We start from the raw sequence: 72089 nt of genomic DNA, 5'->3' as shown, positions 1-72089 counted from the left end.
TTTTAGTTCATTTTAATTTATTAAAATTTAGGGGAAAGAACTGTGGCATGATGGGTAAAGCCACCACCTGCAACGCTGGCATCCCACTTGGGTGCTTGTTCATGTCCAGACTCTGCTTCTGATCCAGCTCCCTGCTGATGGGCTGAGAAAAAAGTGGAAGATAGCCCAAGTGCTTAGTCCCTGCCACTCATATGGGAGACCCAGATGAAGCTCCCAGCTCATGGCTATGGCATGGCTCAATCCTGTCCATTGCAGCCATTTAAAGAGTGAACCAACAGATGGAAGATAACTCTCTCTTTGTGTGTATGTGTGTGTCCATTTCTGTAACTCTTTCAAATAAATATTTTTTAAAATAGATAAAAATTTAAAAATAAAATTTAAATTGCCTCTTGAGGCTTGTGGCTACTGAATTTGACAGTGTGGCTTTTAAGCATCATAATTATCATATGAGAGCAGCAGTGCTTACCCAGGGTGACATGTGAGAACCAACTGAAGCTTTTTCCAGATGCATATACTTGACATCACCCCAGATTTACTCAATAGGAACCTCTGGAACTTGGAATAAAATAGTCTGTCAAATTCCTTGCAGCTGCAAATTCTCTGCAAGAAAGAGAGGAGATGAAGAGAAGGTGATGACACTGTGTTGCCTTGGGAGTACGTTAGCTCACCTCCTGATCATCAGAGAGTAAAATGATTGGACTAATTTATTGCTTCTTATTGTCACTGCAGCAGTGGGGGAAGGAGGAGGAGCCATTGGTTTGACAGAGCAGGAGGCAGCCATGAAAATCCTAAGAATTTGACTATTCCCTCTGCGTGCATTGCGTTTGGCATTCCTGGGAAGCCCAAGGTCAGAATAAAGACACTAGTAAGAGTGGAACACTGTTAACACCTTTTACCTACTTAAAATGCTCCCCAAGGGCACCTTGACAGCCCAAGGGGCAATGCCAGAGGTTCTGGAACTCAACAAGTCCAGAGTGTGGAAAGGGCAGGTGGACCATGCCAAGGTGCAGCTGTGGCTAATTAGATAGGGAGAGGCTCTAATTGCACAATGGGGCACAGTGCTGCTGAAAGACAGATGATGAGATAAAGCTCTTGTTAAATAGAAACACAAGCTGGAGGTGAGGTGTTCATTTTCAAGTCAACAGACAGTCGTCAAGTTCCATCACACAATTCCATTTCACACTAAACTTTCTATGGACAGGAGTGTAATGACTCGGGCAACAGCAAGGACATGGATGGCGAACTAAAACACTTCCCACCCTGATGCTAGCTCGGGACTTGAGGGGACAGGACTGGAATAGGGAAGACATGAAGAATACCGAGTGAATGCCTGTAGTGCGGTCCTGGACACCATCGCTGGGTGTTGCAGCAAGAAAGAAAACTTCCTCCTTCTCATGACAATGCCTTTAATGAGTGCAAGTGTGGCTTGGTGGAGTCTCAGACACTCTGGTTTCCTTCATTCCCCTTGGAGAATGGTACAATGTAATAAACAACTTAAGATTGACAAGAACTATGGAAAGGGTCATTATTTTAAAGTCTCCTGTAACTTGGAGCTTGTTTCATGCCGGGTAAGAAACTCCACCATGTATATTATCTTATTCTTCCACGCAAGGTCATTGTTACCACCCACCGTTGCCAGGAGATCAGAGTACTGAAGCTCAGACACTCAGCCAGGAAGTGAAAATCTAGACCATGAAATCCAGGTCATGGACTATGACCCTGGTCTTGTGTACAAATCTGGAATCGCTCTTTCTACTAAGCTCAACTCCCACAAAGCCACCCATTTATCAAGCACAGTCACTTATACGACTCTCAGGTCAGTATTAGGAAAGATGGGTGCTTTTATATGCACAAATTGTGCTTCCTCCTCTAAAAGATTTTATAGTGTGGAAAAACTATTAGGCCTTAGACAAATATATGGTAGAGGAAAGTCTCAGGACATCTTCTTATCTGCATAGTGTTTGAAGAAAATTAAAGAATTAGGGATGTCTTAAATTAACAGGATCAAAGAGCTCCACACAGTGACCTAAAGTTTCAAAACTGCATCTACCTCACTCCAGAAAAGAAAATTTGGGGGGCTGTGGCATAGTGGGCAAAGCCTCCGCCAGAGGCACCAGTATCCTATATGGATACCAGTTCAAGTCTCAGCTGCTCTTCTTCCAATCCGGCTCTCTGCTTATGGCTTGGGAAAGCAGTAGAAGATGGCCCCAGTGCTTGGGCCACTGCACCCACATGGGAGACCTAGAAGAAGCTCCAGGATCCTGGCTTCAGATCTGCTCAGCTTCAGTTGTTGCGGCCATTTAGGGAGTGAACCAATGGCTGGAAGAACCTTCACTCTGTCTCTCACTCTCTGTCTGTAACTCTACCTGTCAAATAAATAAACAAAATCTTTTTAAAAAATTCAAAAACTCTTTTTCTTTAAAGATTTGTTTATTTATTTGAAAGGCAAAGTTATACAGAGAGGGAGACAGAGAGAGATCTTCCATTTGCTGGTTCATTCCCCAGATGGTCACAATATCCAGGACTGGACCAGGCTGAAGTCAGGAGCCAGGAGCTGCATCCCAGTATCTCATTTGTGTGACAGAGGCCCAGACACTTGGGTCATATTCCACTGCTTTTCCCAGGCCATTAGCAAGGAGCTGGATCAGAAGTAAAGTAGCCAGGAGATGAACCATCACCCATAGGGGATGCTGGCATCACAGGCAATAGCTTTACCCACTACCCCATAATGTCAGCCCACAAAACTTGAAAACTTGCCAGTGCCGTGGCTCAATAGGCTAATCCTCTGCCTGTGGCACCGGCACCCCAGGTTCTAGTCCCGGTCGGGGTGCCGGATTCCGTCCCAGTTGCTCCTCTTCCAGTCCAGCTCTCTGCTGTAGCCCGGGAGTGCAGTGGAGGATAGCCCAGGTGCTTGGGCCCTGCACCGCATGGGAGACCAGGAGAAGCACCTGGCTCCTGGCTTCGGATCAGCACAGTGCGCCAGCTGCAGCGCGCTGGCCACAGTGGCCACTGGAGGGGTGAACCAACGGAAAAGGAAGATCTTTCTCTCTGTCTCTCTTTCTCTCACTGTCCACTCTGCCTGTCGAAAAAAAAACACTTGAAAACTTTAGAAAAAATTTTAAAAAGCCCTTTTTTCTCTACCTCTTTCGTGCTCACATTTTGGAAGTCTTAAAATCTCCACCCCAGCAATAATTCTTCTGTAATTTCTCATTGGAAACATGCTTAAGAGAGAATATTAAATCAAAGCAATAAAGTCAGAATATGTGACATCAGACTGAAAAGTAAAAGTTAATAAGTTCATCTTAAAATGACATCAATATACAAGAAAAGATAAAACCCTTTCCCCAAATGAACTACGGAAATTCCTATTCATATTGAAAATCACTTTTGATCGTCTTTCTTGGCACTCAGAAACTAAGACAGTAATACTTTTTCTCAAAATCCCTGAATTGATCATTTTTTTGTAAGCTTGAAATCCATCTTTCAGAATCCAATGTGACTTGTCAGAGTCACTGATAAGCCACATTGCACATCAGGCTTATCCTTCTAAAATCACAGCCTCTGTACAGAAGAAGCCCTTGTGGCTCAGAACTGTCCGTGAGAGTACACAGAAATTTTAGATTTATTCTCTACCTTGTTATGAAGTATAGCTTTAGATCAACATAAGAACATTTGGAAGCTGGGTCAACCTGACAGCTTCAATCATTTTGGAAAAGAAACGTGTAACAATCAAAATAACAGGTGATTTCATTGTTCAGTCCCTGATAGAAGCCCTTTGCTTTGCATTATTATTGAATAATGTTTTACAGAAACCTGTGATATCAATAACAGTATTTTAGCCGCTTTGTAGTGTAAATGATGATCCTGAGGCCAAGGTCTCATCAAGATTAAGGCAGAGCTAGAACATGATGCTGGAGTCTGTCTGAATCACCAGGAACTAGAACCAATGGCACAGCATGAATGAAGAAGTCCTGTCTGCTCAAACGTATCAAAAGAAGAGGTTTCCTGTCCTGTCTCCCATCCTCACCCTTTTATTCCCAGGAGAGGAAGAAAATAGTAGGTAGTTAAGTGCTGACCTGGGGGAGGATAAATCTTTTGAGAAGTCACAGACAAAGACAGGCTATGAATGAAGTAGGCATAGGAGAGAAAAAGAAGTATGCCCAATGCATGCATAAAACAGACCCACAGCAACAATGGTTTACATGTTCACCTTGAACCCCAAGACACCTGCCACGGCTGTGGTAAGATCACTGCTATATTGGAAAACTCATGTAGTTTCCACCAGGAAGATCCAGTTCTGAGTGCTGGTTCCATCTCTTGCTACTTTTGTGATTTCCATGTCTCTAGACCAAGTGAACACGAAGCTCAGAGTCCCTGGGGAAAAAACTCTAGCCAGAAAGTTCTCCTCACATAGAATCTTCTGTGTTCCTCGTTTATATATCTTTGAGGTTCAAACAATGGTTTTCTCTAAAATTTCATGAAGTTGAAAGAATGATGACCTATGTGAGTCTAGACAGTCAAGGAAATCAGGATACGACCTCAGACTATGTTGTACCATCTCTTCAGACAAATAAAAGTGTGCTAGCTTCGGGTTCTTTGAAATCAGAAGTGATGGAGGTGGCCAGCCCCACTGTCTTGCACCTCTCAGTGCATCTGTGTCCCTGTGTTTCTTCAACATGTGCCCATTTCTTACTTGCCAATTTCCCTGCCTTTAAGCATGCGGTCTTGGTTCCTGGACTGCTTCATGTCCCAGCTGGTGTTCTTTTCTCCCATCTCCCACAAGCTGCTTCAGAACACACCACCCTCTGTCTGTCCACCCACCAGTCCAAAGATGATTTCTTTCCCCCACCAGTGCTATGCTATCCAGTCCAGGGAGGCTATCACTCCACAATGGGGGTCAAATAGCATGGAGCCAATTCTAGTTCCCTCCCTCTTCCTATCACTGCGCGTGCGCACACACACACACACACCAGGAGGTGTGTTCACAACACTTTTCTCTGCCTTTCTTCTGTCCAATGACACCTCTTTTCACCTGGATTTTTCTTCAAGATGAATTTAGTTTGGTTGCAAATACAGGGTAAGGGACAAGACATCTATCTCCACTATAAAAAAAAAAAAAAAGGTAGTAAATTAACTCAATATAAGTTGTGATGTGCCTACTCTGTGTCAGGCATTGGGCTGGGGGAGATGAATACAGTGAAGAATTAGGCAAGTGCAGAGAGCATTAAAAATCAAACCACCCATCAATGGAGCATCCAGAAACTGCTCTGTTAATGGAGCTGGCCAACACAATCAATTTAATGACCTTCTCAACACAGTCTTGCCAATAATTCAGTTCTACCATTGTCTAAATGCAGACCTGCTTCTCCTTGACATTTTCACCAAGGTTCCTTGTTCTGTCCATCATGCTGATACAGTGGGAGGTGTGTCATGGGATATCAGCCTGTGATGTTGTGGAAAGAGGCCTGAAGCTCAACATCAAGTCTTCTATTTAACTAACTTGTAAATTCTCTGGGCAATTGACCTGAGGAAGTTCCCTCTCTGTGTCAGCATCTTAGAGTAACTTCCAAAGACATTATGAGCAAAGACTTGCAGAATACAAATGAACATACGGTGCTACCTCCTTGTTTATCCAAGTTTTTCTCACTCTCAATACAAGGAAACTTCATGTTATACACTAGAAGGCTGTGGAAATCCATTTGTTGTTATTTCTGATGTTATAGTTTAAATAAATAAACTAGTAGTAATAATAAATAGTTTAAATAAATGTAGTTTAAATTAATAGTTTAAAAGAAAGAAAAAGATCCACTAGGCAACAAGTCTATCAAAAATTAGAAAAAATTCCTTGTGTTAATAAAAGATTGCTTCTTTCCACCTATACCATTTAATCTATTGTATGTGTACTTAGGTATTGAGGGTTTCCTTAAAGAGTTGAACACTCCTGCATGTTAATTGTTCTCATGGTTAAAAAATACATTGTGACTTTTTGGACTATGGCACTTTATAGTTTTGCATAATGAGTCAAGAGAAGCCATCAGTGTTCAAACACCAGCAGGACAGTGGTGCCCCAGAAAAGACCATTGCCAGTGACCTAGAGGGGGGAATCGAGCTGAAACCATTACATAACTGCGGCAAGGGGTGTGCAAGCAGAGAGCAAGGAGCTAGTAGATGCTGAGCACTGCCTCAGGCAAGGTGGGAAATCCAGGGAGGTCAGGCGTGTATACCTCTGGTTAAGACAGTTCTTGAACAAAATTGAGGGAAACCATAAACAGATTGGAATTACAAGATGAAATTATGCATTATTGTGCTAGTTGGAGTGATGAGGAGGAAGTCAGAGGAGGTCAGTGTGACCAGTGGGGCTGGAAAGGCTTGCTGGAGGAGCCGGAAGTGGAGTCAGCCTTGGGGATAAGTGGTAAGTTAGCTTCCTCGGGCTGCCATTACAAAGCATCTAACTAGTCAGCTTAAAACCCCAAATATATTGTCTCACAGCTCCGAAGGCACAAGTCCAAAATCAAGGTGTTGGCAAGGCCATAGTCCCTCCCTCTGACACCCGCAGAAGAGAAGCCATCCTTGCCTCTTGGGACTTCTATTGTTTGCCAGCAATCTTCAGCATTCCTTAGCTCACAGATGCCTCACTCCAGTCTTTGCCTCTGTCATCACATGGCCATCGTCTCCCTGCTTGCCTCTGTTCTTTACATGACATTCTTTCTAATAAGAACACCAGTCATAGTGGATTAAGGGCCCACCCCACACCAGAAAAACCTCATCTTAACTAATTGCACCTGCAATGACCCTATTTCTATATGAGATCACATTCTCAGGTTACTGGAGGTGGGGACTTCAACATATCTTTTGGGGGACACAATTCAACCTGTAACAAGTGGCAAAGATTTTCCTCATGGCTGTTTCCAGTCTGCTCACCTCCTGCCATCACCCTGGGAAAAGTCAATGTGCATAGAGCCTTAGTCTCTTCAAGAAAGAGGTTTCTTTTGGCTCTTGGTTTTGGAATTTCAAATTAAAAAAAAAAAAAGGCAGCCTTATCAGCCTATCCTCTGATAAGAGTGGTAGAATCCCTGCTGATAGAGAAAATCAGCAAGCTAGGAAGCAGAGAGAGAAGTTAAGCTGAATTTGGCTTGTAAAACCAACCCTCTTGCAAGAAGTAACTTCAAACACCCCCAAGGACCTAAAGACCTTCTACTGGGCCCGCCTCCTAGACATCATAATTACATTTTCTCCTTCTTTAATCCATTTGACCATTAACATTAGTTCATTAACCATTAATATAAGATTATGAGTACCAAGCTTTCAACACAAGGGACTTTGGGGGACTCCCAGACTGTTATCCAACCACAACACAGCTGGAGTTCAAAATTGCTCCTGTGGTCTTTGAGAAAGCAGAGGCCTACACCAACCCCAACCTGTCCCCACCACCCAAGTCCAAGAAATGTATGCTTATGTCCCAACAGGTTTCTGCTGTACAGTATTTCTCAAGTTTAATGCTTTTGAACTCTTCAGTTACGACAACCAAAAATATCCCCCAACATTGCCAAATGTTCCTTTTGTGGGGTAGCAGGGAGGAAAATCAGCCCCAATTGAGAACCATTGTTCTAGTGCACTGGAAATTGTTTGAATGGTCTCAAAGGTAGCAACTAGGGTGCCACAGCATCTGAAGAAGCACTTTGAGGAGGAGACAGCGGGCATCAAGGAATCACCCACACAACAGACAGCTGCTGAGGTGACCATTCTAGTCAGGATCCACAGACTCAACTCAGATTCAATACACCCAACCTCACCAGGAGACTCTGGAAATGCATAACTGTACCCAGAGTCCCAGGTATTTGTCCCAGGTTCTATGAGGAATAAGTTACAAACTAAATCTCCTAAGGTCTCTGATCTGAACAGCTCCATCACGTGCTTCGTTTCATAATGATTTCTTGCCAGCTACACTGTCTGCCATCCCTTCCTAAAACGCTTTTGTTAGAGTCATGCACTCTCTGCACGCAAATGTGAACCTCCCTAAGAGAACACAGTAAACATGAACATTTTATCTTGGACTCACTGACGAATCTTTTGACCCCAAGGTCCTGTGGAAATTAGGTACACATCAGACAGCATTGACTAGAAGGTTTCTAAGTCTCCCAGATCTTCTCAACAGGTGGCTTTGCAACCCTATCTTCTACATAGAGGGCAAACTTAGCAGAATATAACTGTGTCAAGTTGAGGAGAGTTTTCCGAATTCTGTTATGCAATCTCACATCCCCAGATTAATTAGTGTATGGATGCTCTCTGAGAGCAACTCCTCCCTTCCATACCCTCTCACCACCACTACTACCACCCCCAACCCAATCCAGGAGAGTTCACTATCAATATCAGCACTGAGGAAGAATATAAGGGCTAGTGCTGTGAAACAGAGGAGAGAATAAGGGAAGGACCCCTACCAATAGAACTTTTCCCACCTGCTTGGGATGAGGGCTGGTAGATCCTATGACCTGCTAGAATTATCTCTCAAGGATAGATCATTCAACTGGTATCCATCGAGAATTTATTTTATGCCAGGCCTGAAGAGTGGATTTGTACTTTTTTTGTAGGCCTCGTTCTGAGGTAGAAATGGCCCCGCTATTCCAGCACACCCTCGCTCCCGCAACAGGATTGAAGTGTGCACTTTTGGAAGAATATCACCAAGAGCTGGGGTCATGTATCCTGCCCAAATCAGTTCAATTCCAGTCAGTTATATAAGACATGGATTTGAAGCTGAGATAAATGGGGTACAGTAAGGCCAGAGGGATGCTGATCTCATAGACACCTCCAGTAGCTTGTGACTAGATAGATGGCAAAGAAGTTCTAGAAAATACCTGGGCCTGGGGGGACCAAGCGTGAGCACACACTTGTACCAACACCACCACGGAACCCAAACTACTGGGGAAGCTGAAGTCCACCCCTCAGGCGTCTTCTAGACTAGGAAGTCATCCATCTGAGTCAACTCCTACTTTCTGTGACACTTGCTCAGCTCCTGCAAGGATTGATACAGATACCCAGAAGATGTCTTGACCATTAGAGTCACTATTACAGCCACTTGGGGAGTGAACTAGTGTTTGGAAGGTCTTTGTCTTCTCTCTCTGTCACTCTGCCTTCCAAATAAATAAGCCTTTCAATAAATAATTCACATTGAAATACATCCCCACCTTAGCCTACACAGTCAGAATTCCAAGGAGACCATGACTAGGTATCTGATTTTTAAATCACATGTAGCATTCTAATGCACTAAATAGGGAATCATTATCAAGGGGAAAAGAACATAGAATTCGAAGCAAAGTTGACCGATCTATGTTCAAACCCCAGCCCTCATAGGATGTGTGGCTCTAGGCAAGTTATTTAACCTCCTCTTAATTTCTAAAATGGGGAATAATAAAATCCATCTAATAGGGTTTGGTGTAAAAATCAATATGATAATGTGCTCACAAAATAAAAGGTTCAATACATTTTATGTGCTTAAATTGTTAGTGCTCAATAACAGTAGGCTGCTTTTACTTTCGCCATAGCTTTGTGGAATTCAGCCCAATTATCAAACCTACTGGAACCACGTGACCTCACCCCTGCTACAGATTGCCATGGCCCAAAATGGATGGCCATGTGATCCAGGAGCATTGCTGGCCTCCATGGGCCCTTCAAGGCGCACTCTGAGTGGCCAAGAAGACGTAAGAGAACCATCATCCCGCCAGAGCTCTGGGCATATAAGGCAGGCAGACTGCTGAGTAGAAGGATCCCACTAACCCCTGCACTCCTTTTTAACACACTAGGACTTCTAAAGGCCTTGATCATCACATAAACTCGCCTCGCCCACAGCCCCAGCGTCCCAGGGCTGGCACCCACAAGACAGCTGACAGGCACAGTGTGATAAGCATGCTATTTTCTGAGTCTGCACAAGAAATGTTTCATATTCCAGAGCTCATACGAATGGAAGAGGCTGCTTAAACAGCAGTGTCAGAGGGTTCTTCATAAGAGCATTATGCATTCCGCAAGGAAATTATTTTTAAAAGCTTTTCCACTGACAGTTTCTTCAAAGAGAGACAATTGTTCCTTTTAAAAGTTCCAATTTTCTAACATAGATAAGCAGCTTAGACCTGATTATGGGGTGACTAAGTGCTCGCTTACCCTTTCATTTCTGCCCTGGATTATTCCAAGCCCTCAGCCTCTCAGACAAATCAAGTCTGAAGCTTGGGCATTGGGCAGAAGGTTTCCTGGCCTTGAATGTATGAGCTACAAGAGCAAAATCCTGTTTTAAAAGGGAGAGGTGTCTCCAGTTAGATATTCATGGAACTAGCCATCCTTATTGCACAGCTGTCTCACCCAATACAGTCCTAATTCATCCAGGGACCAACAAATGTTAAGGTCTCATAAAAAGTCAGGCCAGGGGCCAGCACTGTGGCATAACAGGTAAAGCCACTGTCTGCAGTGCCAGCATGCCATTGGGTGCCAGTTCTAGTCCCAGCTGCTCCAATTCCAATCCAGCTCTCTGCTATGGACTGGGAAAGCAGTAGAAGATGGCCCAAGTCCTTGGACCCCTGCACCCACACAGGAAGACCTAAAGGAAGCTCCTGGCTCCTGGATATGGATCGGCACAGCTCTGAACATTGCGGCCAACTGGGGAGTGAACCAGATGGAATACCTTTCTCTCTCTCTGCCTCTTCTCCTCTCTGTGTAGCTCTGACTTTCAAATAAATAAATAAATCTTAAAAAAAAAAAGGTCAGGCCACACCTAGCATTTTAAAGACAAGGGAGCCGGCGCCGCGGCTCAATAGGCTAATCCTCCACCTGCAGCGCCAGCACCGCAGGTTCTAGTCCCGGTTGGGGTGCCGGATTCTGTCCTGGTTGCTCCTCTTCCAGTCCAGCTCTCTGCTGTGGCCTGGGAGGGCAGTGGAGGATGGCCCAAGTGCTTGGGCCCTGCATCCGCATGGGAGACCAGGAGGAAGCACCTGGCTCCTGGCTTTGGATCAGCGCCATGCGCCAGCCGCAGCGTGCCGGCCACAGCGGCCATTGGAGGGTGAACCAACAGTAAAGGAAGACCTTTCTCTCTGTCTCTCTCTCTCTCACTGTCCACTCTGCCTGTCAAAAAAAAAAAAAAAAAGACAAGGGAAAACTTAGAGATGTCTCACACCAGGGACCTCATCTGTTATTTTTATTATTATTATTTGTTTCTTAATTTGAGTAGTAGGTACATAGGTTTTATCCTTTATATGACTTTTATATGACTGATATATATCACTGGAAATAATTTTCCATAAATGCAACAATATGCCAAGAAAAATACCTTGTTAATCATCCCTAATCAATCTGGATATTATCCAGTCTGAGACATGTGTTCCTTCAGCTCCCTCCCCTTGGTTATCCTAACACATGGTTGCTATGACACTCTGAGGCAACATCATTAGAAAGAAGGGACCTGCTAATTCCTAGCATATTTCACAGTGCTGGACGCCTGGCAAATATAGTTTGTTGAAATTTTTGTTCATTAAAATGCATGCATTCCTCCCCTAAGAACCTTGCCCTTAAATTCACATAAGATTCCCTCACTTTCCCCTTGCAGGGTGGGCAAGGCCATTCCAGTGCACACATCCTCTTACGACAGTGATGGAATCCTGAGTGTACTGATATGGATTTTATAAGTTACACGCACACATTCTCATATTTCATTAAGGAAGCTTGATATGAGTTTAAGCCATAATGCATTTCCCAAAGCCTACCAATTATCACGTCCCTGCAGCTTTGTGATTCTTGCTCTAGCCTAAACCCTTGGGGTAGTTCCTCCCTTTCAAACTCACTGTACTTCCAGCCTCCATTTCAAAAAGCACTCTAACTCTGATCAGAGAATTTCCTCCTTTTTAAACTTGTGTTCACTTACTTTCCTTTTATTTAAAGGCAGAGAGACAGATAGGCAGACAGAAAGATCTTTCATCCTCTGGTTCACTCTCTAAGTGGCCACAACAGCCTGGGGCTGGGTCAGTCTGAAGCTCAGAGCCACAAACTCAATCCGAGTCTCCCGAATTGGTGGCAAGAATCCAATTACTTGAGCCACCATCTGAGGCCTCCAAGGGTACACATAGCAGGAATCTAGGATTGGGAGCAGAGTCAGGACTCAAATTCAGGTACTTCAAGGTAGAAGTCCCAAGTGGCATCTTTTATTTTTTATTTATTTTTTTTTATTGACAGGCAGAGTGGACAGTGAGAGAGACAGAGAGAAAGGTCTTTCTTCCATTGGTCCACCCCCAAATGGCTGTTACGGCTGGCGCGCTGCGCCAATCCAAAGGCAGGAGCCAGGTGCTTCCTCCTAGCTTCCCATGCAGGTGCAGGGCCCAAGCACTAGGGCCATCCTCCACTGCACTCCCGGGCCACAGCAGAGAGCTGGACTGGAAGAGGAGCAACCGAGACAAAATCTGGCACCCTAACCGGGACTAGAACCTGGGGTGTTGGCGCTGCAGGTAGAGGATTAGCCTAGTGAGCCGCGGCACCGGTCCCCAAGCGGCATCTTGACCAGAGCTCTAAACACCCACACCCAGAGGAATTTATTGACTGGAATTTTACCAATTCATGACTCGTGGCACTATCCCAGTTTCCCTAATCAGACAATTTCAACCAGTAATTCCTCATAGCTCTCTTTTTCTCTCCTCTCTTCTTCCAACCCATGGACTCAGGAAGCCCATATCAGAGTCATCATCCAGGCTCCCCCGCCCCCAGCCCTCCTATTCCCAAGTCTGCTGTCATCCGTACTCAGACATCCACCTCTGGGACCTCGTCTTCTGCTCATTGTTTCTACTTGAACTTGGCTTCACCCACATGTGATTGTGGCTGAGCTGAGTTACACTTCTGCAAGCAGGAGCCTTCCTTGGCCTTCAGAGACATCCCTGAATGGAGCAATGATGTTGCCGCTGGCCTCTTCAAACTCAGGTGCAGTCAGTAGACATCCAAAAGGACAACATTCTGTCCTGGTGACTTGTACTGCATTTACAGTGGGGGAAGGGGTAGGAATTTGGTGCAGTGGTTAAGATATGGGTTGGGACACCTGCATCCCCTATCAGAGTGACTGGGTTCAAGTCCCAGGTCTGCTCCCAGTTCCAACTTAGTGCTAATGCACTCCATTGGAGACTGTAGTTGTCGTCTCAAGTATTTTGGTTCCTGCCACTCATGTGGGAGCTCTAGAGGGAGTTCCCAGATCCTGGGCATTTGGATTGTAAACCAGTGAAAGAGATATTCTCTCTCTCTCTCTCTCTCTCTCTCTCTCTCTCTCTCTCCCCCCTCTCCCTCTCCCTCTCCCTCTCCCCACAATCTCTGCCTCCCAAACAAATAATAAATCAAATAAACATTTTAAATGTTTTAAATTAAAAAAAATGGGGGACAGAAGTAGAAGGCTCAATGGTCATGCTGAAATCCCACGATGCATTCAACTTCCAAATAAGGAGCATATCTGGGTCTACAGGCACTGTGATGGCAGTTGGCAAAAGCTTGAAACAGCCCACCAGGACCAAACATTGTTCCTCTCTGACTTACTCCTTAGGTCTATTTCTTCCATTACAGGCAAATTTCTCAAAGGGACCTTTTTTCTCCTTTCTTCCTTCTTATCTGCCTAATGCCCCTACCCATCCACACTCCTGTTCCTCCCCCTCATCCAACAGAAGAGTGTGTATCTTCAGCCCAGTGGTGGACATCTCATGCTGCTGTGGTCAATGGTGGTGTTGGCATTGCTCATCCAGGAGGCTACTCAGAGAATGAAAGCATCTCTCAATTCATCCTTGATTGCCAGGGTCCAGACCAAGTAGAACTTTCCGCAAATCTAAAGTCATCCAAGTAAAGAGATTTTCTACTCCTGTGAGAACTAAAATCAACTTTGGAAAACAACACCGTTAGTCATCTAACTCTCATTTGACCCGAGATTGGGTAGTATTCTTTGAGGACTAGGAATCAGGGTGAACAATTTTTGTGGAGATTAATTCGCTGGTAGCTTTGTTCAGTTTTAAGCTCAAGTATCTCATGTTGGATCATTTTTCATCCCAAGGAGAAAAGGCAATCTCAGTAAGAGCTTAACTCAATAGCTTTGCACCTCATCCCCCAATAGCCTCAAGAAGAACAAGTTTATGTCTCAAGACCAGTTACCCATTGCTAATACTGACACTGACTCCACATGGAACACATCCACATTACAGCCGTGATCACTGTTTGCTTCCCTAAGAGCTTTGGCATTGTCAGAATGATCTTTTGTTAAAGAGTCCTGGGGACTTAGGAACCACAGCCGAAATCCCAGCAGAAAAACCCTCCATATCTGAACAGACAATGACCGTATAATTGGAAAACTATTTAAACAGAACAAGACAGTGCTGAATGTGCAAGGGAGAGGGGAGAATATATATCCTTATTTCTTCATTACCAAATTTATTTTTAGAATGCTGAACATTAAGTGATGATATGTTGCTCACTAATTAAAGATATGAATTCACCAAAAGCTTAATTTGAAGAATTTGAAAATCAGGGTTGCTTCCTGTGTGAAAGATGACAAAGGTTAACACCTCCAGCTACTTTAAGTAGCTAGTGTTTGGATGGAAAGAGTGGTGAGGGTGGCGGCAGAGGAGGCTGATGTCTTTGGCTCAGTGCCTAGAAGCTGACCCCAAGAAGATTTATTAAGTGCCCAGGAGAAATCAGTAAGGAGGTAGACTAGAACAATGGTCTAACAAACATAAATGACTTCATAGGTAGCTTTTATGAAAAAAAGATTTATTAACTATTTCAAAGGTAGAGTTACAGAGAGGCAGAGAGAGAGAGAGAGAGAGGTCCTCCATTTGCTGGCCCACTCCCTAGACGGCTGCCATAGCCGGAGCTGCGCCGATCCAAAACCAGGAGCCAGGAGCCTCCTCCCAGTCTCCCATGCAGATGCAGGGACCCAAGGACCTGTGCCATCCTCCACTGCTTTCCCAGGCCATAAGCAGAGAGCTGGATCTGAAGTGGAGCAGCTGGAACACGAACTGGTGCCCATATTGGATGGTGGCACCACAGGCAGCAGCCTCACCCACCATGTCACAGCACTGGCCTCCAAATGCAGCTGTTTTAACAGCTTTATGACCTGCTGCTCTAAGTGCAGTCCTTAGCCACTAATACTGGCCATACCTGTGAGATTGTTAAAAAGGCAGAATTTTAGGTTCCATGCTAGACCAGCTGAATCACAATCTGTATTTTGAAAAGCATTCCAGGCAATTGGAATATTAAATTTTGAGAAACACTGCCTTGGAGATAGCTGGATATAGTTACAGTCATTTTAAAAGTAACAAGAAATGCTAATGTCTATTGTTAGAAAGAGCTATTAGTCAATGTCCAAGCTTTATTTAAATTTCTGTTGTGAACAATAAATAATTACCTGCTAAAATTTGTTTCTCCTGATAAACGATGAACTGTGAGAGGCCAGGGACTGTGCTATGTGAGATATTTATATCAAATCTCCAGGCATGTGGTAAGAATATAATTGAAATTGAATAAGTATTTGTATTTGAGCCTCATTTGTTGGTAAGAGTTAAAAAAATAAAAATGAATATCAAGGGGCCGGTGCTGTAGCATACTGGACCAAGTCTTCACCTGCAGTGCCGGCATCCCATATGGGCACTGGTTCTAGTCCCTGCAGCCCCTCTTCCAATCCAGCTCTCTGCTATGGCCTGGGAAGGCAGTGGAAGATAGCCCAAGTTCTTGGGCCCCTGCACCCACATGGGAAACCCGGATGAAGTTCCTGGCCTCCTAGCTTTGGATCAACCCAGCTGCAGCAGTTGCAGACATTTGAGGAGTGAACCAGTGGCTGGAAGACCTCTCTCTCTCTCAAATAAATAACATCTTTAACAAAATGGACATCAAAAATAATATCATATGTTTTTAGCAATGACACTAAATTGTGAGTTATCTACTATGTCCCAAACATGTATCAGGTGCTACCCATTCAAGGATAATAGAGATGCCAGCTGATCAGAGATAGCTGGGGAAGATTGTAAGGGACAGTTAAGTCTGTGATAGTTCTCAATGTAATGTGGTAAGTTCTGTGATGTGTAAATGGAATTTGAAGCAAATTTAAGGGACTACAAACTCAAATTGTGATTATGGTAGAGGCCAGAGAAGTAACTTTGACCTCAGATATGAGGGATTAAAGGACAATTGGAAATACAGAAAGAAATTTAGAAAGACTGAATGCCATGAGCAAGGTTATAGGAGCAAAAATATCTGTGGCTCCAATGTGGACCACAAGCATGTGAAAATAGTTGGACTGTGTATGTGGGAGGGAGAGAGAGATAGAAGGAGAGAGAAAGAGAGAGAGCAAGAAATGAGCTGATGGAAAAGTCAGGAGCCAGACATAGAGGTATTAGATGTTATCATGGGAGCTATGGTGATAGTTCAAAATCTACCCTCAGACCCAAGACTTCATTCTACCAGCTGCTAGAAGTGTTGGTTGCTAATGGATACAGCTAAGTCCCTGGGCATTACCTGCTCCATCTGTATGGAGCCACAGTCAAGTTAAAGCCTTTCTTTAGGAGCAGCCCACAACCTGCGACAGGTGGGTGGATGCAAAGGTCCCTCCCCCTTGTCCCAATACTAGATGGCTCCAAAGGACCAACCACACAGTCCCTGTGTCTGCTGCACCAGCACTCAGTTCATTGTCCACATCCTCCCTTAGGAGTACTGTGACACAGAGCCCTTCCCTGTTCCAGAGTCTGTTCCCTGGGGGACTCAACCTAAAAATATTGATCCTAGTACTGGCCCTAGTAATCAAACTCCAAAATGTGATTTTGGACCTAGATTACTGGTCACGAGGCTGCCATGAAGACCCACTTTATATTAGTCAGATTTTCATCACTATAACCAAACACCTGGGGCTATTTTGGCTCACAGTTTTGCAGACTCAAGTGCAAGTTCAGAGAGATCCATTTGACTGGCATCTGGTGGAGATCATACAGAGCAAGGATCACACACTGAGCGAAGGAGCAGAGAGGGAGGCTAGGCCAAACTCAGGCTTTTATAACAACCCTCTCATGAAAACTACCTTGTGAGGGCACATCCCAAGGACCCAAGGACCTCTCATGAGGCCCAAAGCCAAAACACTGTAAGTGAATTAATTCCCATGCACTGATTTAAGACTTTGGATTTTAAATGTCTGCATGAGTTTGGGAGTCAAAGTATGTTCATAACATAGCACACCCCAGCACTGTTTATATTTTGACTGCTGAGAGCATCTGCCATGGTATAGTGGTCAGTCATTAAACACTCACTGGTAGCAAAACAGGATATGATGTCCACAGAAGAAGGGGGATGAGGAAAACAATTTCTCAGGCCCAACTAAATCTATGCACCTGAATTTTATTCTACAGATAGTAAGATGGCATTGAAGAAATTGTTTAAGATTTTATTTATTTGAAAGAGTGATAGACTTAAAGGGAGATACAGAAAGAGAAAGAAATCTTCCATCTACTTGTTCATTCCCCAAATGGCTGCAACAGCCAAAGCTGAAGCAGGCCAAAGTCAAGAGCCTAGAACTCCATCTGGGTTTCTCATGTAGGTGGCAGGGGCCCATGCACTTTGGCCACTTTTCGCCTCTTTCCCAGGTGCATTAGTAGGGAGCTGAATCATAAGTGGAGTAGCCAAGACTTGAACTGGCACTCTGATATGGGATGCCAGCATTGCAGTCAGTGAGTTAACCCACGGCACCACAACGCCAGCCCCTGAAGAATATTTTTATATCATCATCTTAGTGGATGAATGAACAATGGATTCAAAGGAAAAATATATCATGGTATTATTAAAGCTGTAGAAGCTAGAAGTGAACCACAAGGAATATTGGCCTATGCTGGGACTGATTATACTAAATTTTGAGTGAACATATTCTAGGATAGTAGGACACAAATCAACTCTTAGTAAATTTTAAAAAGATTAAAATCATTCTATGCATGTTCTCAGACCACAAAAGAATAAAAATAGGGGCCAGTGCTCTGGTGTAGTGGGTAAAGCCACAACCTACAGTGCCAGCATCCCTTGTGGGTGCCAGTTGGAGTCCCGGCTGCTCCACTTCCTTTCCAGCTCTCTGCTATGCCCTGGGAAAGCAGTAGAAGATGGCCTAAATCCTTGGGCCCTGTACCCACATGAGAGACCCAGAAGAAGCTCCTGGCTTTGGATGGGCCCTGCTCCAGCCATTGTGGCCATTTGGGGAGTGAACCAGCAGATGGAAGACTTTCTCTCTCTCTGTCTCTCTCTCTTTGCCTCTGTAACTCTTTCAAGTAAATAAATAAATCTTAAAAAAAAAAAGAATAAAATTATAAATCAACAAGAAGAACAATAGAACATTCACAAATACATGGAAATTAAACAACATGCTACTGCATGACAAATGGGTCATGGAAAAAGTTATAAAGAAAATTAAAAACTTTCTTGAAATAAATAAAAATGAAAACATATCATATCAAAACCTTTGGGATCAACAAAAGCAGTATTAATTGGGAAGTTTATAGCATTGAATGCTTACATTAAAAAAGAGAAATGTGGCGCCAGCATTGTGGCCAGATAAAGTTGCCACCTGTGATACCAGCATCCCATATGGGTGCCGGTTCATGTCCTAGCTTACTCCACTTCTGATGCAGTTCACTGTTAATGACCTGGGAAAATCAGCAAAAGATGACATAAGTGCTTGGGCTCCTGCCACACATGTGGGAGACCTGGAAGAAGCTCCTGGCTCCTGGCTTCAGCATGGCCTGGCCCTGTTCGTTGCAGCCATCTGGGAGTGAACCAACAGATGGGATCGATGTCTCTCTCTCTCTCACTTTCTCTCTCTCTCTCCCTCTTTTGCTGTAACTCTGATTTTCTAATAAAATAAAAATAAAGGGAAATGGCTCAAATAAATGATCTAATGCTGCATCTCAGAGACAAAAAAAAAAAAAAGGAAGAAGAAACCAAATCCAAAATTAGCAGAAGGCAAAAAATAGTAAGGATTAGAGCAGGAATAAATGAAATTGAAACAAAAGAACAGAGATCAACAAAACAAAAAACTGATTTTTTGAGAAGATAAACAAAATAGGCAAACTTTTAGCCAGACTAATAGAGAAAAAACTCAAATAAATCATATTAGAGATGGATAGGAGACATTATAACTGACACCACTGAAATACAAAGGATCATAAGAAACTACCATGAAAAACTACGTGCTAATAAACTGGAAAACTTCAAAGAAATGGATAAATTCCTGGATATATGTAACCAACCAAGATTAAATTAAGAAGATTTAGAAAACCTGAACAGACCCATAACAAAGAGGCTAAAGAGTTAAATATCTTCCATCAAGGGAAACTCCAAGACCTGATGGCTTTACTAGTGAATTATGTAAAACATTTAAAGACTGACTAACACTTTACAAACTATTCCAAAATATTGAACAGGATGGAACTGTGTCACATTCTTTTTTAAAAAAGATTTATTTTATTTATTTGAAAGGCAGAGTGATACAGGCAGAGACAGGAAGAGAGAGATTTTCCATCCACTGTTTCACCCTTCACATGGCCACCACAGTGGGGCCTGAGCCAGAGGGCAGCCAGGAGACAAGAACTAAATCCAGGTCTCTCACATGGGTGGAAGGATCCAAGCACTGTGGCCATCATCTGCTGCCTTCCCAGACACACTAGCAGGGAGCTGGATCAGAAGTGGATCAGTCAGGACTAGAACCAGCACTCCAAAATGAGATCTGGTGTCATAGGCAGTGGCTTAACCCTCTGTACCATGACACCAGCAAATTAAACTCTTTTTATAAGGCCAGCATCAGTCTGATGCCAAAGCTGTTAAACAAAGATAAAACACACACAAAAGAAGAAAATTACAGACCTACGTCCTTGACAAACATAGATGCAAAAGTGCTCAACAAAATACTATCAATTCATTAACCATTAACATGAGACTGGGGGTTTAAGTGTCTGCATTAGTTTGGAGAGCCAAATCCTGTTCAAACCTTAATAGAGCTTAAAATAGGCTATGGGGATGTTTGAAGTAGAAAATACACAACAGCCCACTCCCAGCCTATAATCCTGCTGGACTTAAACAATGGGTATTAATTTCCAAAATTTAATGGAAATGCTTATTATGAAAAAACTATGCATGAATTTCAAACATTTTGTACCAAAATAAAATTATTTAAAATTACCTTTAATTCTATTTTCCCACATACTTTTTGAAGTACCTGTGCAGTACCTGACTGACACTTGAGCCCTGACAAATACTCCAACCAGGGTGAGCCAAATAACCTCTCATGCCTCTGCCCATTGACCCTCCCAATGGAGAACCTGTCCATCTTCCAACAGACATCCAAGTACAGGAAGCACATAGAACTCCCAATAAACATGTCCAGAAGAGATCCTCACCACGACACACTGTAATCAAACTCACCACAGTGAAACACAAAGAAAAAATTCTAAAATGTGCAGGAGAGAAACATAAGATTACTCTCAGAGGATCTCCAAGAGCAAAAGAGAGAGAGTTTTATATAATATATCATGACAGTATTAACAAGGTTATCCAGAGAAACGGAAAATAGAACAAATAGAATATCTTGTGTAGAGATAATGAGGAGATTTGATAGCAGGGGAGACAAAAATTCGAATGACATGCCATCTGCAGGCTGAAGAATCAGGAGAGCCACTGGTGTAATTCAGTCTGAGTCTATAGGACTGAGACCCATGGAAGCAAATGATGGAACTTCCAGGACAAGATCACAGCAGTGGGGGTGGGAGACACTGGTATAAAGTCCTAGAATCCAAAGATCCAAGAGGTCAATGTCCAAGGGCAAGAGGAGGTGAATGCCCCCACTCAAAAAGAAGAGAGAACATTTGCCCTTCTTCTGCCCCCGCTCAAAAAGAAGAGAGAACATTTGCCCTTCTTCTGCCTTTTTGTTCTATTCAGGCCCTCAAAGTACTGGATGATGCCTGTCCACAGTGTTCACAGTAGATCTTCTTTACTCAGTCAACTGATTCAAATGCCAATCTTTTCTGGGATCTTTTCTAAAGACACACTCAAAAATAATGTCTTACCAGCCATCTGGGCCACCCTTGTGCCTGTCAAGTTGACATATGAAATTACATCACAATGGCCAAATTAAATTTATGAAAGAAAATAAGTGATTTGACATTCAAAGATCAATGAAATTTAGCATATCAAGACACTAAAATGGAAAAAATAATACTTGAATATCACCTCAATAGATGCAGAATGAATTTAGCAAAATTCAATACTCATTTGTGGTAAATAGACAACCACCTGTCAGTAAATTAGCAACCTGACAAATGACATATTAAAAAAACACAGCCCACATTATAGTCAGTAGTAAAAAGATCAATGCTTTTCTCCATAATGGCAAAAAAATAAGTTCACCTTCACCCTATCCAACATTGTACCAAAGATCTCAGAAGCTACCATAAGGAATGAAAAGAAAAAAAGATATTCATGGTTTGGAAAGGAGGAATTTAGAGTGCTTATTTGCAGATAACATGACTATGTACACAGAAATTCTGAGGGAGTCACCAAAATGATCCACAAAAAGAGCTAAAAACTGAATTTATCAAGGTCTCAGGTTATAAGGCAAATATGCAAATTCTTGTATTTTATATGCCAACAATGAACCACTGAATTAAAATTTTTAAAAATCATATACAGTATCTTCCAAACACAGAAGATACTTCAGAATTAATTTACAAAGTACTTGTAAGTGGGAGATGTGCAGCTAAAACCAATAAAGCATTGCTGAAAGAAATGGAAAAAAGAATTAAGTAAATGGAAATACATGCCACAGGTAGGGATTGAAATATTCAACATTGTTAAGATGCCAGTTCTCATACAGATTTAATGTAAGCACTTTGCAGAAAGTGAAAGGCTTCTTCTAAAATAAAAATTAAAAGAACTATGAATATAAAAGTAATTTGATAAAGAAAAAAGTTCAGAAATCTTACATTACCTGATAATACAACTTACTATAGATCAACAGTACTCAAGATGGTCTGGTATTGGCATAAAGTCAGATATACAGATCAATAGATCAGAACAAGGAGTCCAGAAATAGAACCATAAACATTGTATCATTTGATTTTCATCAAAGACACCAACGAAATTCAATGAAGAGGAAGGACAATGTTTTCAATAACTGTTACTAAAGCAATCTGATATCCACATGGATAAATGTGACCCTTGACCCTTACCTCACACCATAATCAGACAATTCAAACTACATCATAGATGGGGCAGGCATTTGGTGCAGCAATTAAGATGCCACTTGCGATAGCTACATCCCATATTGAAGTGCCAGGGTTTGAGTCTTGGCTCTGAGTACAGCTTCCTGCGAAAGCACACCCCGGGAGGAAGCAGATGATGACTAAAGGACTTGGGAGTCCGCCACCATGTGAGAGACAGGTTGAGTTCCAGGTTCCAGCTATTATTAGGCATTTGAAGAGTAAACCAACAGATGGAAGAATTCTCTGTCTCTGTGTATCTCCGCCTTTCAGATAAATAAATGAAAATATGTAAAAACGTTTTTAAAAAGGATGGCAAGAACAATTCTGAATACTCATAAATTTAATATATGATCATATAAATATATGTAAAATCATACATACATAAAAATTATCTATTAGAAGACATAGGAGAAATGCCTTTTTACTTTGAGGGAAGGTAAGATTTCTTAGCTAAGACACAAAAAGTATAAATCACAAAAAAAAAAAAGATGTGCACTTTAGACACTTTGCTAAAAATCATCATTGACAAAATCAAAAGTAAACCACAGACTGGGAGAAATATTCACAATTCACATATATGACAAAAACTTATATCCAGAATATATAAAGAAGTCTATAATGAAAAGAACTTGAGGGGCCGGTGCCATGGCACAGTAGGTTAATCCTCTACCTGTGGCACCAGCATCCCATATAGGCACCGGTTATAGTCTCGGCTGCCCCTCTTCCAATCCAGCTCTTTGCTGTGGCCTGGAAAAACAGTGGAAGATGCTTGGGACCCTGCACCCACATCGGAGACCTGGAAGAAGCACCTGGCTCCTGGCTTCGGATCAGCACAGCTCCAGCCGTTGCGGGCAACTGGAGAGTGAACCAACAGAAGGAAGACCTTTCTCTCTGACTCTCCCTCTCACTGTCTGTAACTCTACCTCTCAAATAAATAAATATTATCTTTGAAAAAAAAAAAGAACTCTAGCAATAGCAAGCCAAACAATTTAATTGTGAAATAGGCAAAAGACAATTTTACAAAATAAGATATTTGAATGGTCCATGGACACAAAAGATGCTTGATATCACTAGTCATCTGAAACTACAAATGAAATAACTCTGCACACCATCAGAATGGCTAAATTAGGAGGACTAATAATACCTAGTATTGACAACTATGTGGAGCAACTGGAATTTTCACACATTGCAGATAGAAGTGCAAAATGAGAAGACTTTGGAAAAGCTTAGCAGTTCCATATAAATTTTAATATACACATATCATGGGATCCAGCAATTCCTTTCCAAGGTACATATCTACCTAAGAGAAGTGGGAATATTTGTCCGCACAAAAATGTTTGCACATGGGCACTCATAAGCTCAACCTATAGTAACCGAAACTACTGGACAGCTGATCATTTCAAATCTGAATTTATCTTCACTAATGAAGAGATCTGATCAACTTTTTTCTTTATTTTTCTAACAATTTTTTCTTTATAATGCCAGCTTACTAGAAAAGACCAGCTATCTTCAATTTCTTATTGGATAAGGAAGCTCTTAGAAGACAAGAAATTTTGCCTTATTCAGCATGGTGCTTGGCACATCGAAAATGCCAGAAAAATGTTTGTTGGTCATAATATAAGTTAACAGGTCCCTCAAAGAATAAAATATTGCTTTAAGTCACAATGTGAGTACAATTTATAACAGATGTATTTTCATTTCATCCTTAGCTATGACATCTACAGGAAGCTCTCGGCAGCCATACCTTCCAGAGAGGTAGAAGTTGGCAATGATACAGTAGTTTCAGGAAGGGTCAGAATGGTGAAGTCAGCTTTTGCTTTTCTTGTTGCCCCAGGTTAATACCGCATGATCAGAATTAAGGGAAATATTAAGCACAATAACTCCTAAATCTGGAAAGTTGTTGATAAGTTTCAAAGTGAACTAACAAATCAGTTCTTCCCTCTGATTTAAGGAAAAGTTCACTGCCAGACATAGGGGGACCTCATGATATGAGGAAAAAGACAAAGAATAGGGTTCCTATTCTTTCCATTGGTTCACCCCTCAATGGCCGCTGCGGCCGGTGCGCGGCAGCCGGCGCACCGCGCTGATCCGAAGTCAGGAGCCAGGTGCTTCTCTATCTCTCTATCATATAATTAATCAAGTTCATCCTCATTCCATAACTTGTCTAACTTGAGTATGATTCAGAATTAGTTTCCAGCCATTGTTGGGCAGGTAAGCATTATAAAATTAAAATGGCAATTGGAATTGCACTTCATTCTGAATTTATATCATTTTCAACCTCAGCCAAACAAAGAAAATTAAAAAGTGCAACACTCCAAGCAATGCCCCCCAAAATACTTTTAAAATGTTCTTACACATAAACACCAGAGCTAATTGACCTCTTCATTTCCAGTCAAAATTGATTTGGGAAGTCAGCAGATAAGCACATTTGGTTGTTTGACTCATTGTAGCTAGGATAGTCTTCCCTACAGTTGCCTTTGTGAATACAATGAAAATGTCAAAGTTCAAAAAAAAAATTTTTAAGATAACATGAAGTAGCCATCCTAATAGCAGATAAAATGGACTTTAACACAGAACTGTTAAGAGACAAAGAAGGAAATTAGGTAATGATTAGGGGATCAACTCAACAGAAAGATGTGATTACAATAAATGTATATGCACCTAATGACAGGACACCTGGCTATTTAAGATAAATGTTGGCCGGTGTCATGGCTCGATAGGCTAATCCTCCACCTGCGGCACTGGCACACCGGGTTCTAGTCCCGGTTGGGGCACCGGATTCTGTCCCATTTGCTCCTCTTCCAGTCCAGCTCTCTGCTGTGGCCTGGGAGTGCAGTGGAGGATGGCCCAAGTCCTTGGGCCCTTCACCCGCATGGAAGACCAGGAGAAGCACCTGGCTCCTGGCTTCGGATCAATGCAGTGTGCCTGCTGCAGCGCCGGCCGCAGCAGACATTGAGGGGTGAACCAACAGAAAAGGAAGACCTGTCTCTCTGTCTCTCTCTCACACTGTCCACTCTGCCGTAAAAAAAAAAAAAAAAAAAAAAAAAAGATAAATGTTAATAGATCTAAAGGAAGACATAGAATCCAACACAATAGTGATGAGGAATTTCAACACCACAATTTCATCAATAGACACATCAACTAAGCAGAAAGCAACAAAGAAACAACACAGCTAATCAACACTAATCAACACTATGGACCAAATTGACCTAACTGATATCTACAGAACATTTCATCCAACAGTTGAAGAATATACATTCTTTCCCTCAGTGCATGGAACTTTCTTTAGGATAGACCATACGCTAGGCCATAAAGCAAGTATTAGCATATTCAAAAAAATTGAAATTATATTATGCATCTTTTCTGACAATAATGGAATAAACAAATTAGAAACTCCACAATGGAAATTAACAAATTAGGAATCTCTGGGCCAGTGCTGTGGCACAGTAGGTTAATCTTCCACCTGTGACACTGGCATCTCATATGGGCACCAGTTCTAGTTCCAGCTGCTCCTCTTCCAAGCCAGCTCTCTGTTATGGCCTGGGAAAGCAGTAGAAGATGGTACAAGTCCTTGGGCCCCCAAACCCACATGGAAGACTGGGAAGAAGCACCTGGCTCCTGGCTTCAGATCGGCACAGCTCCTGCTGTTGCGGCAATTTGGAGAGTGAACAAATGGAAGGAAGACCTCTCTCTCTGTCTCTCCCTCTCACTGTCTGTAATTCTACATCTCAAACAAATAACTAAAATCCTAAAAAAAAAATTAGGAATCTTTAAAAAATATGCAAACACATGGAAATTGAATAGCATGTTCCTGAATGAACAGTGGGTCATATAAGAAATCAAAAGGGAAATTTAAAAAAACCTAGAAGCAAATGAAGACAACAGCACAACATATCAAAACTTATGGGATACAACAAAACAGTGCTAAGAGGGAAGTTTATAACAATTAGTACCTACATAAAGAAATTGAAAAGGCATCAAATAAATGTTCTAACAATGCTTCTCAAGGACCTAGAAAAAGAGCAAACCAAACTCAAAATTAGTAGCAGTAGGCTGGCGCCGCGGCTCACTAGGCTAATCCTCCGCCTTGCAGCGTCGGCACACCGGGTTCTAGTCCCGGTTGGGGTGCCGGTTCTGTCCTGGCTGCCCGTCTTCCAGGCCAGCTCTCTGCTATGGCCAGGGAGTGCAGTGGAGGATGGCCCAAGTGCTTGGGCCCTGCACCCCATGGGAGACCAGGAGAAGCACCTGGCTCCTGCCATCGGATCAGCACGGTGCGCCGGCCGCAGCGCGCCTACCGCGGGGGCCATTGGAAGGTGAACCAACAGCAAAGGAAGACCTTTCTCTCTGTCTCTCTCTCTCACTGTCCACTCTGCCTGTCAAAAAATTTAAAAAAATAAAATAAAATAAAACAAAATTAGTAGCAGGAAAGAGATAATTAAAACTAGAAAAGAAATAAACAAAATGGAAACAAAAAAAAAATCAGTGAACTGAAGAGCTGGTATTTTGAAAAAATAAACAAAATTGATACACCATTTGCTCAACTAATCAAAAAAAGAGAGAGAAGACACAAATCAATAAAACCCAATATGAAAAAGGAGATTTAACAACAATACCACAGAAATAAAAAGAATCATCAGGAATTGTTACAAACAGCTATATGACAACAAATAGGAAAATTTAGAAGAAATTAATAGACACAAACAATCTACCAAAATATGAGTCATAAAGACACAGAAAACCTAAACACACAAATAACCAAGACGGAGATTGAATCAGTAATTGAGACACTCCCAAGAAAGAAAAGCCCAGGACCAGATAGTTTTACTGCTGAATCCTAACAGATTTTTAAAGAACTAATTCCAATTCTACTCAAATTATTCAAAACAAATGAAAGGGAAGGAATCTTCTCAAAAACCTATGAGGTCAGCATCACCTTAATCCCAAAACCAGAAAAAGAAATAACAAAGAAAGAGAACTATAGAGTAATATCACTGGATGAATATAGATGCAAAAATCCTCAACAAAATGCTGGCTAATAGAATTCAAAAAAACATCTGAAAGATTATTTGCTCAGACCAAGTGGGATTTATCCCTGATATGCAGGGATAGTTCAACATACACAAATAACTAAATGTGATACATCATAGGAACAAACTGAAGATTAAAACTACATGATTGGGGCCGGTGCTATGGCATAGCAGCTCAAGTCAACATCCACAGGGCTGGCATCCCATATGGACACCAGTTCAGGTTAAAGCTGCTCCACTTCTGATCCAGCTCTCTGCTATGGCCTGGGAAAGCAGTAGAAGATGGCCCAAGTCCTTGGGCCCCTGCACCCACCTGGAAAGACCTGGAGGAAGCTGCTGGCTCCTGGCTTCAGATCGGTGCAGCTCTGGATGATGCAACCACTGAGTAATGAACCAGCTAATGGAAGACCTCTCTCTCTGCTTCTCCTCTCTCTGTGTAACTCTGACTTTCAAGTAAATAAATAATCGTCTAAAATGATTATCTCAATAGATGCAAAGAAATTATTTGACAAAATATAATATCCTCTACTCTCATGCCAGCATCCCGTACGGGTGCCAGTTCAAGTCTCTGCTGCTCCACTTCCAATCCAGCTCTCTAATATGGCCTGGGAAAGCAGTAGAAGATGGCCCAAATTCTTGGGCCCCTGTACCCACCTGGGAGACTCAGAAGCAGCTCTGGATACTGGCTTTGGATTGGCACAGCTCTGGCCATTGCGGCCATCTAGGGAGTGAACCAGCAGATAGAAGACCTCTCTCTCTCGTTCTTTCTCTCTCTCTCTCTTTCTCTCTATGCCTCTCCTTCTCTCTTTGTGTAACTCTGACTTTTAAATAAATAAATAAATCTTTAAAACAGGAAATCAAAGGGATATAAATTGGAAAGGTAGAAGTCAAATTATCCCTCTTTGGATAATGCAAGATCCTATATATGAGAGAACCGAAAGACTCCACTTAACAGACTACTGTGGCCGGCATCGCAGCTCAATAGGCTAATCCTCCACCTGTGGCACTGGCACCCCAGGTTCTAGGCCTGGTTGGGGCGCCAGATTCTGTCCTGGTTGCCCCTCTTCCAGGCCAGCTCTCTGCTGTGGCCCGGGAAGGCAGTGGAGGATGGCCCAAGTCGTTGGGCCATGAACCTGCATGGGAGACCAGGAGAAGCACCTGGCACCTGGCTTAGGATCAGCGCAATGCCCCGGCTGCAGCACCCCGGCTGCAGTGCCATTGAGGGGTGAACCAACAGTAAAAGAAGACCTTTCTCTCTGTCTCTCTCTCACTGTCCACTCTTGCTGTCAAAAAAAAAAAGAGAGAGAGAGAGACTATTGTAACTCATAAAAGAATTTGGACAAGTTACAGGATATAAAATCAACACTCAAAAATCAATAGCCTTTGCATACGTAGACAATGCCATGGCTGATAACATCAGTCCCATTCACAATGGTTAAAAAAAATTTAAATACCTGGGAATAAATTTAACAAAGAAGGTGAAAGATCTCTACGATGAAAATTACAAAGTACAGAAAGTAATAGAAGACAAAAAAAATAGTAAAATCGTCTATATTCATTTGTTGAAGGAATTAATATCATCAAAATGTCCATACTACAGAAAGCAATTTACAGATTCAATGTAATCCCAATCAAAATACCAATGACATACTTCTCAGAGCTAGAAAAAAATGATGCTAAAATTGATATGGAAACACTAAAGACTCCAAATAAAGCAATCTTCAACAACAAAAACAAGCTGGAAGCATCACAATACCAGATTTGAAAACAGTCTGGTGCTGGCACAAAAAATAGACACGGAGAGCAATGGAATAGAATAGAAACCCAAGAAAACAATCCATGTGTCTACAACTAGTCTTTGACAGTGAGCAAAAATCAACCCCTGCGATAAGGATAGTCTCCTCAACAATTGTTGCTGGGAAAATTACATCTCAGTGTGAAGATTCATGAGACGAAACCCCTACATTATACCTTATAGAAAATAAACTCTAAATGCATGAGGGTTCCAAATCTATACCTGATACCATCAAATTGCTAAAGAAGAACATTGGGGAAACTCAGTCAGACATTGGCATTGGCAAAGACTTCATGGAAAAGATCTTAGAAGCACATTCAACAAAAGAAAAATTGACAAATGGGATTACATCAAGCTAAGAAGCTTCTGCACTGCAAAAGAAACACTCAACAAATACGCAACCAACAGAATGGGAGAAAATATTTGCAAGCTATGAAGCTGATAAAGGATTAACATCCAGAATCTATAAAGTGGTCGAGAAACTTGACAACAACAAAATAAACAATCTAGTTAAAAAATGGGCAAAGGACTTAAACAGACATCTTTCAAAAGAGGAAATTGAAATGGCCAGCAGACACATGAAACAATGCTCAGGATCACTTGCTGTCAAGGAAATGCAAATAAAAGCCACAATGAGGTTTCATCTCACCCCAGTTAAAATGGCTCTTGTACATTTTTTTTAAAAAATGCTGGTAAGGATGAAGGGGAAAAGTACCCTAATCCACTGTTGGTGGGAATGCAAACTAATACAGCCATTGTAGAAAAGAGTATGTTGATTCCTCAGAAATCTGAAAATAGATCTACCATATGACCCAGCCATCCCACTCCTGGGAATTTACCCAAACAAAATAAAATCAGCCTATGTGAAGATATTGAATCAACACAGATGTCCACCAACCAAAGACTGAATAAAGAAAATATGATGTGTATATATGTATATACACACACACACACACACACACACACACTATGGAATACTACTCAGCTGTAAAATAAGAATGAAATCCTTTCTTTTGTAACAAAATGGATACAACTGGAAATTAGTTTGAAATTAGTGAAATAAGGCAGTCCCAAAATGACAAATATCATATGTTTTCCCTGATCTGTGGTAAATAATTAAGTACAAAAACAATGTAGCATATGAGTGAAATTGACATTTTGAGAACTGGTTATTGTTCACATTTCTTGTCTCTACTGTTCAGGAACAGTGTTTTATCTTCTTAATATTTGTTGAATTCTTTACTTATTGGAGAGTTAATCTTAAGATTATAAAATAAACTGAAAGTATGTCATTGTAAAAATAAAAAGAGAAGAAAGCAAGGAGGAGGGTGGGAGGGAGCATGTACAGTTGGAAGGGTAAGGTGGGAAGTATCACTATGCTACTAAGTCTATATGTTTAAAATACATGGTATTTATTCACCTTTTATAAATTGTAAAAATGTATAAAATCAAAATTAAACCAAAAAAAGATAACTAGTATATTCTAAATCAATCCCTCCAGGAAGATTAAAAGTTATTATCAAAATGGCAATATACAGTGGGCTATAGCTTTTCCTTTGCACTTACTATATTGTTCCTTCCTTTTATTTTCTAGTCTCTTTTATCATAATTGCTATTCCTTGTCTTTGAGGAGATATTGGTGCAGGCAAAAAAAAAAAGTCCAAATGGCCCAGAAGGGTTTTTTTCCCCTGTAGATTTTGCAAATTTTAGTCAATTGTTTTTCAAATAAATGTTATCTGTTATAAGGGAAGATGCAGCCATTTTACTTTCTGGGGGTTACCTGGGTCATTTCAGGTACACTTACCTAACTAAAGAACACTACTTTGGAAGGAAGATGAACAGGCTCGGTTTTCATAGAACAGACTGCTATGGTTTCCACTCTGAGCTCTGCCATTTATTGTGTGACCTTGGCCAAACAGCTGAGACTCACATCAGCTTGGTTTTCTCCTCCATAAAAATATTATTGTTAGAATTAAAGATGTCAGTGAAATAATGATCTGAGCCTGACATTTAGTTAACCCTAAATAAAGTACCTGTAAGAGGATAAGGAAAATATGATCAAAGAGCAGGAAGTGGGGGAGAAGTGGAGAAGGAGGAGGTGAATTTGAAGCAAAGCTATTCTACCTTAACTGTATTAAAAAATCACCTGAACATGCACATTATCTGTGACCTGCGTCATCAAGAAAGTACTGGCACCAGGATTTTACAAATCATCCTAAGGTTTGTAGATATTTCATAAGTTGACAATGACTGATGGGATCTTTGGCTTTCTATGAGTCTATATTTCACAGAAAATCTTAGAAAGTTGTTATCTAATGTTACAGTAGGTGAAATACAGTGAAGATGTTGGTTCCTGGGTTTGAAAAAAATTATTAAATGCCCATTTAATCAATCAACAAATTCCCAGGCCATTTATTCATTCGCATGCATGTCCTGTCAATTGGACAGGGCTCTTTAAGGGAAATTTTTGTCTTTGTGCCTCCAATACTTGGCACAGGGAAGTCTCAGTAAAAGTTTCTGGAAATAAGTCATTCTGGCGCTCCATGAGCCTCAGCACAGAAAACAAGAAAAGGTTAAAAATAGGTCTCCATCCTCAAGGAATCAATACTGCAGAGCTGGAGAGGGCGATGCAAGTGCAGACGACACAAGTTTGCAAAGACTTTGCAGATTTTCTCAGCACAAGCTACTGCAGAAGAATCCTTGTGGGCCAGGGGAGTGTGAGTGTCATAGAAAGAGCAGTTGCCTCCTAATCCTGAATCCCAGGGACTGGGGCTCCCGCATAGAGCAGGTGTGTCAGGAGGCCCAGAAAATGCTGGCCTACAGAACCCTGGGGAAAGCCAAATATACTTGACAGGCATTCTGCTAAACAGCTCTGTTTTTCAGACAGAGATTTTTTTTTTTTTTTTGGACAGGCAGAATTAGACAGTGAGAGAGACAGAGAGAAAGGTCTTCCTTTGGTTGGTTCACCCCCCCAAATGGTCGCTGCGGCCGGTGTGCTGTGCCGATCCGAAGCCAAGAGCCAGGTGCTTCTTCCTGGTCTCCCATGCAGGTGCAGGGACCAAGCACTTGGGCCATCCTTTGCTGCCCTCCCAGGCCACAGCAGAGAGCTGGACTGGAAGAGGAGCAACCGGGACAGAATCCAGTGCCCCAACCAGGACTAGAACCTGGGGTGCCAGTGCCGCAGGAGGAGGATTAGCCTAGTGAGCCGCAGCGCTGGCCAGACAGAGATTTAAGACATGGAGATATGAAATTGTTTTCCCAGGGCCACCCAGCACATTGAGGTCTCAGGACTCTGGACTATGAGTTTGTTTATTTTTGCTGCTCCACAGAGACTTTGGATAGGAAAACGCCAAGCATTAACTGCACATCAGCCACACAGACTCCTGCACTCCATGGAGGGACCACTGCCCATGATTTGAATACTCCATACCCACTGCCGTTTTCTTTATTTTTTTTGTAAAGAATTATTTTATTTATTTGAAAGAGTTACAGAGAGAGGAAGAGACAGAGAAAGAGGTCTTCCATCCTCTGGTTCACTCCCCAGATGGCTGCAATGGCCAGAGCTGCATCCATCCTTGCAAGATGACAAGGCTCTGTGCCCTAGGCACTTACATTCTAAGAAGAGAGACAAGCAATACACATGAAATGATGTATGAACCATACAAGCAAGTTCCTTAACTGAGGATGTACTTAAGAAGAAGACTTGGAGCCTAAAATAATTAGTCGGGGAGAAAGCTAAGCAACTGAGGAATCCTTGAAAGATGACTAGGACCTGGATCCATGGAAAGATGGAGTGAGGACCTTAAAACAGAGACACAGCTAGTGGAGAAGACAATCACATGGCTGACTTGAAGATAAGAAGTCTGCTCATGATTGAGTAATAAAGATTGTATTTCAGAATAGGATGCAGAATGATTTTCTTAAGTTTCCTGAATTGTATTCCAGAACTATGTGCCCTTAAAACATTTTTTTTTCTGGCTGGTGTTGGGGTACAGCAGGTAAGCCACTGCCTATGATGGCGTCATCCCCAATGGGCACCAGTTCAAGTCCCATCTGCTCTACTTTTGATCCAGCTGCTTGCGAATATGCTTGGGAAAGTAGCAGATGATGGCCTGAGTGCTTGGATTCCTGCCACCCATGTGGAAGACCTGGCTTCCATTGCAGCCATTTGGGGAATGAACTGGTAGATGGAAGATTTTTCATTCTCTCTGTTTCTCCCTCTCTCTCTGTAACTCTGCCTTTCAGACAAATAAATAAGAATTTTAAAAAAAAATTTGGCTGGCGCCGCAGCTCACTAGGCTAATCCTCTGCCTTGCGGTGCCGGCACACGGGGTTCTAGTCCCGGTCGGGGCACCGATCCTGTCCCGGTTGCCCCTCTTCCAGGCCAGCTCTCTGCTGTGGCCAGGGAGTGCAATGGAGGATGGCCCAAGTCCTTGGGCCCTGCACTCCATGGGAGACCAGGAGAAGCACCTGGCTCCTGCCATCGGATCAGCGCGGTGCGCCGGCCGCAGCGCGCCTACCGCGGCGGCCATTGGAGGGTGAACCAACGACAAAAGGAAGACCTTTCTCTCTGTCTCTCTCTCACTGTCCACTCTGCCTGTCAAAAATTTAAAAATAAATAAATAAATAAAATTTAAAAAATTTTTCAGGCCACTTGTTGGCCTGTGGCATCTATCATCCATTTGCAAAACCAACGTGATCCACATATCCCTCAAAGCTAATTCCCACCATCTCAGAAATGACCACACACCAGGATACAGGCAAAGCCTGTCTTACGTTAGGAATTGAAATCCTTTATCTAACTCCAAGACTCCAGAATTCCAAGGACACAATAATCAAGACAACAAAGGAAAATGCAAACCTTAAACATGAGCAGGTTAGATGCTAAACGCTTGAGCATGCTTAAGAATGACTTAGTGTTTCCCCACCACCAACAACTATTCTTAGTAATTTTACACAACTTTGAAAATGAGGTCTTTCTGTCTCCTTTTTTTTTTTTAAACTTTTATTTAATGAATATAAATTTCCAGTGTACAGCTTATGGATTACAATGGCTTCCCCCTCCCATAACTTCCCTCCCACCCGCAACCCTCCCCTCTCCCGCTCCCTCTCCCCTTCCATTTGCATCAAGATTCATTTTCAATTCTCTTTATATACAGAAGATCAATTTAGTATAAAGATTTCAACAGTTTGCACCCACATAGAAACACAAAGTGAAACATACTGTTTGAGTACTAGTTATAGCATTAAATCACAATGTACAGCACATTAAGGACAGAGATCCCACATGAGGAGTAACTGCACAGTGGCTCCTGTTGTTGACCCAACAAATTGACACTCTAGTTTATGGCGCCAGTAACCATCCTAGGCTGTCGTCATGAGTTGCCAAGGCTATGGAAGCCTTCCAAGTTTACCGACTCTGATCATATTTAGACAAGGTCATAAAAGACAGAGTGAGGATAGTAACCAATGATCCTAAGAGTGGCATTTACCAGGTTTGAACAATTATACAGCATTAAGTGGGGAAGAGGACCATCAGTACACACAGGTTGGGAGTAGAGCCATTGGTGGTAGAGTAGAGGTTATGATTACAAAGGAATGAGGCCCAAGTGCACTAGACAGGGCCTAGAACAAAGGACAGAGTCATTATTAGAGGAGCTAAGAAAGGTGCTGTCTAAGCTACAATTAAGTTTTCTGATTGAGAGGCAAATAGAACCTGATAGAAGGGGCTTGATAATAATCTGGTGGGCTTTAGGCCTTGTAAATTCAGAGGCCCAGACCTATCTATCTCTTCACATGGGGTATATCCTAAGGGAGGTGTGAACCTCCTAGGGGAAGGCACTCTGTTGACTTTCATTACTTGGCTGGCCTGGGAGGAGAGCTGGCCAGGTAAAGGCAAGGGGCATCTCTAACAAGAAATTTACAGTTCTGCCTGCAATGTTGCTGACCCTACTTGACCATCCCCTCAGCTGCAATGGTCACTTTGGAAGTTGGGCTGAGTGAAGGGCTTTTCAGCTTAGAGCCAATAAGATCTGTGGCTCTGACCTGGGCATCCTTCGACTCCAGGGCAGGTCCATTTCCAGTGATCCAACTCTTGGCAGAGCTGCCAGGGCTCTTCACAAGCTGACTTCTGCTGAAGCCCAGGCTTACCACATTGAAAGCCACTGCAGTGGACTGGCCTGTTGGGTCTGCTTGAGGGCAGATCACTATACAGATCAGCCATTAATAGGCCTGCCACCCATTGCTTCTGATGCCGAGCTTTCTTTTCCTCCTGGTTTGTGTTCAAGCAGACCAGAGGATGCAAGTCAAGGGAGTGCCCGTGTCCCATCTCTAATCTTCGGTGGCCTGAACTACAAGTCTATAGTCACAGGCATGTTCTGTAGTAGTTTTTCTAAGGTAGACAATGCCCATGAGGAAAATTATATTCTCACTTTAAAACTTTCTTTCCCTTTGGTCTGAAAGGGAGGTTTTTTCTACTTACTGTATACTTCGCTGATGGCGAAGTGAATCTAGCTATGAGATTATTATTTAAGTTCTTATTTTGGCTATGCTATTGCAGAAAAATGTTAGCCGTCTCTTTTATAAGGTCTAAAGATTAAATTGTGCATCCTACAGATTCCTTCATAATAGAATTAGTTTCCTACCTTGAAGAGAATAGAGAAATGAAAGAACAAGTTGGGCTTAGAATAGAGAAATAAGGGAGCAAGTCCTAGATCGCTTGCTGACAATAGCAATATCACATGAATACTTAGCAAACAGTTTCAACCACTAGATAACAACTTAAGAAAACATTTACCAGAAGGTCCAATGCCTTCTATAAATTTTAAGAATCATGTATTTGAAAACACCTCTTAAATATCTAACATGGTGTAGTTTGTTTAGCCAGTAAACTTAAGCACAACCATCTAAAATGTTTTTAGTTTCTTTCTACCAACACGTTTAAAACATATGATACACAGATTCAGGTCACTCAAATTAAAATGTATCTTTGATTGATTTTAGCAGCTTAAATTTATGGACAATCTTATCTATAAGCCATTTAAAATAAATCTCTTAATAAAATTTCCTCATGTGGACATACAATATGTACACACATATAATATAGCATAATAGACCAATATAACAATTTTAATAATAGCTTTTAAAATCTTTAACTCTTTTTGTAGATTGCCAATTGATTTGAATTGCTTTTTCTTTTTAGTAACCTCAGTTAACCATACTTTCTCTCAGTTGGTACTGTTAATACATTATTGGCTTCATCTGTTTACAGAGCCATCCCAGAGTACTGAATACAATAAAAGTGGCTGGAAAAAGTCCATAGGAACCTATAGGAGGACAGCTAAACACAGAACCAACAACGCTTTAGTTTTATGAGCAGCACCTCATATATAACTGTGGATGACAAAAGACTTTAAGTCACCATGTTTAAAATTATAAACTCATCAACCAACAAGAGGCACTTGCTTACTTCACAGTATTTTTGAAAGCACCTGTAGGATTTTACAAGTATTTAACCCTTTAGGCCTCTGGGGCTTTCTCATTAAGATAACTATCATGTCTAGTAACACAAGATCATTAGACTTTTTAATTCTCAAACATTTGTATTAATAGCATTTTCCATTATAGAAACTTAAAGTCTGGTACCACATCACATCTTGACAGTCCTTCTAATATACTCCAAATAGACTGACTAGTTGGTGTCTCTATAAGATGAGAGACATAGGTCCTTCGATTTTTTCAGTTGGGCCCAAACTGGAAAAACCAAAGTCCAGGATTTACTGGAAATTTTAGAGACCAGATTGTTTGAAACTTTGATTTTTTGAATGCCTGTCAAGAATGCCAAGAAGGCTCAAAATCCAAAATATCTGGTTGAAATAAGATTCCTTAAAATCATGACATAACATAGACCAAATTTGATCATTGTTACAAGGTGATTATTCAAATCTTTGAAAATAAGCACATATTTAAATAACCCATAGCTCTTAATAAAAATTCAGCTGTTTTTGAACAATTAGAATGTAACAGACATCAAGAGAACATAATAGATTACTTTAACACATTGCTTTAACAGAGCATCAGAGTTTAATTCTATGTCAAAGAGAAATTGAGCTTCCTGTGATCTTTTGCTGTGAGGTTTCCTTCCTTTACCTTCTTTCATATTGATGACCATGTTTCTGTGTTTCTGTGTGTAACACATCTTTAAGCATCTTTTGCAGGGCAGGATGAGTGGCAACAAATTCTTTCAGTTTCTGTTTGCTATGAAAAGTCTTAATTTCACCTTCATTCACAAATGAGAGCTTTGCAGGATATAGTATTCTGGGCTGGCAGTTTTTCTCTCTTAGTACCTGGGCTATGTCTCGCCATTCCCTTCTAGCTTGTAGGGTTTCTGATGAGAAGTCTGCTGTGAGTCTAATTGGAGATCCTCTAAGAGTAATCTGATGTTTCTCTCTTGCACATTTTAGGATCTTTTCTTTATGTTTCACTGTGGTGAGTTTGATTACAACATGTCGTGGTGAGGATCTCTTTTGGTCATGTTTATTAGGGGTTCTATAAGCTTCCTGTACAAAGATGCCTCTGTCCTTCTCCAAACCTGGAAAATTTTCTGCTAGTATCTCACTGAAAATGCCTTCTAATCCTTTCTCCCTCTCCATGCCTTCAGGAACTCCTAGAACCCGAATGTTGGGTTTTTTAATAGTATCCTGTAGATTCCCGACAATATTTTTTAGATTTCTAATTTCTTCTTCTTTTCTTTGGTTTGCCTGTTTCCTTTCCTGTTCTCTGTCTTCTAAGTCTGATATTCTCTCTTCTGCTTTGCCCATTCTGTTTTTAAGGCTCTCTAATGTGTTTGTCATTTGATCTATTGAATTCTTCATTTCATTATGATTTCTCGTCACTATCAGAGTTTCTTGTTCCCCTAGTTGTTTCATTTCATTTTGATTCCTCCTTAATATTTCACTTTCACGAGAGAGATTTTCTATCTTGTCCATTAAGGATTTCTGTAGTTCAAGAATTTGTTTTTGAGAACTTCTGAATGTTCTTATCAATTTTTTGAGATCCACTTCTTGCATTTCTTCGATCTCATCATGTTCATAATCTTGAATTGGGGTGTCTTTTTCATTTGGGGGCGTCATAGTGTCTTCCTTGTTCTTGTTAGCTTGGTTTTTGCGTTTGTTGTTTGGCATGTTGGAGATATTTGGTTTCTTCACTGTGGTGTTTTTTCTTGTTACACTATGGCTCTATATTAAGTGGACTGTCTGCTTTCAGTGGAGCCTTAGAGGCTTGAGATGAGTGTGGACTGAGAGCTGTGTTTGGTTCCTCAGGGTTGAGGATGTGTCAAAGATGACACTCCAGGTTAGGTGTGGTAAATCTCTCTTTCTTTTTTTGATTTAAAAGGGAAGTAATTCCGCACAGCTGAACGTAATTGGAGGTAGTTAGCAGGCAAATGATATACCCACAGGAGCCAGAGATCGGAAGCTCTTTCCCAAGGACCACACAGGGAATCTCTGCTGCCCTCAGTGTGGGCTCCAATTCTCCTGCAGTCTCCCACTGGGTTGCCAAGTTAGATGCTAATCTCCTGTTATTTCACCCCTCCCCCCAGAGTCAGGTTTTTCTGCTAGGCTCAGGGCTGGTGCAGACCTGAGGTCGCCCTGCTTATGACGTATGTCCAAAATGGCGCCTGCTCTGTCTTGCTCGCCTTTGAGAGGTGAGCGGAGAGAGAGAAACTTGTGTCTGTATCGGTCACTTTTTTTATTTTTTTCCTATCTCTCTTCTAGTTAGCCTGGTGAACTTTTCCCCACGGAGTTTCAAGCCTCGTTCCTTCTAGCCTCCTCTCTCCGCTTGCCCGCTGGTATCTCGGGCTATTGAGGTTCGGCTCACCTCGCGTTCCAGCGCTGGTGTGTTGAGTCTGCCGCTGGTGTCCCGAACTTGGGCTCCCACACTCTCCACGCAGGTCCACTGTGAATCACTAGTTCCGGAAGAGTTTCCTCTGCTGTTTCATCCCCTACTCTTCCTTGACCCTGCAGTATCTCCACTTATATTAAACTTTCTCTCCCCCCGGACTGATAGTGTGCGCCCTGCCTATTCCGCCATCTTGCCGCCTCGCTCTCTGTCTCCTTTTTTATAGCATCACAATACAGAGAAGGGAAACATTCAACTCTTTTGCAGACTGGAAGAGGCATATGCCTACCTTTCTTCCTGTTCAACAACAACTCAGAGCCAGCTAATGAGATTTTCTTCCCTTTCCTGTGCTCCCAGAAGGCATCCATTCTCTACCAGGAAGGGTCTAGCCATGAAAATTTCCACCCAGTTTACAGTTTTTTCAGTCAGCTAGGAGAGGGATGAAAATGGTTTAGTAATGGGAGTTGCCGTAAAACTTATAATTACAGAACTTGCTACAGTGAACACCATAATGGAGTGTTTGCTTAAATCAAATATCCGGTGACTCTCTTTGAAGATAAATAATGTGTTCTATATCCCGTTTTCCCTAAATGTACTAAGAGGGCATTTCTGCACAACAGGACTTTGTTTGGCTTTGGCACATCAGCTGTGGCAGCTGCAGTAGGGATCTCCACTCCACTCAAAAACCTGCAGATGCTAAGCATTGCCTAGCATCTTAGCCCAGCCCTGGCCAGTGATACAATGAATTCATTCTGATAAGACCTTCCAGCTAAGCAGATACCTCATCTTCCAGAGATACCCAGGGCAGACCAAGGAAAAAGCCAATCTAGCCCAAGGTGACCTTGAAAACAAACATTCACTGACTCTGTCTTGCGTCTGTGAAATCAAGGGGTTGATTCACCATATCTGTAAGATCTGAATCCTCTCGTGTTCTGTGATGCTCAATGAAAAGGAAAACTAGAATTCGAATTTTTAAAGATTTATTTATTTATTTGAAAGGCAGAGTTACAAAGAGATGGGGAGAGATAAACAGAGAGAGAGACAGATCCTCCATCCACTGGTTCACTCCCCTAAATGGCCACAATGGCTGGTGCTGGACCAGGACAAAGCCAGAAGCCTGGAATTCCATCCAGGTCTCCCACACGGGTGGCAGGGACCCAAGCATTCAGACCATCTTCTGCTGCATTCCCAGGTGCATTATCAGGGATCTGGATCAGAAGTGGAGCAGCAGGGACTCAAACCAGCACTTCAAATGGATGCTACTGTTGCAAGCGGCGACGTAACCTGTTGTGTCACAACACCAGCCCCAGGGTTAGAATTAAACTCATATTGAAGTCCTTAGACAAAGTTGGCTCCAAATAGTTTAAGCCTTCATGAAATTCTCCATTGACGGGGCAGAGGAATTTCCTCTCAAAATCTTTCTTCTCTCCCTCCTTCCTCTCTACTGTTCTGTTTTCTGGCTGATGGTGGGAAATGTACTTTGAGGCTCAGAGGCACTTATGAAGACAGGAAGAATCATTTTTTGTTTGCCTTCCTATTGTTAGCCAACAATTAATTGTCCCCAGAGGACAAGGAACATTAAGAGGATTAATTAGTTAATCTCTATGAAGTGCTCTGAAGAGGAGGAACGCTACGCAGAGTGCTTAGAAGAATTAGTGCTGGACCAATTTTTACACCAACGAATAAAACTCCAGAGTCAGAACACATTTCAAGATTTAAAATCATGGAGAGCAGTAAAGGAAAGTGGTGTGTGGGGTGGGGGGAAGAGGAATAGGCAGAGTGGGATGATTTCTATTTTGCTTAATTCAGAGAGCAGGGAAACCCAACCAAGAAAAATAGGACATGAATCAAAGAGACTAGCAACAAAGAATTTGAAGTGCATGTGTTTTGAAAGGGGAAATGTGAAAGGTACGGAGTAAGGGACCTGTAACCTGAAGATTAAAAACCCCATCCAGTGCGGGAGAGGTGCCAGGGAGACAGCTCTAATGGGGGCCCTGCGAGAGAAGTGCTTTGTGTTCCATTCTCCAAAGCTTTCTATAAATCTCTCCTTCAAAGAGCAATTTCTTCCCACAGACCAGCGCCCACCCTGCAAACTGCAGCACAGAGATTTCTACAATGGGTTCATCCCACAGATCTCAGGAGAAATTCCATGCCTCTAGAAAGCATCCAGCCCCGTTAAAAACAAACAAACAAAAAAACTCAGGGTGCTTCCTTCTGCAGGGAGACGACAGCTTTTCTTTTCTTCCCAGCAAAAAGACTAAAAGCTTGGACAACGTGACATACAGGACGGAGGTATTCGTCCTACTGATTCAGACCCGGAGAACTACAGTACTGGATTTCTTCCTGGAGACGTGGAGAAAAGCCCCGGAGCTAGCTGTTCCCTGGAATGTGAGATGCAACCTCACAGCTCCTCTAACATCCTCACCATCTGAGCTACAGTTCTGCTCAGTGCTGCTCTGAAAGCTGCAGAGGGCCGAGGACTGGCAGCACGCCGGGCATCGTCGCTGAGAGCAGCCTCTGTATCCCAGACCGTCCTTTGGCACTGGAGGTTGTAAATCTCTCCTCTTCCAATGCATTTCGTCAAGTGTTGGTGAGTGGTCCACAAAGAGTTCTAAGTAATTTCACACTCTGTGAATGGCTAACGTCTGTCAATCAACCAGGCTCTCCTGAGATCAGAAGAGTCCGCACAAGCACTCCATGTTAGATGGATTAGACAACTTAATGACCTAATGTCCCTTTTACAGCAATGCACATTGAAGGATTGTTGCTATCTGGAGTACAAAGAAGTAGAGCAGAAAGGCAAGGCCTCCCTGACTTGGCGTTTCGCTTTATAATCTTGGAGATGTTATTTAACCATTCTAAGACATGAGGTTCTGATCTGTAGAGTGGAAATTATCATGTAATCTACCTCTGGACATGTGGTTACCTGGAATTGGGCATGAGAAAAACTTAGCACAGTACTCACACTCAAGAAATGTTCATATTCTATTAGTATTTGAATTGTTAAATTATTTCTAATTCCACCTGAATTAAGAGAAAGACAAAACTATGTAGCGCAAGCACTTGACACAGAAGTTATGATGCCATTTGTGACACCTGCAGACCATACTGAAGTGCCTAAATTCATACTGAAGTGCCCCGCTCCACTCCCGATTCCAGCTTCCTATTAATGTACAGCCAGGGGGAGAGTAGATGATGGCTCAAGCAGTTGAGTCCCTGCTACCCACCTTGGAGACCTGGATTGAATTCCCAGCTCCCAGCCCCAGCCTGGTCCAGGGCCAGGCTATTGCAAGCATTCGAGGAGTGAACCAACAGATGGAGGATTTGTTTGACCTCTTGATCTCTTGATATTCTTCTGTCTGCCTGTCTCTCCCTCTCTTACTATCTCTCTCTCTCCTCTTTCTGCCTTTCTGATAAATTAAACATTTTTAATTATGGAAATTTGACTCCAGTCACCTTCATACAACAATTTTTATATTTACATATTCCATTATAACTTGCATCCTTATATACACACATTTACAATTATACTATTGATATAACTTTTTGGTTCTCTATTTTGGCTTATATTATGCCATCAACACTTTTCTATCCAGTTTCTTATTCTCTATAATTACAGTACGTACAAACTCCATGATGTTCATTAAGGTGCACCATGGATTAACAAAGCATTCCTACACTGGGAATTTGTGAACAGGGGATAGAGAATCTGAACTTGAAGCCTGTAGACTTGGATTTCCCATTTCCTCTTTCAAAGTACACATACTTTCACATGCCTTGCTGTGAATCTTTTTCCTAGTTTCCTGTCTCTTGGTTGGGTTTCCCTGCTTTTGTAACTAAGCAACGCTTTGCAAACATTACCACTCACCCAATGGCATAACCTTAAAGAAATCACATCATCTCTCTCTCTAAACCTGAGTCCTGATTAATAAGATAAGGAGAAAGGCAAAGCCACCTACGTGGGGAAGGGTTGTTTTGAAAACGAAATGAGATAATATGTGTGAAAAGGCCCTGAAATTACCACCACCCCCCCCCCCCGTATGTTAAAAGATGTATCAATATATCTTACAGCTTTCTGTTTCTTCAAATGATTTTTTGATGTAATTTCCTAAAGAGGAATCACTGGGTCTATTTCATGGTTCAAGATGGATATGACTGAATTACTTAAAAGGATGAGGGAGCTTGAAAGCAAATAGATAAAGGCCACCTCAACCCAACGCTCCAGCATGCTAGCAACTATATCCCAAACACAGAGATATATGTTTATAAATGCAGGATTTGCAGATACACACATATGCAAATGTTTCCAAAAATTCATGGAAAATGGATTTAAAAGATAAGTTTATTTTGGTGCAAAAAAATTAAAATCAATCTATAGTTTTTTGCATAATATGCATTTTCCTGAACTATTCAAGTGTATGTGAGTCTATAACATATAAGCCTTGTCTTAAAGAGCATCACACCTGACCCTAGAGAGTTGAAGATGAAAACAAGAATGGAAATAAAACCCTTATGTGTATTCTTGCTTTTACCACTGCTGATGATATCCATCCAAAGTCATAACATTATATATATACATATACATGTGTGTGTGTGTGTATATATATATATAAATATATAAATATATATATATATATATATATATATATACCTCTTCTTTGCATCTACAGAAAGCTGACTTTGAAGGCGAACACTCACACTCCTGCACAGACAAATGTTCACCTGCCCCATCTCACAGGGACCACGAGAGGGAAGGAGGAGGGAAATCTCCCGAGGACAACATTTGGAGCAGGTTCTCTCACACAGGATGGAAATGAAGACACATAAGCTTTGCCAGCCAGACTTCTCTATAGCCAGGACCACTGCTGCTCAATGCATCTCCCTTTTTATACCTTTTCATCTTTTAAAACTCATGTCCTTCTTAAAAAGCTCCTCTTAAAATGTTCAGACCCCTCTCAGGGATCAGAGGGCTAAGAAGAGAGGCTATGTTCTCCCTGGTTGGTACCGGGCTGGCAAGGTCAATGCAGGTGTAATGGCTGGGTGTGCAGTACTGGCCACAGTCTAGGGCTTGCCTAGAGTCCACAGGGCACCAGCCTGGTACCAGGTAGACATTCAGGATGAAATCTGACTCCAGTGCCTCCTCTGTGTTGAGAAGCAGTACAAGAGAGCACCCAGACCCTCATGTGCACTCCAGACTAACGTCCCAGACACCCATCTCAATCACCCTAGAACACACATACACTACATCACAAGAAAAGAACACCAACACCCAACCCACAGCAACCTCTGGGGCCACAGAGAAATCACTGGAATCTGAACCTCGTTCCTGGCCCTGGGGATACCTTGGATGCTCACTTTACGGAGCTCATCAGTGGCTTAGGGCACCCACCTAAGGAAGAAGGAAGGCCGAGGATGTTGGATCAGACATGCACCTTGGATCCCAGTTCTTCCTCATAAATTCAAGCAGGTTCCTTAACTCTCTGTCACTTGGTTTCCAAGGGGCTAATTCGAACCTCCCTTGCCAGATGTGCCAAGGTCCCTTAAACAGAGTTGTGTTGCTCAACACATTTTTTTACAACCAGCTTTTGGGGCCTGAGAATGCAATGCCTGTTTCACATTAGCACTTAAAAGATCTGCATGCCCATGCATATTAAGCAAATAGCATAATAACGAAGTTTGGGCCTTTATTGTTCTTTCCATGAAATCCCTAATTGAATTTAGTAGCATTGTGGACGCAAGCAGGCAAGCTCTGGTCTCAATTACGGAAATACAGCTCTCAAATATAGAGGGAGGATCTCCTATAACCAACTGTGACTCCAGAATGGAATAGCCCAGGACATCAGCTCACCATGTTTCCAATAAAAAAACAGACACTATGAAGAAATTGTTCATAAACCGATTTTTTTCTGCACAATGACTGCAAAAAAAGGAGGGGGGAGGAGAGTTTTCATGACAAATTTCATATATTTTACTGCAAATAATTTCAGTTACGTGGAGAGTTAACAAAATCCTTATATATAATTTTCATATATAAAAAAGGAGGACCCTAAATAAATGCTGAATTAAATCCTCACATATCAATGTTCTTAAGTCACTTAAAAGTTACAGAAAACTCTGTGTTTCCCTGGCCTGGATCTCTTATGTTATTAAAGCATTGTGCAAAATCTGGTCAAATTGTGTGTGTACGTTAATTGTAGGTCGAAGGGAAAATGCTGCCCAATGAGACATGAATGGAAGTCTACTAGGGAATGCTCTAGGAAGGGACTTGGAATTCCTGAAAACGTTGGATCAATCTTCCACCTTTCTGCTTCCTCCTGTCTCATTTCCTTTCCTTTCCTTTGCTTCCTTGAATACTAATGTGGCGACTAGAGCCACAGCAGCTGTCCCTGACCACAAGGACAGAACCAGGAAAATCAAAGATATACAAGCTTCAACATCACTCAGTCACTGAACAAAAATTGGCAATCAGTACCCCTCAGCTTCTCTTTATGTGAAAAGTAAAGAAATCTCCATTTTCTTAAGTCCTTATGTTTGGCTATGTTATGGTATTCATTTAAAAGAAATGCAAACCAATAAACCTGACAATTTTTCTTTCCCTCTTGATGCCTTTAGAGCAGATAACCACCTTCAGAGCTCCCTGGGAGAGGCGTGTGTTACATAAACACCTATGTAGACTCAACAGCAAATAATCTAGATCCATTCAAGCTATATCTGAAAAAAAAAAACACAACCACAATGGTATTGGAGGTTGGGGGATGTATTGTGGTGCAGTGGGTTAAGCTACTGCTGAGACATTCGCATCCCACACTTGAGTGTCTGGGATTGAGTCTCACCTCCTCTTCTGATTCAGCTTCCTGCTAATGCATGCTTTGGGAGGCAGCAGAAAGGGCTCAAGTAGTTGGGTCTCTGCTATCCACAAAGGGAGTTCCTGCTCCTGGCTTTGGTCAAGCCCAGCCCTGGCTGTTGTAAGGCATCTTAGGGGTGAGCCAGGATTTGGAAGACTGAGATATCTGTCTCTTTCTCCCTCCTTCCCTCCATCTTTCCCCTCCCTCTCCACCACCCTCTCCTTCCTCTTTTTCACTGTCACTTGGCCTTTCAAATAAATTAATAAAACTTTTTAAAGAGCAGTATTGGGAGCCTACCACATATTACACTCCTATTTATCATCAACTTAGAAGAGAGAGAAAGACACAGAGAGAGAATGACAAAGGATAATTAAAACTCCTATCAAACTTATATCTTTACCTTCATAATTCATAGACACCATAGCCAAACACAATCATTGCTCTTATAAAGTTGATTGGAAAGTCCCTGGAAAGAAAGCCCTGAACTACCATTGGTTTATTATTTTCATTATTATATTATTATTATTATTATTTCCTTACTATAAGTGTGCCCTATTATCACACCTCTCCCTTCTTTCTTCACCACTTCTCTCTCATTTCTCTCCTCCTATTCTTCCTAGCCAATCAGGGATATGGAGAAAAGCCCAACCTCTTGCCTAGATAGAATCCTACAATCTTTGAGCTTGTAAGAATTTTTTTTTTGACAGGCAGAGTTAGATAGTGAGAGAGAGAAACAGAGAGAGAGTTACAGACAGTGAGAGAGAGACAGAGAGAAAGGTCTTCCTTCCGTTGGTTCACTCCCCCAATGGCCGCTACAGCCAGTGCTGCACCTATCCAAAGCCAGGAGCCAGGTGCTTCCTCCCGGTCTCCCATGCAGGTGCAGGGACCTAAGCACTTGGGCCATCCCTTGCTGCCCTCCCAGGCCACAGCAGAGAGCTGGACTGGAAGCGGAGCAACCAGGACTAGTACCTGGCACCCCAACCGGGACTAGAACCCGGGGTGCCAGCGCTGCAGGAAGAGAATTAGCAAAGTGATCCATGGCGCTGGCTGAGCTTGTAAGAATTTTAGCAGTAATCCAAACTTTAATTAATTTAATAATCCTCTATACATCCTACATAAAATTTGATCACTCTGCCTGTTTGGATAATTCCTGCCTATTGCTTTCATGGCCACAAATTCCACTATTTTACATCTCTTGTACATTCAGTGAGAAAACTGTCAACAAACTTGGACATGCATCATCATCCAACTCATTTCTCCTTTCTTCCACAAAGATGTCATGTTAAATTTTTGCAGAACATGTGGATGATATCCTTACAAAATCATTTTGTGCATTTCCCTCAGTCTACCAATGTAGAAATCCCACCTAAATTTTTAATACCATGAGTTCAGAAACCACAAAGGAAAGGGACAAAAATATTACTCTATAATTTCATATTGAAAAATCAATGTAGGGGGTGGCACTGTGGTGCAACAGGTTAAAGCCCCAGCCTGCAGTGCCAGCATCCTATATGAGCACCAGTTTGAGCCCCAGCTGCTCTGCTTTGGATCTAGCTCTGTTTTGCCCTGGGAAAGCAGTAGAGGATGGCCCAAGTGCTTGGGCCCTGCACCCACATGAGAGACCTGGAAGAAGCTCTTGGCTCCTGGCTTCGGATCAGCTCAGCTCTGGCCACTATGGTCATCTGGATAGTGAACCAACAGATGGAAGAACTCGTTCTCTTTCTCTTTCTCTTTCTCTTTCTCTTGCTCTTGCTCTTGCTCTTGCTCTTGCTCTTGCTCTTGCTCTTGCTCTTGCTCTAGCTCTAGCTCTAGTTCTCTCTGTAACTCTGTCTTTCAAGTAAATAAAATAAATTTTTTAAAAAATCAATGTGATGGATTAAGATGGCAGAGTAGGGAGGGAGCTCACTGCTTAAGTCTAGGAGAAGACAGTTTTTAAAAAAAGCGTTGGAGAGTGAGGTGAGACCAGACTGCAGTGGCCTAAGCCACTGGCAAAAAAGCTGCAGGCAGAGCCTAGAGGGAATCCAGCTTGGAGCCCCGTGGGGGATAGTATACCCACAAAACTAGAGGAGAAAATATAAAGGAGACACACGTTTTCTCCCCACCCCCCCAATTATACTGCAAAGGCATGCTATAACAAGCTGACAGAGTAGGTGCCATTTTGGACATATGTAACAGCTCTGTCAGCTCGTGTCCATACCCAGCAACCAGCCAAGTATAAACTCCTGAGTCTCACGGAGAGAACAGACAGGGGACTTGGGGCTCAGGACTGTGGAAGGCTTGTGTGCCGGGACTGAGAAAACATTGAGGCTACATGGGAGGACTAAGGGTGTGGCTGAGACACTGGGCAGTCACTGTGTGAGGCTCCACATGATCTGGGATCCCTAGTTATCTGGAAAGAGACACTGCTGGGAAATCTGAGCTTATACTGAGGACTGCACAGATCATTGTGGTCCTTGTGGCAGAGTGGATGAATAATATACTCAATGGGGCTAGCACCCAGGCACTGGTCTGCTTCAAGCACAGGAGCTCAGCTGAGTCTATGCCAACAGACAAAAAGAAACCTTCCCTCTGATACAAAAAAAGGAGATTTACCACACCAAACCTGGGTATGTCACCTCAGACATGCCCTTCACACTAGAGCACTGGATAGAGTTCCCTAGCCACTCCCACAACATGCCTCTAGTTATTCCCTGAAAGCAGACATTCCACTAAGCCAATCAGACATAGTCCAAAGATAAAAGCCACCAGAGCAAAAAATCAAAAAGATACCAATGACTATCCCCACAAATGCTGAATAATAAATGGAACAATCCAAGAATCAAGGATGAGAAAGATAACATGACACCCCCAAAAGAATATAACACCTCAAAACTGGATTATGAAGATGATGAGATTGAAGAAATGCCAGAAATGGAACTCAAAATATTGATCATAGGATTACTTAGAAGTAATCAGGGGCCAGCGCCATGGATCAATAGGCTAATCCTCCGCCTTGCGGCGCCAGCACACCGGGTTCTAGTCCTGGTCGGGGTGCCAGATTCTGTCCCGGTTGCCCCTCTTCCAGGCCAGCTCTCTGCTGTGGCCCAGGAGTGCAGTGGAGGATGGCCCAGGTGCTTGGGCCCTGCACCCCATGGGAGACCAGGATAAACACCTGGCTCCTGGCTTCGGATCAGCGCGCCAGCCACGGTGGCCATTGGAGGGTGAACCAACGGCAAAAGGAAGACCTTTCTTTCTGTTTCTCTCTCTCACTGTCCACTCTGCCGGTCTAAAAAAAAAAAAAAGAAGAAGTAATCAGAAGTAAATGCATGAACTACTGAAATCCATATATGAAATGAAAAAAAAAATTCCCAGGAAATAAAATCTTAGAGAGAACTCAAAATGAAATCTTGGATATTAAGAATTCAATAGAGGGAGAGATCCAAGATGGCGGAATAGGAAGGGAGCACATTGATATTCTTCGGCAAGACACAGGTTAATAAAAGTGGAGATACTGCAGGGTCAAGGAAGAGTAGGGGAAGAAACAGCAGAGGAAACTCTTCCGGAACTAGTGATTCACAGTGGACCTGCGTGGAGAGCGTGGGAGCCCAAGTTCGGGACACCAGCAGCAGACTCAACACACCAGCGCTGGAACGCGAGGTGAGCCGAACCTCCATAGCCCGAGACACCAGCGGGCAAGTGGAAAGAGGAGGCTAGAGGGAATGAGGCTTGAAACTCCGTGGGGAAAAGTTCACCAGGCTAACTAGAAGAGAGAGAGGGAAAAAAAAAAAAAAGTGACCGAAACGGACACGAGTTTCTCTCTCTCTGCTCACCCCTCAAGGGCGAGCAAGACAAAGAGCAGGCGCCATTTTGGACATACGTCATAAGCAGGGCGACCTCAGGTCTGCACCGGCCCTGAGCCTAGCAGAAAAACCTGACTCTGGGGGGAGGGGTGAAATAACGGGAGATTAGCATCTAACTTGGCAACCCAGTGGGAGACTGCAGGAGAATTGGAGCCCACACCGAGGGCAGCAGAGATTCCCTGTGTGGTCCTTGGGAAAGAGCTTCCAATCTCTGGCTCCTGTGGGTATATCATTTGCCTGCTAACTACCTCCAATTACATTCAGCTGTGCGGAATTACTTCCCTTTTGAATCAACAAAAGAAAGAGACATTTACCACACCTAACCTGGGAGTGTCATCTTGACACACCCTCAACCCTGAGGAACCAAACACAGCTCTCAGTCCACACCCATCTCAAGCCTCTAAGGCTCTACTAAAAGCAGACAGTCCACTTAATATAGAGTCATAGTATAACAAGAAAAAAAATACCACAGTGAAGAAACCAAATATCTCCAACATGCCATACAACAAACGCAAAAACCGAGGTAACAAGAACAAGGAAGACACTATGACGCCCCCAAATGAAAAAGACACCCCAACTCAAGATTATGAAGATGATGAGATAGAAGAAATGCAAGAAGTGGATCTCAAAAAATTGATAAGAACATTAAGAAGTTCTCAAAAACAAATTCTTGAACTACAGAAATCCTTCATGGACAAGATAGAAAATCTCTCTCGTGAAAGTGAAATATTAAGGAGGAATCAAAATGAAATGAAACAACTAGTGGAACAAGAAATGGTGACTGTGGCGAGAAATCATAATGAAATGAAGAATTCAATAGATCAAATGACAAACACATTAGAGAGCCTTAAAAACAGAATGGGCAAAGCAGAAGAGAGAATATCAGACTTAGAAGACAGAGAACAGGAAAGGAAACAGGCAAACCAAAGAAAAGAAGAAGAAATTAGAAATCTAAAAAATATTGTCGGGAATCTACAGGATACTATTAAAAAACCCAACATTCGGGTTCTAGGAGTTCCTGAAGGCATGGAGAGGGAGAAAGGATTAGAAGGCATTTTCAGTGAGATACTAGCAGAAAATTTTCCAGGTTTGGAGAAGGACAGAGGCATCTTTGTACAGGAAGCTTATAGAACCCCTAATAAACATGACCAAAAGAGATCCTCACCACGACACGTCATAATCAAACTCACCACAGTGAAACATAAAGAAAAGATTCTAAAAGGTGCAAGAGAGAATCGTCAGATTACTCTCAGAGGATCTCCAATTAGACTCACAGCAGACTTCTCATCAGAAACCCTACAAGCTAGAAGGGAATGGCGAGACATAGCCCAGGTACTAAGAGAGAAAAACTGCCAGCCCAGAATATTATATCCTGCAAAGCTCTCATTTGTGAATGAAGGTGAAATTAAGACTTTTCATAGCAAACAGAAACTGAAAGAATTTGTTGCCACTCATCCTGCCCTGCAAAAGATGCTTAAAGATGTGTTACACACAGAAACACAGAAACATGGTCACCAATATGAAAGAAGGTAAAGGAAGGAAACCTCACAGCAAAAGATCACAGGAAGCTCAATTTCTCTTTGACATAGAATTAAACTCATGCACTGTTAGAGCAGTGTGTTAAAGTAATCTATTATGTTCTCTTGATGTCTGTTAAATTCTAATTGTTCAAAAACAGCTGAATTTTTATTAAGAGCTATGGGTTATTTAACTATGTGCTTATTTTCAAAGACTTGAACAATCACCTTGCAACAATGATCAAATTTGGTCTATATTATGTCATGATTTTAAGGAATCTTAGTTCAACCAGATATTTTGTATTTTGATATTGGTCTATTATGCTATGTTATATGTACGTACATATTGAATGTCCACATGGGGAAATTTTATTAAGAGTTTTATTTTAAATGGCTTTTAGATAAGATTGTCCATAAATTTAAGCTGCTAAAATCAATCAAAGATACATTTTAATTTGTGTGACCTGAATCTGTGTATCATATGTTTTAAACTTGTTGGTAGAAAGAAACTAAAAACATTTTATATGGTTGTGCTTAAGTTTACTGGTTAAACAAACTACACCATCTTAGATATTTAAGAGGTGTTTTCAAATACATGATTCTTAAAATTTATAGAAGGCATTGGACCTTCTGGTAAATGTTTTATTAAGTTCTTATCTAAGGGTTGAAACGGTTTGCTAAGTATTCATATAATATTGCTATTGTCAGCAAGTGATCTAGGACTTGCTCCCTCATTTCTCTATTCTAAGCCCAACTTGTTCTTTCATTTCTCTATTCTCTTCAAGGTAGGGAACTAATTCTATTATGAAGGAATCTGTAGGACGCACAATTTAATCTTTAGACCTTATAAGAGATGGCTAACATTTTTCTGTAATAGCATAGCCAAAATAAGAGCTTAAATAATAATCTCATAGCTAGATTCACATCGCCATCAGCGAAGTATACAGTAAGTAGAAAAAAAAAAAAAACCTCCCTTTCAGACCAAAGGGAAAGAAAGTTTTAAAGTGAGAATATAATTTTCCTCATGGGCATTGTCTACCTTAGAAAAACTACTACAGAACATGCCTGTGACTATAGACTTGTAGTTCAGGCCACCGAAGATTAGAGATGGGACATGGGCACTCCCTTGACTTGCATCCTCTGGTCTGCTTTAACACAAACCAGGAGGAAAAGAAAGCTAGGCATCAGAAGCAATGGGTGGCAGGCCTATTAATGGCTGATCTGTACGGTGATCTGCCCTCAAGGAGACCCAACAGGCCAGTCCACTGCAGTGGCTTTCAATGTGGTAAGTCTGGGCTTCAGCAGAAGTCAGCTTGTGAAGAGCCCTGGCAGCTCTGCCAAGAGTTGGATCACTGGAAATGGACCTGCCCTGGAGTCGAAGGATGCCCAGGTCAGAGCCACAGATCTTATTGGCTCCAAGCTGAAAAGCCCTTCACTCAGCCCAACTTCCAAAGTGACCACTGCAGCTGAGGGGATGGTCAAGTAGGGTCAGCAACATTGCAGGCAGAACTGTCAATTTCTTGTTAGAGATGCCCCCTGCCTTTACCTGGCCAGCTCTCCTCCCAGGCCAGCCAAGTAATGAAAGTCAACAGACCTCCCTTAGGATATACCCCATGTGAAGAGATAGATAGGTCTGGGCCTCTTAACTTACAAGGCCTAAAGCCCACCAGATTATTATCAAGCCCCTTCTATCAGGTTCTATTTGCCTCTCAATCAGAAAACTTAATTGTAGCTTAGACAGCACCTTTCTTAGCTCCTCTAATAATGACTCTGTCCTTTGTTCTAGGCCCTGTCTAGTGCACTTGGGCCTCATTCCTTTGTAATCATAACCTCTACTCTACCACCAATGGCTCTACTCCCAACCTGTGTGTACTGATGGTCCTCTTCCCCACTTAATGCTGTATAATTGTTCAGACCTGGTAAATGCCACTCTTAGGATCATTGGTTACTATCCTCACCCTGTCTTTTATGACCTTGTCTAAATATGATCAGAGTCGGGGAACTTGGAAGGCTTCCATAGCCTTGGCACCTCATGACGAGAGCCTAGGGTGGTTACTGGCGCCATAAACTAGAGTGTTAATTTGTTGGGTCAACAACAGGAGCCACTGTGCGCTTGCTCCTGATGTGGGATCTCTGTCCTTAATGTACTGTACATTGTGATGTAATGCTATAACTAGTACTCAAACAGTATGTTTCACTTTGTGTTTCTATGTGGGTGCAAACTGTTGAAATCTTTACTTAATGTATACTAAATTGATCTTCTGTATATAAAGAGAATTGAAAATGAATCTTGATGCAAATGGAAGGGGAGAGGGAGCGGGAGAGGGGAGGGTTGCGGGTGGGAGGGAAATTATGGCAAGGGGAAGCCATTGTAATCCATAAGCTGTATACTGGAAATTTATATTCATTAAATAAAAGTTAAAAAAAAAAGAATTCAATAGAACAAATAAAAAATACAGTGGAAAGCCTTAACAGAATTGGTGAAGCAGAAGAATACCCAACTTCGAAGAAAAAGCACAGGAAATTATATAGTCAGACCAAACACAAGAAGAAGAAATTAGAAAACTAAAAAACACTATTGGGGATCTACAGGATACTATTAAACAACCCAACATATGGGTTCTAAGAGTTTCTGAAGGCATGGAAAGTGAGAAAGGATTAGAAGGCCTTTTTAGTGAAATAATAACAGAAAATTTCCCCAATTTGGAGAAAGAAAGGGGCATTCATGTACAGGAAGCACATAGAACTCCTAATAGATATGACCAGAAAAGATCTTCATTATGACACGTTGTAGTCAAACTCTCCACAGTGAAACATAAAGAAAATATTCTAAAATGTGCATGAGAAAAATGCCAGATTACTTTCAGAGGATCTCCAGTTAGACCCACAGTGGACTTTTCATCAGAAACTCTACAGGATAGGAGAGAATGGCAAGATACAGTCCCAGTCTTAAGAAAAAAAAAAACTGTCAACCCAGAATAGTATATCCTGCAAAACTTTCATTTATGGACAAAGGTTAAATAAAGACTTTCCATAACAAACAGAAATTGAAAGAATTTATCACCAACCGTCCAGGCCTGCAGAAGACTGTTAAGGATGTGCTGCACAAAGAAACACAGAAACATGGCCGTCACTACGGAAGAAAGTAAAAGAAGAAAAGCTCCCAGTAAACATACAAAGGAAAAACAAAGTAAAAAATAGGAATATTTATGGAAAAAGGTCAGAGCAAAGTCATTATATAACAATAGTCACCTTGAGGGGCCGGCACCATGGCACAATAAGTTAATCTTCTGCCTGTGCCACTGGTATCTCATATGGGCGCCATTCTAGTCCCAGCAGCTCCTCTTCCAATCCAAATCTCTAATGTGGCCTGGAAAAGCAATGGAAGATGGCCCAAGTGCTTGGGCCCTTGCACCCACCTGGGAGAGCAGGAAGAAGCACCTGGCTCCTGGCATTGGATCAGCGAGCTCCAGTCTTTGCAGAATTAGGGGTGTGAACCAACAGAAGGAAGACCTTTCTCTCTGTCTCTCCCTCTCACTGTCTGTAACTTTACCTCTCAAATAAATAAAATATTTTTTAAAAAATCACCTTGAATGCAAATGGCCTCAATTCTCCAGTTAAAAGACACAGACTGGCTGAATGGATTAAAAAACAAAACCCATCTATTTGCTGCCTATAAGAAACACATATCAACAACAAAGATGCACACAGACTAAAAGTGAAAGGATGGAAAAAGTGATTCCATGCCAACAAAAACCAAAAAAGAGCTGGTATAGCCATCCTAATATCAGGCAAAATAGATTGTAACACAAAAACTGTTAAAAGAGACAAAGAAGGGCACTATGTAATGATTAAGGGATCAATTCAACAGAAAGAGGTGATGATTATAAATGTATATGCACCTAATTACAGGGCACCTGACTATTTAAAAGAAAGATCAAGGGATCTAAAGGAAGACATAGACCCAAATACAATAGTAATGGGGGATTTCAATACTCCACTTTCAGCAATGGACAGATCAACTAGACAGAAAATCATCAAGGAAACAGTAGAATACATCAACACTATAGACCAAATGGATCTAACAGATATCTACATAACTTTTTATGCTATAGATGCAGAATACACATTCATCTCATCTGTGCATGGAACCTTCTCTAGGATTGACCACATGCTAGGACATAAAACAAGTCTCAGCAAATTTAAAAAAACTGAAATCATACCATGCATTTTCTTGGACCACAATGCAATGAAGCTGGAAATCAGCAACTCAGGAATCTCTAGAACATAGGCAAATACATGAAAACTGAACAACATGCTCCTGAATGAACAATGGGTCATAGCAGAAACCAAAAGAGAAATCAAAAAATTTCTGGAAACACATAAAGATGACAGTACAACATATCAAAACCCATGGGATACATCAAAAACATTGTTAAGAGGAATGTGTATAGCAATTGGTACCTACATCAAGAAACTGGAAAGATACTAAATAAATGAGCTATCAATGCAACTCAAGGATTTAGAAAAACAACAGCAAACCAAACCCAAAACCAGTAGAGAAAAAGAAATAATTAAAATGAGAGAAGAAATCAACAAAATTGAAATAAAAAAATACAAAAGATCAGCAAAATAAAGAGCTTGTTTTTTGAAATAAATGAACAAAATTGACACACCATTGGCTCAACTAACCACAAAAAGGAGAGAGAAGACCCAAATCACTAAAATTAGAGACAAAAAAGGAAATGTGACAACAGACACCATAGAAATAAAAAGAATCATCAGAAATTACTACAAAGAGCTGTATTCCAACAAACTGGGAAACCTAGAAGAAATGGATAAATTCCTGGACACATGCAATATACCTAAATTGAGCCATAAAGACACAGAAAACCTAAACAGACCCATTACCAAGACAGAAACTGAATTAGTAATAAAGACCCTTCCAAAGGGCTGGCGCCGCAGCTCAATAGGCTAATCCTCCACCTAGTGGCACCAGCACACTGGGTTCTAGTCCCAGTCAGGGCGCCGGATTCTGTCCCGGTTGCCCCTCTTCCAGGCCAGCTCTCTGCTGTGGCCAGGGAGTGCAGTGGAGGATGGCCCAAGTGCTTAGGCCCTGCATCCGCATGGGAGACCAGGAGGAAGCACCTGGCTCCTGGCTTCGGATCAGCACGGTGCGCTGGCCACAGTGCGCCAGCCGCAGCGGCCATTGGAGGGTGAATCAACAGTAAAGGAAGACCTTTCTCTCTGTCTCTCTCTCTCTCATTGTCCACTCTGCCTGTCAAAAAAAAAAAAAAAAAAAAGACCTTTACTACAAAGAAAAGCCTAGGACCAGATGGCTTCACTGCTGAATTCTAACAGACATTTAAAGAAGAGCTAAAATTCTTCTCAAGTTATTCAAAACAATTGAAAAGGAAGTAATCCTCCCAAACTTCTTTCTATAAAGCCAGCATCATCTTAATTCCTAAACCCTGAGAAGACGCAAAAGAGAGAATTACAGACCAATTTCCCTAATGAACATAGACGCAAAAATTCTCAACAAAATTCTGGCTAATCAAACCCAACAAGACATCAGAAAGATCATTCACCCAGACCAAGTGAGATTTATCCCTGGTATGCAAGGAAAGTTCAACATTTGCAAATCAATCAATGTGATACATCACATTAACAAACTGAAGAACAAAAACCATATGGTTATCTCAATAGATACAGAAAAAGCATTTGATAAAATACAATGCCCTTTCATGATGAAAACCCTAAGCAAACTGGGTATAGAAGGAACATTCCTCAATATAATCAAGGAAATTTATGATAAGCTCATGTCCAGCATCCTATTAAATGCAAAAAAATTGTAAGCATTCCCACTGAGATGTGGAACCAGACAAGGATGCCCACTATCTCCACTGCTATTCAATATAGTCCTGGAAGTTTTAGCCAGAGCCATTAAACAAGAAAAAGAAATCAAAGGGATTTAAACTGGGAATGAGAAAGTCAAATTATCCCTATTTGCAGATGACATGAGCTATCAATGCATCTCCAAAAGACTCCACCAAGAGAGTATTGTAACTTATAGAAGAGTTTGGTAAAGTAGCATGATATAAAATCAATACACAAAAATCAACAGCTTTTGTATACACAGACAATGCCATGGCTGAGAAAGAACTTCTAATAGCTACAAAAAAATCAAATATCTTGGTATTAATTTAACCAAGGATGTCAAAGATCTCTATGATGAGAATTACAAAACATTAAAGTAAGAAGTAGAAGAAGATACAAAAAATAGAACAAATCTTCCATGTTCATGGATTGGAAGAATCAGTATCATCAAAATTTCCATTCTGGGACCAGCACTGTGGCATGGCTGGTAAAGCCACTACCTGCAGTTCCAGCATCGCATATGGGCACCAGTTCAAGTCCCAGCTGCTTCACTTCTGATCCAGCTCTCTGCTATGGCCAGGGAAAGCAGTAGACAATGGCCCAAGTCCTTGGGCCCCTACCCCCAGGTGGGAGACTCAGAAGAAGCTCCTGGTTCCTGGTTCGGATCGATGCAGCTCTTTCTCTTTCTCCCTCTTCATCTCCCTCTTCCTCTCCCTCTCTCTCTCCTTCTCCCTCTCCCTCTCTTGAATTCTGCCTTTCAAATAAATAAGACTTTAAAAAAAGGTTCATTCTTCTAAAAGCAATTTACAGATTCAATGTGATACCAATCAAAATACCAAAGACATTCTTCTCAGATCTGGAAAAAAATGATGCTGAAATTCATGTGGAAACACAGGAGATCTCAAAGAGCTAAAGCAATCTTATACAACAAAAACAAAGCTGGAGGCACCACATTACCAGATTTCAAGATGTACTACAAAGAAGTTATAATCAAAACAGCCTGGTACTGCTATTAAAACAGATGGATAGGCCAATAGACAGAATAGAAATGCCAGAAATCAATCCAAGTATCTACAACCAACTTATATTTGACCAAGGAGCTAAAACCAACACCAGGAATATGGGAAAACTGGATTTCTACATGCAGGAGTATGAAGCAGGGCCAGTACCTTACAACTTATAAAAAATCCATCAAAATGGATTAAATACCTAAATCTACAAGTTGATACCATCAAATTACTAGAGAACACTGCGAAACCCTGCAAGACATTGGCACAAGCAAATAGTTCTTGGAAAAGACCCCGGAGGCCCAGGTAGTTAAGGCCAAAATCAACAGACAGGATTACATCAAACTGAGAAGTTTCTGTACTGTAAAAGAAACACTCAGGAAAGTGAAGAGATAACCAACAGAATGGAAGAAATTATTTCAACCAATACAACTGACAAAGGATTAATAACCAGAATATATAAAGAGATCAAAAAACGCTACAACAACAAAACAAACAACCCAGTTAAGAAATGGGCAATGGACTTAAACAGACATGTTTCAAAAGAGAAAATCTAAACAGCCAATAGACACATGAAAAATGCTCCGGATCACTAGCCATCAGGGAAATGCAAATCAAAACCACAATGAGGTTGAACCTCACCTCAGTTAGAAAGGCTTTCATACAGAAATCAACAAACAGATGCTGGTGAAGATGTGAGGAAAAGGTACCCTAATCCACTGCTGGTGGGAATGTAAACTGGGAAAGCCACAATGGAAGACAATATGAAAATACCTCAGAAATCTGAATATAGTCCTACCATATGACCCATCCATCTCACTCCTGGGAATTTACCCAAAGAAAATGAAATCATCAAATAAAAGAGTTATCAGAACCCCCATGTTTATTGCAGTTCAATTCACAATAGCTAAGATATGGAATCAAACTAAATGCCCATCAACTGAAGACTAGATAAAGAAATGATGGGATATGTACTCTGTGGAATACTACACAGTGGTTAACAAAATGATATTTGGTCATTTGCAAAAAAATGGATGAATCTGGAAAGCATCATACTTAGTGAAATAAGTCAGTCCCAAAGGGAAAAATACATATCTTCTCCCTGTGATAACTAATAGAGCACCTAAAAGGAATTCTGTAGATGTGAAATTGACACTTTGAGAAGCAATGACTTAAACAGCCCTTGTCTTGACTGTCAAGGAGCAGTTTTTTCTTTTTCTTTTTTTTTTTTTTCTTAATGGAGGATAGGACTGGGAATGGGAGAGGGAGGAGGAGGTGGAATGGGAGTGGAAGCGGAATGGCGGGTATGATGCAAAGAATCACTATTTTACTAAAGTTGTACTTAGGAAATTTGTACTCATTAAATAAACAGTTTCTTTGAGGAAAAAACTCAATGTGACAAAACAAAAGTCATAAACAACATTAAGAGGACAAATCACAAACTGGAAAAATATTTGCAACATACAGTGAACAAAGGACAATTTTCTTTGATTTACAAATATAATTCAAATCAATAATAAAAAGTTAAGCAACATAAAAATGAACAGAGGATATGAAGAAAAGTCATAAAAATAAAATTTAAATGATAAACAAGCTTTTGAAATAATGCTTAACCTTATTAATGAATAATACAAATCAAAATACAAGAACATGATTTTTCTCAATTTGATTGGCAATATGAAAAAAAAAATGATAAAGCCTAAAGTGGCAATGCTGTGGGAAGATAAGCATTTCCTACATTATGCCGGTGCAATTATAAAGTGACAAGAACCATTTGAAGGACACTTTGTTAACAATAAAATGCACATATGCTTTGGTTGAATAAAGCACAGAAATGTATGTTGTGTATATACTTGGAAATGGATGCAAAATATGTGTAATGTGTGTGCAACATTGTCTATTGCATCACTGCTAGAAGTAGCAAAATAAACATTAAAAACTATCAGGGTTTTGCAAATGTTTATGGAACAAGGAAAGATAGGGAGGAAATCTACGAAGACATTAAAAGCAATGAGGTAGCTCTATGGGTGATAACATGGGAGGATCTCCAAAATATTCAATTTAATTAGTTAATCCAAAAATTCAGAAGGGTTTATTTGCAGGAAGAAAGAGAGAGCAATATTTTTTTATGTGTAAACTTCTCTGTTCTAGAAGAATACAAGAAACCTTGAAGCAAGCGTTGATGACTGAGAGAGGGAGTTCAGTTATCCTACGGTGGGATTACGGGCATTCTTCCTTTCTTCTTCATATGTCTCCACACTGGAACATGTGAAACATTATTTAATAGCTCCAATAAAACAAAACAAAGTCTCTTTCATGCGTGTAGGGCCTTCAAAAAGTTCATGGGTAATGTGCAATATTTTTAATTCCATTTTTCCACAAACTCTTTGAAGTGGCTATTAGTGAGCCTAACTCTCCATTCTTACCACTCTCTTTGTTAAGTGTTTACATCTTAACCATCTAATGAAGCAATCTCGATTTTTGCCACAGACCCATGCCAAGTTCAGCAAACAAGTTTTCATGCTAAATCTAATTCTGATTTTTAAAAACTAGGAGGATTTTATTGGCTAAAGTATGATTCCCTATGATTTCTCAGGGTACCCTCCCTAGCTTAGTAATTACAGCAGTAAGTCCTTTCAATATTTCAGAAGAGCAACTCTGAAATTTAGGGGCTCTCAAAACCTTTTGAGAATATGATGAAAGCCATGGATCGTCTTCTGTTCACAAACAATGCACCTTAACAAAAATATTTGCATCAATTCCTGGAGAACTTCTGGATCCCTAAAGCTCATTCACAGAGTCCAAGTATGAGTTTCCATTGTTGGATGTCAGCACTTATCGGAACCACCTGGAAGGTTCCTTAAAATAAAGATCGTTAGGTTTTTGGCCTAGAATGTCTGATTCAATAGGTCTAGGATGGACCCAAGAATTTCCAGTTCTAAGAATCCCCCAGGGAGGTCGGCATGTTGTAGTGGGTTAAGATGCCACTTGGGATGCCAGCATCCCATAATTAGAGTGCCAGTTTGAATCCTGGCTGCCCTGCTTCCCATTCAGCTCTCTGCTAATGCTCCTGGGGAGGCAGCAGAAAATGACTAATGTGCAAGGCCCCTACTACCCCTGGGGGAGACCCAGATGGAGTTCCAGGCTCCTGGCTTTGATCTGACCCACCCCCTGTGGGTGTGGCCATCTAGGGAGTGAATCAGAAGATGGAAGATCTCCCTCTCTTTGTGCCTCTGTCACTCTGCCTTTCAAAGAAATAAAATAAATCTGAAAAAAAATAATTTCCCTAGGGAATCCTACTGCTGCTGGTCTGGGTACCTCAGCTTGGGAACTGCTGAAGACAGAATTCATCTGGCCCTAGAGGTTTTATTATATTTGAAAACTCCTAGAAAGTCTCCTTGCAACTTGCTCACCTCAACTGGCTGTCACTTTGCATTTAATCCTCGGTCTGTCCCTTTATAATTGGACCACTATCCTCTGTGATAGGGGACCACTGATAGCATAATGCCATCTGACCCTCCCTGGTTCTCCCTCATGCTCCATTTTCTTATTCTCAACATTTTTTTTTTCACAAGCACCAATGTATTTTCCTCATTACCTTTCCTAATGCCTTTCTTATATGCAACTCTTTATTGTTCCTCTTTGTTGTGTGTTTCCTTCCATAGTTCATATCTATTGGGGTAGGGACTGTTTTTTCCATCTGAACTCACCAGCGAGCTCTCTGGGCAGCCCTTTTCTTTTTCTTTTCTCTTCTCTTCTCTTCTTAACTTAACTTAACTTAACTTAACTTAACTTAACTTAACTTAACTTAACTTAACTTAAACATTTGAGGCCAGCAATGTGGGTTAATCCACTTCCTGCAATGTGGGCATCTTGCATGAGTACTGGTTGGTGTCCCAGCTGTCCCACTTACAATCCAGCTCTCTGCCAATGTGCCTGGGAAAACGCAGAAGATGGTCTAAGTGTTTGGGCCCCTATCACCCATATGAGAGACCCAAAATAAGCTCCTGGCATCTGGCTTTGGCCTGGCCTAGCTCCTGCTGTTGCAGCCATCTAGGACATGAACCAGCAGATGGAGGAGCTCTCTCATTCTCTCTCTCTCTCTCTCTCTCTCTCTCTCTCTCTCTCTCTCTCTTAGTGTGAGTGTGCGTCCTCTCTGTATAAGTTTGCCTCTCAAATAAATAAATCTTTTTAAAAATTTATTTTAAAACATCTTATTGAATACAGTGTACATACCAAGAGATGGAGATAAGAATACAGATTAATGAGTTTTTTGTTCTCTGAGCATATTCATAGTCAATACCCAAACAAGAATTAAACATCACTATTACCCTAAGAGTCCTCATTAATCTCTATCCATTTCTCTCTTTTTTTAATGAAGGGAAAGAAGAGTATATTGACATTTACATGGTATGATTCAGTAAAGCAATATTAATAACTAAATACCAAAAGATATGATATCCACAAAAATTTTATCATCTTTCTACATATTAACTTCCACAAATAAGAGAAAACATGATATTTGTTTTTCTAGGGCTGGCTTATTTTATTTAGTATCATGATCTCCAGTTGCATCCATTTGGCTGCAAATAGGAGGATTTCATCTTTCCATGGCCGAGTACTATTCCATTGTGTATATATACCACATTTTCTTTATCTAATCATTAGTTGGTGGACATCAGGGTTGATTCCATGGCTTTGATATTGTGAGTTGAGCTGGTGAGGTTGTAGAAAAGAAGGACCCCCACCACTGTTAATGGGAATACAAATTGATACAACCATTATGGAAAACAGTATGGAGATGCCTCAGAAAACTAAGACTACATCTACCATGTGACCCAGCTGTCCCGCTCCTGGGAATATATTCAAAGGAAATGAAATCAGCATATGAAAGACATGCCTGCACTCTCATGTTTACAGCAGCTCAATGCACAATAGTAAAGATAGGGTAGCCCTTTTCTATCCTCACTGGGGTAACTATTTTCACTGGAACGCTGAACTTTTGATATCTCTGGCCTTATGCCTACTTTCACCTTTCATCTTGGGCCCTGATTTTCCAAAACCTGGGGAGTGGCTATCGCTGATGCAGGAGCCCACACCTTGGCAGAGGTAGACTAGGCAATGACCCTTCCTGCCATGTGTCCTGTGACTTCCCTAACCAGCTCACCTCTCATGTCAGAATTAAGTTCACATACAAGTTTCTCCAATGCCTCCTCTCTCTTCTGAGAGACGACCATGTCTTCAAAAGAGGAGCAGTCAAGAAGTGGCTCTGGAGAATTGGGAGATGTCTGACTAATGTGACCTCAGCATGGTGACTCTGTGTCCCTGGGATGGCTTTATAGTCTGCTCTATAAATATTTCAAATATTTATCCAAATATAATAGGAGAGGTATCATGGGCATCTCTGATGCCCCCATGAGGCTATCTGTAAAATGCCTTGAGTGATGCCTGAAAGCAAAGCCAGACTCTCCCGTATTTTAGAAAAGCAGACATTGGAAGGAAAAATTCATCAGCTAACAGGCACACAGAACCAGGACCCGACAACAGAGTGGTGGTCAGCAGAGCGGTGCCAAGCCTGTCAGGCAGGTCAGTGTAAAGACAAACTCATGGGCTCTCTCTTCATTCAGGCCTGTATTGGTTGCCTATTGCTCCAGCAACTAATTACCACAAACAGAGGGGCTCACAGCAATACAAATTTATTCTCTTACAGTTCTTGAAGTCACCATCTAAAATCAAAGTGTCACCCAGGCTGTAACGTCTGGGAGAATCCATCTCGCACCTTCTTCATCTTCTGGGGTCCTCTACATTCCTTTGCTTGTGGCCCCTTCCTTGCACCCTTGACTCCTGCTTCCATCATGACGCCTCCTCCTCTGCCTCTGACCTCCCTGCCTCTCTGTTATAAGGACTCTGATGATTACTCTGGTCCCATCCATATAACCCAGGCTAATCTCCCTATCTCAAGATCCTCAACTTAGTCACAACTGCAAGTTGCTTTTAACATATAAATGAACATAGCTCACAGGGTGTGGTACTCAGGACATGGACACCTTTGGGGAAGGAGAGAATTATTCAACAGATCTAAGGTCCTAAAGTGAAAATGCTATAGCTTGGGAAATAGAAGTTCTCTCTCATAACCTCATAAGCTGGCCAAATACTCAGAGCAATGATTAGGAAAAGACTCTCTGAGCTGGAAGAACCATCAGATTTCCACACATTACACATGGACAGCCAACTGCAGCTCAGAGAGGTGGAGCGAGTTCCATAACCACACAGCTAGATAATGCCAGACCTAGAAATCAGAGATGTTCTGACCGAAACTACACATTTTCCTCACCTGGAGTACCCCCTTCCTTTCAAACATCGTTTCCTGTTTTAAAAATCTCTGATTTCCGTTCCCAGGATGCTATGGTATGAATGACTGTCTTCTGCAAATCCCATGTTGAAATTTAAGAGGAAAGACCCTTAGGAGGCAATGAGGCCAGCAGTGCTCCACCTTAATGAGTCTGATTGGTGCCGTCATGAAGGGGCGTGTTCTGCCCTCTCACTCTTCCTTGCCTGTCTGCCTTCTTCCATGCGGTGTTGCAGCACAGTGGCCCTTAGAGCCAGCCCCTCACTTTGGTGTTTCTCAGCCTCCAGACCCGTGAGTCAATGGATTCATTATCAATCACCCAGTTGCAGATATTCTGTTATGGCGATAAACATAAACTAAGACACAGGGCTTGCTGACATTCAAGGGGAGGCTGCCATGAGCCCCCTAAAATCTGATGACTAGGTAGATACACACTTCTGACCCTGAGGTTTAGGTCTCTGATCCTCTCAGGCCACGCTGGGCCTCCCACTCAGAATCAACACAAGTTTAATTTCAAACAAACACACATGTCTCTTCTCTCTCAAGTGCTCTAATTCTCTAATTCCTATATACACAGAGCACTGCCCTTTAGTGTCTGGTTTCATGCATATTATTTTCCATCTCTGTGAATATGAAAAATATTCCTGAGGCCGGCGCTATGGCACTGCCCATGTGTCTTCACATCCCAGGACCCGGATTCCAGAGCAGCCACAATCTGAGACATGTAGCTCTTTCAGCACAGAGGAAAGAGCAAGAAGCAACCACACGATGGCTCTTGGTGCTTCTGCTGAACACGGTACACACCGTGTCCACTCTCAACACGTTGGTCAAGCCAGTCACGGACCAGGCTTGATAGTGAGCAGCTTTACTTCTCCCATGAGCAAGGGAGGGACACTGCAAGTCAGGAGAAAACTGCAGGGGATGCATATCCCCCCACAGGGAAGGGGACAGAGAATCATGGGGCCGTAACCCAAGCTTCCACCAGTAATCATTTGCTAGGGCCACCATAACAAAATACCACCTGCTGGGTAGCTGGCAGGAGGTGACACTGGATGCACAGAAGTTGGGGGAAGATCATTACAGCCATGGGCAGCAATATAACCAGGGTCCCTCGAGCAGAAGGATGCAAGAGGAGTTTGTGGGCTAATGAGAAATTTGAGTTTTTGAGAACAGGGAGTGAAATGTGAAGCTGCAGGGCTGGGAAGGAACTGATGTCTCAACACTTGGGGCGACGTGGCAGACGGGTTGATCGCTGAGCTGGTGGTCTACGAGGGAAGAGGAAGGGGTGGCATAGGTGAAAGCAGTAATTTGGGAAGATTTCTCTGAACTGGTGTTGAACTGGGAGGCAGAAGTTCACACAGAGGAGACATGGAACAGGAGGAGACCGAAATGTCTTTATAGACAATGAAATCGGGACACAGAGAAACTAGATACTTGCTCAGGAGCAAACGAGCAAAAAACAAGAATCAGAGCAGCAAATCCCGCCCCCCATCCTTTCCCGGGACACTTGGCACATTCTCCCTCACTCTTGCATGTATGAATTCAAATTTAACAAAGTTTGCTTTCTCCAGAGTTTTGAGATCGCTGCAGAAATATTACCTAAGGGGCCCTACTTCTGTGCACTGTTATTATCATAAGCTTTTATTAAGAGAGAAATGCACCCACAGTGGAGAAGAAATAAAATGGTTAATATCTGTCCCCCCAAAACACAGAGAAATAAATTATATTTCCCTGTGCCCAACAGTCCCCCAGCACTACCACCCTAACCTCCTGTTGATGAGCAGTGTCTGTTTAATTTAAATGGAGAAATGCACTGGGCAAAGTGCCTAATTCTAATTCTGTTCTCTGACAATGTCTGATGCTCTTGATGGTGCACAATGGATGTCAAAAATACTAATGATACTAATCACTATTTCTGCAGGTCATCTTCAGTATGAGCCACACCACCATCCAGAATCAAATAACAAGCAGATACACACACACGGTACTGAAATTCACTGTTGTCAGGAAACTGCATGGAGACAGGAGAATGAAGAGGACGTGGTCACCCATGGGACTGGTTAAGCCTGCAGAGGCATAACAGGCCCTGCCGAGACTTGTCCACTGACTATCAAGAAAGGAAGGGTGTGTGAAGGGAGGCAGATGTGGGGCTTCCTCCCGGGGATCCTCCCAGTGGGCCCTGTGAGCAGGTGCAAAGGGGTATGTCTGGGGAGCAGCCAGGGCCACCCCATCTCCCCAGGCAGTTTGAACAAGGCTGCCAGAGGCTGGAGAATTGCTCTGCCTGTCCTTTCCATGACAAATGTCGGCCCCCACGTGGCCGAGTTTAATTCAATTTCTCCCAAGATAGCTCTGAAAGGTGATTCCTCCGAGAAGAGACCATTGTAGCAAGTGCGCGGAGTGGCATGACTGCGTTCTCCCTCCCATCACAGAGTGGAGAGGCAGCTGGAAGAAAGCGGGTATTCAGAGGTGTGAGCACAGTGCAACTGAACTGCCGGTGCCAAGAGCCACAGCAAGGTCAGAGCTAGGTCAGCCCTGGTGTATCCCGTGGCAGCCCTGAGCTGCCTATGTGGGGAGGGAGGACTAGGATCTCAAAACGCTGCTTCAGCGCAGGTGCAAAGTAGTCCCAGCCCTGCTCTGCTGCGAACACACCTACGTTCAGCTTCGTCGGTATGCCCGTATCCCTGCAGGAGAGCCAGGTGGCAGGGTGGCCAAACAGGCGGACTCTGCAGCCCGCTGGGCTGAGTTCAAATCCCTGCTTGGGGTGCCTGCACATAAGGGTAAGAGTTTACAACGTCTGAGGGCTTGGAAATCCCGAGTCCCTAGTCTGCCCCTCGCCGTGAGGTGGGCAGCCACCTTAACCAGCCTGGAGAGGCAGGGCAGGTGACCGATTTTAAGCACACCTGGACAAAGCTGCACACGTCCCAGGGTTCTCGGCGAGATCACATTTCCAGCACACTCAGCAGCCTGCTGTGACAAGCCCTCAATAGGCAACAGAAACGTCATCATCTCCATTATGCCTCTTCGCACATGCTGGTCTAGCAATCTGCGTTTCGTTTGTCCCACTAGTGCTTCGTTAAAGAAAAATGTCCATTCCCCCAGTCTGCAGGGCTACATTTTACGAGCGGTGCATCCAGCTCAGTAGCTGGCAAGAAACAAATAGGTGATGACCTACTGAGTGTTCACGGTCACTGGGGCTCATCAGCCTGGAAACAAACAAGTCAGGACATAATCACTTATTCCACAAATACAAAGGCGGCATCTGATGTGGAGAAGGTTGTTGACCGACCTTCAGATAGCCACTGGGGAACCCAGGATTAGAGAGGAGAGTTACGAGGAAATTAACTTGGGATCTACACAAGGAAGAACTTTCATGGTTGCCCACAAAGGCCCCGCTCTGCCCTGGGGGAATGAGGGGGCCGCACCAGCTGCCTGAGGTCCAGTGGTGGAGCAGGTGGTGCCCAGTGATGAGGTGTGATGGGGCTGCAACCAGGCAGGAGCTACAAGTGGACATTCTGTGTTCACGGAGCCAGGCAAAGTTTCTGTGCTCTGCCTTTTCCCTCCCAAATGTGCTCGCTTGCTCACTCTCGCTCGCTCTATCATACACACACACACACACATTGTGGAATAGCAGAAGAGAAGCTCTGGACAGGGTTTCTTCCCCATTTCATTGTAAAGATTTTTAAGATGTTCCCCTGGGGGAAGTGAGCAGTCAGCCAGGCATGAGCCATGCCTGGGAAAGAGCAGGACGGAGGCCATGCATGAACAAGACGCTCCAAGGAGACGAGTCTCTGGGAAAGCACTGCCCTCCATGCGCGCTGCCAAGGCCAGTCTCCCCGGTCTGCCAAGGCAGGGCTGCTCCCACACTGGGACTGCCCCAGCAGCCAGAGAAGGCCAGCCACGAAGGATGCTTGCCCAGACAATGAGCATCGTGGACTCCCAGATGCCCACATTCTGGTATCAGCCTGGCTGCCCCCTGGGGTGGGGCATGCCCAGGGCCACCCCACTGCCCAGGACCCTGCTGGAGTTCCTGCCTGCTCTGTGCACCCAGCTGCTGTCACTGCTGGCTATGCACTTGCGCACCTCAGGGGGAGGCAGCTTTCTACTCCCCCACGGGTATCCATTCCAGCCAGGTCCCTGCACTCACACTCCTTTCTCACAGGCCGTGGCAGAGCCAGCTGCTCTGTCCCACCTGTGCCGCCCACAGAAGTTTCCTGGGTTTGAGCGTCTCTGCTATTGGAGCCAGAAGGGAAGTGATTACACACCCTGTGTGTGACAGTGACAGACACTGGGCTTGTCCTTGCTGTGTGTGTCTCTGTGTTGGGGGCTGGGATCTTGCCAAAAATTCTGCCAGGATATGGTACAAAGGTTTTGCCTTCCTCAAGTCATCTTTATTCTCTTCCCCGGAGTAGCTCAAATTGGGCATTATTCACAGTTTTCGTCTTTTGAGAATAATCTCCCAAAACACAACACTGCACCTGCAGGCCGCATTCCCTGCCTTGGGCCTTCCCAGGGCCCTTGCTCCCACAGTTTCTGCCTCTTTCTCCTGAATTACCATCCTTCCCCCTTCTTCAATCTTCCTGTCCACCTATGAACACCCTAGAGGGGTTCCCCCTCCCATGGAAAATCAGCAAAACACCAGGACTCCACGTCTGCCTTGAGCTATCAGCACAGGTCATTGCCACATTCAACAGAAAATCCAAGAGCGGTCTATACTGGCTGGCTGCACTCATCCCCCACCTCCCTTCACTCAGCACCCCATTCACCTTTTTTTTAAGATTTGTTTGTTTGAAAGAGTTACACAGAGAGCAGGAAGGCAGAGAGAGAGAGAGAGAGAGAGAGAGAGAGAGAGAGAGAGGTCTTCCATTTGCTGGTTCACTTCCCAATTGGCTGCAACGGCCAGAGCTGCGCCAATCCAAAGTCAGGAGCCAGGAGCTTCTTCTGGGTCCCCCATGTGGGTACAGGAGCCCAAGGACTTGGGCCATCTTCCACTGATTTCCCAGGCCTCAGCAGAGAGCTGTATCAGAAAAGGAGCAGCCGGGACTCGAACCAGCGCCCATATGGGATGCCAGCACTGCAGGCGGCGGCTTTACCTGCTATGCTACAGCGCTGGCCCCATTCCCCCATTCTCTTTGGGCTCCACCTCTTCCACCTGGAGAAAATGTCTTTGCCCAATCACAACAGCCTCTGTGCTGCCCGTGTCAGTGCCCCTTCTTCTCCACACGCGTCCCTTCAGCAGCAGTGCGTGGAGAGGGCCACTCCTGCTGGAGACCTTCCTCCCTCTGAAGCCCCACGAGCTCCTCTTTTCTTGTTCTAACTCTGGCTGCTCCTCCTCTACCTGACCTTGAACCACAGGAGCTGCTCACAGCTCAGTCCCAGGACTTCTCTCTAGAGGCACTTTTGCCATGGCTTTAAGCACCTTTATAACAACGTTGATCTACAGGGCTGACTATCTACAGAGTCCCAGTATGCACTTCAAAAGTGTCATAACTAAATAGTGACCATCAAAACTCCTTTCTGGGGCAGGCACTGAGGGGCAGTGGGCTACGCCACTGCTTCAGATGCCAGCATCCCATATCAGAGGTCCAGCTTGAGTCCTGGCTACTCTCCTTCAGATCCAGCATCTTGCTAAAGCTCTTAGGAGGCAGTAGATGATGGTCTAAGTTCTTGAATCCCTGCCACTTATGTGGCAGACTTCAGAGTTCCTGGCTCCTGGCCCCTGGTTCAAGTCTTCAGCCTGGCCCAGCCCCAGTTATTACAGGCATTTGAGGAGTGAACCAGTGGATATAAAATCTCTCTTTTCTCTGTCTCTCCCCCTCTCTCTGTCATTCTGCCTTCCAAATAAATAAATACATACATCTTTTTTAAAAAATCCTGTCCAAGCTTCTTCTTTAACCAGTGACCTCCCATCAGGAACAGCAGCTCCCAGTTTGTGGCATAAACCTACGCCACCAGTCCCCTCACCCCACCCTTATCTAACCCACCATCAAGTCCTCTTTGTTCAATCTCCAAATTGTCACCAGTTCCACTGCCTCCATCCTTGCTTGTGCCCCTCCCTCTCCATGAAGACAACTGAGATACACACTTAATCCATCTTGCCACGCTTGAAGCCACGCTTCACCTGGCAAAGCAAAGGGCACTCTGCAAGGCATGAGTCTGCACCAGCTGCTCTTCTGTTTGTGATCCTCTGCTGGCCTCCCCCTTGCTCCTAGAACAGTTCCTGACATAGCAAGAACTCAACAGATAGTTGTCGAATGGATGAATAATAAATACTCACCCAGGCTCTCATGACCAGAGCAAAAGATAATGTTAAGCTGCCCAAGTGAGTTGCTTTTGTTAAACTTTACACACTATTGAAGCTTGATCATGATTAGGTATGCAAATCAGCTATCATTTATTAGATGTGTTCAATACTAAACTAAAAAGTGACCCATTTCTATTATTTACAGTAAAGTGCAGCTAGTGAATGCTAGAATAGGGATTTTTTTGTTGTTTTGTTTTGTTTTTTTAGAAAGAGGCAGAGCCAGAGAGAGAGAGAATCTTTTTTTTTTTTTTTTGACAGGCAGAGTGGACAGTGAGAGAGAGAGACAGAGAGAAAGGTCTTCCTTTTCCGTTGGTTCACCCCCCAATGGCCACCGCGGCTGGTGCACTGCGGCCTGCGCACTGCGCTGATCCGAAGCCAGAAGCCAGGTGCTTCCTCCTGGTCTCCCATGCAGGTGCAGGGCCCAAGGACTTGGGTCATCCTCCACTGCACTCCCGGGCCACAGCAGAGAGCTGGACAGGAAGAGGGGCAACCGGGACAGAATCCGGTGCCCCAACCAGGACTAGAACCCGGTGTACCGGCGCCGCAGGCAGAGGATTAGCCTATTGAGCTGCGGCACAGGTCAAGAATAGGGATTTAAGTACAGGGCTATCATGCATTCTCCCTTCTGCATTCAGTATGCGCTTCTCAAGAATGACTTATAAGGGCTGGCATTGTGGCGTAGCAGGTAAAGCTGCCACCTGCAGTGCCAGCATCCCATATGGGTGCCAGTTCAAGTCCCAGCTGCTCTACTTCCAATCCAGCTCTCTGCTATGGCCTGGGAAAGTAGTGGAAGATGGCCCGAATCCTTAGGCTCCTGCACCCACGTGGGAGACCTGGAGGAAGCTCCTGTCTCCTGGCTTTGGATTGGCACAGCTCCTGCTGTTGCAGCCAACTGGGGAGTGAACCAGCGGATGGAAGACCCCCTCCCCCCACCTCTCCTTCTCTCTCTATAACTCTTTCAAATAAATTAATTAATTAAAATAAAAAGAACCAATTATAGGGCCCAGCAGAGTAGAGTGTTAAGCCTCTACCTGCAGTACTGGCATCACTTATGGGCACTAGTTTGAGTCCTGGCTGCTCCACTTTCTATTCAGCTCCCTGATAATGCTCCTGGCAAAGCAGCAGAAGGTGGCCCAAGCACTTGGAGCCTGCATCCATGTGGGAAACCTGGAAGAAACCCCTGGCTCCTAGCTTCAGCCTAGTCCACCCCTGACCATTGTGGCCATTTGGGGAGTAGCAGATGGAAGATTTCACTCTTTCCCTCTCCATCTGTCTCTCTTCCCTCTCCCTCTGTCTTTCTCTCTCTGTCTCTTTTCCTCTGTGTGTGTATGTGTGTGTGTGTCTTTCCTTCTTCCTCTCCCTCT

The sequence above is a fragment of the Lepus europaeus genome, chromosome 9 (genome assembly GCF_033115175.1).
Source record: "Lepus europaeus isolate LE1 chromosome 9, mLepTim1.pri, whole genome shotgun sequence".
Classification (NCBI taxonomy): Eukaryota; Metazoa; Chordata; class Mammalia; order Lagomorpha; family Leporidae; genus Lepus; species Lepus europaeus.
The sequence above is the reverse complement of the archived record's forward strand: the minus strand, read 5'-3'. Positions refer to the sequence as shown.